At 46.6% G+C, this 71,893-nt stretch overlaps 1 protein-coding gene across 3 annotated transcripts; it reads right to left on the reverse strand.

Moving 5' to 3' along the window:
* Positions 1-437: 437 nt before the first annotated feature.
* Positions 438-49,138, reverse strand: ARID3B (AT-rich interaction domain 3B). Of its 3 annotated transcripts, none has more exons than XM_081047391.1 (9): positions 49,037-49,138; positions 46,081-46,693; positions 20,524-20,595; positions 20,253-20,325; positions 8,157-8,340; positions 6,715-6,992; positions 6,359-6,613; positions 4,972-5,070; positions 438-2,876 (listed from the first exon to the last, which is right to left on the reverse strand). In XM_081047391.1, the coding sequence occupies exons 2-9, from the start codon at positions 46,615-46,617 to the stop codon at positions 2,713-2,715; spliced, it is 1,662 nt and encodes a 553-aa protein (XP_080903517.1). In that variant the 5' UTR covers positions 46,618-46,693; positions 49,037-49,138; the 3' UTR covers positions 438-2,712. The 3 variants fall into 3 exon arrangements, with proteins under 3 accessions (XP_080903517.1, XP_080903516.1, XP_080903518.1); XM_081047390.1 differs by having other exon boundaries at positions 4,972-5,073; XM_081047392.1 differs by lacking the exon at positions 438-2,876 and having other exon boundaries at positions 4,856-5,070.
* Positions 49,139-71,893: the final 22,755 nt, after the last annotated feature.

The raw sequence follows: 71,893 nt of genomic DNA on the forward strand, positions 1-71,893 counted from the left end.
ACCAAGGTTATGACACCTTACCTAGCTGTGTACAGGGCTGCCAGTGTAAGCGCACGGTGGCGAGTTTGCGAATGTAATTGTCAGACCTCGTAAAATCACGTGTCTCTCCCAGACAAGACTATGAGGGCCATGTGCACGGGGACCATACTTATTCAGCAGCAGCTCAAAAAAAGCTTGGTAAATGCAGGCCACCCCCTGGCCCTGTGCCTGTGGGACACTGATGTGACCCACTGGTCAGTTCTGGTGACCAGGCGATACCAGAGGTACTCTGCTAAGAAGACAGGCTGAGAGCCAGTACTTTGGGGAAAGGAGTGAAGGGGAGAAGGGTCAGGAAAAATCAGGATCAGAGAAGCAGTTCACTCACTTCCTTTTCACTCTGAAGGCTCTTGCCTTTCCCCAGTATCATCCAATGGAAAAGTCACTGGAAACGCCTGCTTGTGTGAAGAGGTAGAGGTTTATTGAAATATAAACATTCGAGAACATGTAAGATAGAAAATAACCACAACATATACAGACACTTGCTGCAAGAGGACGTTTGAGGTATTTCTCCACTGCCTGGGCTACCCATGTGCTATCGCGTTTTTCCTGGTTAGAACACACACAATGTGGAGAGGGCAAGGGGACAGAGCTGCCCTGGCCGACCCGGCCTGCCACGTGGCCTTCGGGGCTGCGCTTTCAGGGAAAGCTCCTCTTGGCCCAGGGCTGCTGCCAGGGGCACGTGCTGGTGCCACCATTCACAAGCTCTCAGGCTGAGACCCTGCTGTTGTCCTGAGGGCACGGAGAATTCGCTGAGGGAGGGGAGGTGGGCAAGCTGCCTGGGGAAAGGGACAGGGTCCAGTGACCAGCAAGACACAGTGCGCTATCCCTGCATCCTCTGGGTGGGAAGAGTCCATCCTTCGTGACCAAACCCCTGAGAAAAACATACTGGCGAAATGTCTGTGACACCTTCAAGCAGGCCCAGCGCCAGCGAACTGGGCTCATTCCTCTCGGGCACCAGGGCCCAGATGCCCCCGCGCCCATACCCTGCGCTTGTCTGGTGGGTCAGGTTGGAAGGCTTCTGAGGCCAGCAGAGCGTCAGCCCCAGTGGATGGGGCTGAGTGGGTGTGGAGAGCTGGGTGAGGGGAGAGAGGATGCAGGCCCGCGAGCTGCAGCTCACCAGGCTGAGGTATCTTTTGTGCTCAAGCTCTTGATTTCCCATCCTTCCCTAGACAGGACTGACGCGGGCCCGTGCCGCGTGGACTCCTACTGCACAGTGCAGAGCTTACTGGACTGCACAGTGAGCCAGGCGAGAATCAGTCCTTTACAGCACAGACCAGCCTGCTCCACCCCGGGGGCCAGGAGGACAGGCGGAGCTCTCTCACATCTCCTCAGCTCTGGGGCAGCTCCACCCCGAAAGGCCTACGGCTTGCCCGTCCTGAGGTGGGAGTGTTGAGTGAAGGGGAGACGTCCTGCCCCCACTGCTGAGTGGGGGGTAGAGGCTGGGACTAGGCATGCTCTGGCAGGAAATGGGCCGAGGACCATCTTCAGAACTGGTGTGGTTTCAGGACCCAGCCTGCGCAAGAGCGGGCCTCTCCCTTCCACCCCTTCCCGCTGCTGTGATCCCTGAGTCACGTCTCCTGCCTGCCTCCTCGCCTCCTCACTGGGGTCTCAGGGAAGGGCCAGAGGGGCTGGGGTACCAAATCATTTGTTTGGCTTTGGGGTGATCTGCTTATTTCTTTGGTGCTACAACAATAAAAATTTAAAAATAAAAAACAAAAGTCAGCAAAACACATATAAAAAAGATTTCAGAGATGCAAATACTTCCTGAAGAGTCAAACGTCAACAATTACAAATCTGAGGTATTTCAATGAACCTGACATCGGCAGGCTTGGGGATGTTGGGGCTGCGATGGCCCCATTACAAGGGGGGGGGGGCCCAAGGGACAAGTGGGCTGTTCTTGCGAAAGCTGGCCAAGAGAGCGAGTGGGCAGCATGAGGTCTGGGGGGTGAGAGAAGGGTCAGCGTGAGGTGGGTGCCAGGGCCTGCGGGGGCAGCCCCCAGGTGCTGCCTCTCCCTCAGCAGATGCGCAGTAGACCCTGGCACCTGAGGGTTGCCCTCAGGTGCCCTTTCTTGGGACCATTACAAGGCGGATAAGGGGCCCTGAGGACTGCTTCAGGACTTGAATTTTTGGGACCCACACCCCAGGAACCAAACACAGTAGGGAAGGTGGGCTGGGAGGGCCCCATCTCACACTCAGCAGAGAAGGGCCACAAAGGCATGCTCTTGGCTCCTAGCAGCCCCATGAGTCAAATTGGGGGACTAAGCAGAAACCAGTGACCCTGGGGTCATGGTAGAAGGCAGGACAAGGAAAATAAATTAAAGGGGAAGGGATATGGAGGGCTCCAGCCCTGTGTCGGCTTACAGATTGTCGATACATTGTGCCCAGGATGGGAGGTGGCCTGGGAACCCCCGAGGAAGCTGGCCACCCACAAACCCCACCCAGCCCTCCAGGAGAATCCCTGATTGGACAACGCTGCCCTGTCCTGCCCTCTAGCCTCTCCCTGTCCCCAGAGTACAGCAGGACGTGAATTGAGTCCGGACAGGTGGACACATCCAAACTCTCAGCATCTGGCCAAATGGTGTTTGACGTGGGCTCTGTGAGATGAGGTAAATTCTGTGCGTCACTTCCTTCCCTCTCGACAGGAGAGTGGGGTGGGAAGCTGGGTCCTGCCCCTCAGAGGGACCAGCTGGTGGAGGGCTCTGCACTGGGGGTGCCCCGGGATGAGGTAGGACTTGGCGAGCAGTGAGAACTGCTGCTGCTGCTGGCACTGCTGCCAATGCTCTGGGAAGCAGATCCCGCGATGAGATGGACCACAGGCTTCTGGGCAAACAGCACCCCTGGGGTGGGGAGGACAAAAAGCTGTGAGCAGGGGAGGAAGAAGGGGCAGGTTCCGTGCATTTGCACTAACCTACTGCTGCCTAACCGCGCAAGGCTCCGCTCTAGACGCTGTGCTAGGTATTGACACAAGTCCCAAACACTGTCCTGCTTCCAGCTGCTTCCAGGCCCGTGAGGGGACAGACAAGTGGGCAGAGTAATTTTGCTGCAATGTCACAAATGCTGAGGGAAGTGTACCCAGGGTGTTGTGGGAACAAAAAGGTTATGGGAGGGCAGGGGAAACTTGGTCAGGAAAGGCTCCAGGGGGAGGCCACGCCTGGACTGTTAGAAAAAGTGGCCAAAGAAGAGGGAGGAGATGGTGTGCCAGGCAGAGGAATCTGGGGGAATGAAGAGCAGAGAGAGGTGGCAGCCATGCCTGAGGCCGCCAGTCATGTGGTCTGACTAGGGGCTGCCGAGGGCAAGGTGGGGAGGAAGGGGAGGCTGCAGAGCCGGGTGGCAAGGTAACAGGTCTGCAGGCCTCTAAGGAAGCCCGGGTCCCGCCCTGTAGGGGTCGTGAGGCCCGTGAAAGTTTTAAGAAGGGAGGGACATCCTGAGATGTATGTTTTAGAATGTTCTGTGGAGTTGGGAGGAATATGGGTGGGGACCCGCAAGGAAGCTACTTTGCCAGGGAAGAGGCCTGACCCAGGGCAGCAGGGGCACGGGTGGCAGGAAGAGGAGACAGCATCGTGGGGTGTGCCTAACTGTGGGGGCGAGGATGGGCTTGAGGGGCTGTCAGGGCGACGTCCAGGTCCCTGGCCTGGTGACTGCACACCCACTGAGAAAGGGCACAGGTGGGCAGGGACTGAGGCATGGGAGGTTTGGGGAGCCTTCACCTCTCTTCTGACTGCTCCCTATGGGGAGAGAGGAGGTGTTAGCTCCTCCTTTCTCGCGAGAGAACCAGAGGATGTTGAGACCAGGCCCCAATCTCCTTCCCTGCGTTCCCCACGCATCCTCTCCCAACCCCCAAAACCTCCCGGACCACCAGAGCACTGCAGAAGGAAGAGTGCGTCCAGCCCCTCCCACTGTCTCGCCTGGTCTCCTGAGACCTCCCGTGACAGGCACCGTGCCTGTGGCCTCTGAAGCACCAGCTATGCGTGACAGGCGAAGCAACCTGGCACTGCTGCCTCTCAGGCCGCTTCCAGGAATGGTCCCTGTCCCTGCAGCAGGTGGCCCAGCAGAGATCCAGAGCATGAGGCCCGAGGGCGGTGTCCTGAGCCCACAGCACGGGAGCATTTAAAAGGCTGGAAGCACTCCCTGGGGAATGCTCCATTTTGTTGGCAGGTGCACGTCCCACGGCCTCTGTAAGACAGGTGGCCGACGCCCAGGCTCCTGGCAGGGGGCCCCTGGCTAGTGTGCCCGGGCTCTTGCCTCCACTCACTAACCTGTGCTTCGTAAGAGTCGGCTGGGTGTGTTCCCAAGCTCATCCCTAAACCATCAAAACCGGAGTGGGAACAGAAGGCCGCTATGAAAGTAAGCTGACTGCCTTGGTAGAGGGGCTCAACCAACCAACAAAAATACTATTACTGTCAAATTAGATTTAGGGAGAAACAATTGTAAACGACTAGGGGAAAAGTCACCAAAATACAGGCGGGTTTTGCTACAACTCAGATTCCTGTCTTTGTCTGTCCTTGAACCACTGAAGAGAAAAGGGATGGCAGATGTCTGAGAGAACAGTCAAAGCACAAAGAAAGGAGCCACCCATGCACTGGAAGATCCTAACAGCGGACACCAATTTAACTTATAATACAGTGTTTCAGGAACGGACTTAGAATTCATTGTGATTCTTCACATTAAATGACGTTTTTAGTTAATGGGTCAACCACTGGTCCAAAGGGGTCTGAAGAGGGCTTCGTATCGTTCTGTCGAAGGTGGAGGGGGATGTGTCATCCTGTTAGCAATGCTCCAGAAGAACCACTGTACCTGTGGAAGCCTGAGACTACCTAAAAGGAAGCCCTCCCCAGGAAGGCGTGCGACAGGAGGGCGACAAGCGGGACGCGCTGGGGGCTGCAGGGAGGCGGGCTGCCACGCCACAGCGGCCTCCTGGAGCTCAGGCCTCACCTGCATAGGTGGTGCCATCGATGTCCACAGACATGTTGATGCTCCCGAAGCTGCCTGTGCTGAGGTTCAGCGCCGTGGCTGACGCCTCCGATCTGTCTTCTGCTGCGGACAGGGAGACAGCGGGCCTGGTCAGCTTTCCTTCCGGCACTCTCGTCGTCCTGAGGCTCTCCATGCCCCCGCCTGGCTACGGCAGGCTGAGGCCCACTGTCACAAAGCACCTATCTGACCTTCTCCTGAGGGTCAGGTCTGACAGAAGCAGCCAGGCTTGCCCGCGTCCATTGCTTGCTTTCCCCACAACTCCGTCTGCCCACACAGCAAACAGGTCTGTCAGCAAGGAGGCTGCCTCGGCTCCCAGCTGAGCACTGGCGCTGTCAACGCCATCACGCAAACCTAATGAGCATCCCCACTCATCAGGCTGGGGGACCGACCAGGACCCCGTGTCTGCCTCTGAGGACTTGCCCTGCCTTTCCTCCCCTTCCCTGGGCTCGCAGGTCCTCAAGGAGAGGGTCTACCTGTCCAGCACCTGGGGCTCATGGCAGGCTGTGGGCGCTGGCACACAGGGCCCCTGCCCAGCGACTCCAGACTCCGCCCGTTCATACGCAAGGCCACGGATTCTTCCAGGTGAGGTGCTTTTGCTGTTAGCCTCTGGCTTGTGCAGGACCGGGGTAGCTGGCCCTGAGTGGGTACCAGAGCAGAACCCTGAACTCTGGGCTGTTACCTCCAGCCTCCTTCTGCTCCTCACTTAGGGGCAAGTGGGACAGGGACAGGCCGCTGGGAATATGCACAGCTGCCTCCACACTTGATTTCCTCCCCATACATGCTTATTTCATGTTTGTTCTGAGACAGCGTCAAGGGCAAGAATGGCAAAGAAAACGTGTGTGTGGAGGGACAGGGACAAGATACTGGAGTGTGTGTCAGGGGACAAAAAAGTAGGGCACCCGAAAAACTGAGAGAGGAAGGCAAAGGATGCCAGTGATGCGGCCAAACTTGTATTTCCTACTTCCCGCTTGCGGGGAGGGTCACCGGCAGCCTGGCCTGAGGCAGCTCGGCCCCTCACTGAGCCTCGGGAACAGACCCGCCCAACGCTGGCCTACATCCCTGCATCCGGTCAGGTCCTGGGGGGAAGGCTGAGCCCTTTAATTTAGACAGATCAAAAGGCCAGTGGGGGAGACACAGCAGATGTCCCTGAAGGTCTCTGGCTCCCCCCACCCCTCGAACAACTGCTTCTTCTCTTTGTTAGAAAACAGGGCTCTGCCCAAAGAAATTTCTGGTCCCCTAGGAAATGACCTCAGCTTGGTGAACTGAGATCTCAGAAGCCCCATGGGGCTTTCTGGCCTCTAGATCCTTCAGTGGAGCGTGGCCGGGCGCTCCTGGGCCCGGTACTCACCCCTGCCGTTGACCCGGATCTTCATGGGCAGCTGCCGCGCCATGCCGAAAAAGCTGCGCTGGAAGGCCTGCTGTACTAGGCGCTGCTCCTCCTCTGACAGCCTGGATGCCTTCTTCTCAGGGGGCTCCCCCGACTCCAGCCGCTCCCGCAGCTGCTCCAGGGTGGCGGTCCGGGTGCCGGCCTGCTGGCCTGCCAAGGTCATGGGCACAGCCAGGCGATTTGGCACAGGCAGCGTTGTCACCGGGACTCCATCACCTGGCAAAGGTACCAGAGCTGTACCGACCCACAATCCCCCCTCCCACCAGTGTCCTGAACACAGGAACGTGGCTCCCTTCCTCCCACAGGACCCTGCAGACCTTTCCTAAGTGTGGTTGCTGGGGGCATCCGAGGGCTGCTGGCACTGGTGCCACTGCTGGAGCCCAGCCCGAGGATGGGGAAGCGCATCTTGGGTGGAGAGAGAAGGGCAGGGGCTCCGGCAGCAGCAGTGGCAGCAGCAGGCGAGTAGCCGAAGAGGGAAGAGCTGTAGCTGGGCCGCCGGCCCTCCCGCCGATTGCCATCGATGGCTGCCTGGAGCTCGGCCGGGGAGCTCAAGGCCTTCTTCTCACACTCGTAAGCATAGAGGTACTTCATATACCTGGACGGAAGGAAGCAAGCAAGGAGAGGCATCTAGATCATGGCATCAGAGGCCTCCCATTTTAAGTCGCTGGGTCTGTGGAAGCAGCCTCTGTGGACAGGCCTCTAGGACAGAGGCCACAACCCGGCGTGCCTGACGGAAAAGTCCGGGACAACACCGCTGCCCGTCCCAGCCCAGGCCCCTCTAACTGCTACTTAACTCTGAGGACTGCTCAAAGTGCAAGCATCGCTCACTAAGGGAGGTAGGAGACATCCCCGCTGTTGTTCACGGTTGTCTGGTGCCTTTTCAGTGCTCTGGCGGCAAACCAGGCTGTGCTGTGACATGTCTGCCTGGCTCCTTGATCTCCTAACCACCCGAGTCAGGCTGGCCAGACAGGGGCCATCCCTCTCCTTGTAGGTGGAGCTGGAAATGCTGTTCCTTTTGTGTCCGATGTCCCAGGAAGCAACTCTCCACCCAAGCAGCTTGAGAGAAGGGCTGCGACACTGGTTACAGCTCTGTCCCCCGCTCCTACTGGAGCGGCTCCAATAGATAAAACCCTCGTGTTTCAATAAGGACATGGCATGCTACCTAACTGATATGTCAGGTACTCATTCCATCATCTCCAGACTGTTCCCAAAGAAGAGAATCCCCTCTGGCCTTCATTTTCCAATGCTGTTCTTGCTCTCACTGCTTCTACCGCCCAGTTAACTGAGTGACAAAAATCGGTCACTGACCGCAGGGGGCCTGCCTGCCTGCCTGCCTTCTCCTGGGCCCTGTGTGTCACGCAGGAAGGGCCTGGTTTTGGGTGGAGGTGCTGTGTGGCAGACAATGTCTTGGAGAGTGTAGATTTCAGAGATAGGCCCAGGTGTGAATCTCAGCGCTACCTCTTACTAGCTGGCATGGCCTTCACCAAACTAACCTGAGACTTAGTTTTGGTAATCTGGAAACGGAGGGTGACAGCTGATGGTGAGGCAAATGCACCAGAACGGTGAAGGAGCAGCACACAGTACCCCCAGGGAATAGCAGCTCTCGTGATTACTCCAGTCTAGTGAGAGATTCATCTAGAAAGCTCCTGGCTGTCTCAGGAGCCCCACTCATGGTGCTCACTGGACAACAGAATTTCCTCCTTCCTTTGCTCTGGGTTAAAGCGCCCCATTCTCCAGCCCCAGCCCTCTGCCCACTCACTGGGTCCGCAGGGTGAAGGCAGCACTGGTGATGGACGTGGGCAGATTGAGGCCCTTGGTGACCTCCCTCCAGATCTTCTTGTTGATGATCTCCACCAGGCCTCCCTTCTCCGTCACCAGCTTGTACAGCATATACAGGTCAAGGATCTGCTTAGCCATGATGGGGATCCGGTTGATGGGGGTCCCTGTGATTGTCCAAGACAGAAACAGGATTGCATTATCCTCAAGCAGAGAAAACAAGACACCTATGTATACCCACCTTTTGCTGAGTTCGAAGCATGTCCACAAATCTGCTTAGAAGTGTAATTTGACTCAAACTCCCAAAGCCTGGGAGCTATCATACGAGTTGCCAGTTTTCTTGGAACAAATAGAAAGACAGGTCCAACTAACTGGCTAAGTGGCCTTGGGTAAAACATGTAGGCTTTCTGGGTCCATCTTCCCATCTATAAAACAAGGGGACTAGATGGACTAGATGACTTGAAAGATTTTTCTTTTTTTTTGGTAGTAGTACTGAGTCCAGATTCTTTCTTGGTGATGTGGCAACTCACTCCTCTGCAGCCTTCAGAAGCCATTTAGCTGCCTCCTCAGGGAAGCCTTCTCAGATTCCCTTGACAGGGGAGCTCCTGCCTGGATAACTGCCTGCTTCCTTCGCTCTGGCTGCAGGAGAGAGAAATGGGTTTTTCTCTCTTGTGTCCCCACCATGTCAAAGGAGCTGCTGGAAACACAGGTCTCCAGGGGGATAAAAAAACCACTCAACAATTCTCTCTCCTCTAATCACTCCACTCCCTCCCTGGCCTTTGAAAGAGGGAGGGTCAGAGGAGCTTCCGCCCACTGGCCCCGAAGGGAAGTGAGCGGAGCCAGGGCCTTGATTAGGAAACCTGGCACCGAGCAGGAAGGCCCACTAATGAGCACCAGGGGACACAGGGAGGGTGGGGCTGGGCTCCTTTCACAGGCGGCTGGGATGCTCGTCAGGAGGCGTGATGGATGACTGTCATTTGGCAGCCTCGGGATTAATGATCCGGAGGTCAGAGGGGAGAATTCCAAAGGGAAGGGTCAGCGTGCAGGGCAGGGTATGAGACTTGTTGCCTTTTGATGGCAAACTCCTTGTACTGTACACAGGCTGCTCCTCTCCGTGGTCCCCTCCCACTGCCCCAATCTCACTGACCGCCTGCCTGGTGGACGTGTTAGGCCAGACTGACTTGAGAAGGGCTGTTTGTTTCGGCTCCTCCCGCTTCTTTCCCCTCAAGGAAAGGCATTCTCTTCTCAGCCCTGGAATGTCAGCCCCACCAACTCTTTTTATAGGGTAATTCAAGCCAGAGAATGGAGTGAAGGCTCCCACGTTTATGAAGAGGAAGCAGAGTGCATGTGAACACGTGGGACTGCTATGGCAGGAGGCCTCTTTTCTCAGTGTGAGGGGGGAACGAAAGGTTTCCAAGGCCTCTGTCTTGACCAGCTAGTCTTTGAAGGGTCAAGGACAAAGGGCTCATGAGTTAGCTTCAAACTCATTGGTAAACTATCAGAGGACTGCTGGTATGCTCCTCAGACACGCTGGCAATGCAGCTCGTACGCTGCTTAGCTTTCGCTACCCGTGCTGCTCTGGACGGTCACCCTCACTCCTGCCTTAGGCGGCAGAACCAGTCTCCTGGCAGGACAGACGAAGGAGCCGTCCCTTCTGGAGACCCGTCTGCTTGAGCACACGAATGGCCTCCATGGGGACCACTCCCAAGGCCCCCTCACATAGGCCCACTAAGCTCGATTTCCAGAAGCTTCCAGGACATCTTCACATGTGTGACCTGTTCACTCCACGTCTGCGTTCGCACTGAGCTGTTATCCCCTAAGCCAGCTCCCTTTCCCATCACTTCCTTCTCCCAACAGCACATTATTCTTTGAGGTTTTAGGCAGGAGCCTCAGGGGCAGCACTGGCTCCTCTCCTCTCCTCTCTCACCAGCCTTTGTGCTGTTAGGAAGCCCTGCTGAGACTCCCTCTGAGGTACGTCCCCAGTTCCCCCTCTGCAGCCTGCAGGCACCAGCCTGGACCAGGCTCTGGCCGGCTCACCATCAGACGCCTGCAGCAGCCCCTTATCCACGCACTCACCCTGCACACGATTGCCAGACAGTCTTGTTAAAACACTACTCTCACTGTATTATTCCCCTCCTACAGAGGCCACAGAAACCTCCCAAGACTCTTCCTGCCTAGCCACCCCACCGCACATGTTCAACGTCATGACCCGGTTCCCCGACGCACCTTCAGAGCGTGGAGGAAGTACTTTCAGCACACCCCAACAACTCGCTCTCCAATAAGTTGGGTCTCCTCACTTTTACAGCCCAAACCAAGCTCGTTTCTTTTGCTTTGTGCTCTCCGTCTTCCCCAAGCCAAAATGAGCTGCCTTTGTTCAAACCCTCTCTTCAATGGCCTTGGATGTTCAGTCCCTCTAGGAACAATTTCCTAACTGCTCCAGGTCACGTGGATGCCTTCTCTTTCAGAATTTCTATCATAACCCCTCCAAGCTCAGCAAAGACTTATTTTCTAATTGTTTTGTCTATGTTCATTTCGTATCCCAGGGAGGCTGTAGCTCCACGAAGGCAGCGACTATTTTTCCTTCACATGTCTTCAATATTAATGATAGTGTTTAATAAACTAAACTACCGCGCAGATTAAAAAAAAAAAAAAAAAGAAAGCTCTTCAAAGTCAAAGCAGCCAGCTCCATGGTAACCGCACTGGGAATCTTAACTGCATTTCCCTCCCGTGTGGTGTGCCCGCCAGGACCCATCGCTAGCACTAAAAGTTTAGAGCTGGTAGCCCTGAAAGACGTCCTCTTTTCCTCTCAGGCCCCAGCAGGCTCAGCAGGCTCATGACGTTCATTAAACAGAGCGGGAAACTGAGGTGCAGAGTGGTCAACGTCTCTGCATAATAGTCCCACAATAAAAGGATGAGCAGCAGAGCAGAAGAATGGACAGAAAGGTGGAGATTCTGAGAAAGCAAAGAATACATAACTTTACAGCGGGGCCAGAGAGAAGGGGAATCACCTGCTAACAAGGGGAAGGTGGCTGGATCTGGGACGCACGCAGAACAGCTGACCGCCAAGCAGGGCCTGCCCAGCCGATGGAGTGCCAGCCTTCAGGACAGTCACCCTCCTGGGGGCCAGTTACCACGAGCTTTGTAACTCCATCTGCAAACAGCCTTAAGAGTTTGCACTATTTTCATTTGAATGTCTTCTGTGATGGTAAATCTTCAAACCTAAAGGGTGCACTTTACTTTTAGAAAAGGTCATTCATGGAGGCAGGCCAGCAGAATAGGATGAAGTGACTAGGCTGTTTATAGATTTTGTTTGAAGAGCTGTAGCCAAAAACAAAGCCAGATTTCTAGTATGGCTCAAACTGCCTCCTCTGAAGGTCAATTCCCCGGAGGAATTATACGTAAATTCACCCTGAGTACTCACTGGACTAAATGTCTAGCCATTTGAGATAGTACAGACGTAGAAATTCCATAAAAAGTCCCGTTATAGTCCCGTAGAGTGTGACTGCATTAGGCTAAGAACTACTCTGGGCAGAGGAAACAGGCAGAGATTGGACCTGAGAAGGCAAGAGGCAAAGTGTCGTTTGAGGTCAAGGCTGTAGATGGAACCAGAAAGCAACCTGTTCCCGGCACCTCCGCAGAGAAACCACTGGCCAGGCCCATCCTGGAGCCCTGGTGGTGGCCCCTGCAGTCCTGCCCGTGGGTCCCCTCACACAGGTCCCCATGTGTTTCCAGACATCAGTGGATAAGGGGATGCGTGTGTTCATCATGGCTGGCCCTCTGCAAAGCAGCTAAAAGTAGTTCCCAGTGCAGGCGGCCCCTGGAGGGGTCAGAAACAAAGCTGAGGCTATTTGAGTGCTAGCTCTGGGTGACGGCCTGCTTTTCTCACATTACCCAGACAATCCAGACACAAAGCCTGCCCTGGCTTCATGCTCTGACAATCAACAGAGAAGTTGGACCCTCAAGCTGGTCTGTCTCTGCTGTCTGTCCCCAAGGGACCTGGTAGCCACCTCCTTTGTCCCAAGGAGACTCTATGATGAGAGAGGGGAGAGGCCTGAATAAAAAAGAGAACAATACATCATACTGGAGGTAGGGGTGGGAGAGCGACAGATTCATGCCTCAGTTTCCCCACCTATGAAATGAGGATTTTGGACTAGATGACTTTCAGTTCTAAAGTCCTAAGAGTCTATGAATAAAAACTTAAAAACAAAAAAATTAACAGTCATGATTATTACCAAAGGGAGGGTGTGAGCTGGTTTTCTATAATTCAGGCCCAGGTTTTAGAAACTTGCCTGAATTATAGAATAATGCTGCCAAGTAACCTTGAGACGGAAGGTTTGGGATCTTCTCTGCATTGTCCTAGGTGGCTTAGGACTGGCTGTGAAGTTCAACGGCACAGACACCAGTTCTTTCCCCAGCTTTGGGGGGAAGTGGTGTCTGTGGCCTGCTCTCTGGGCGGGATTACATCTTCCTCTAAGGAGGCTTTTTACTTGAGAGGGGACAGGCCTCTGCCCACAACAAATGCAAGAGCAACCTGCCTAGAACCAGGATGGAGGCAGCCAGCCCTCCTTGGGGTCACTGGTGCTGGCCTTGCTGGACTAGCGTCCCAGAGGGGCGTGAGCACCTAACAGGGAAGCCTGTGGACTGTCAGTCATTGCTTATCAAAGCAGGAGCCAGGATTGAGGGTAATTAATCATGCTCTCTCTGACAGGAATCCAGGGCCTTATCGGTACCCCAAGAAATGCTGCTGGTCTCCAGTTCCCTCCTCAATAAAGGAGACTGACAGTCCCAACAAAGAGGCCCCTTATCAGATTTCAGGCAGGGAGCCGGGGGCAGCCCAGGGGCTGGGTGGAAAAGGCTTTTATGAGGGCCTGGACCCAGTGAGGCTGCGGGGCTCCCGGGCTTTAACCCTTGGTGGTGGGAATGCTGCTGGGCACTGGCACTGGCTCGCCTAAGCTGTGATCAAGAGCTTCCAGAGCAGATGGAGCTAAACAAAAGCTGTTTCCTGGGACTCTGCTCTCCTGAGGAAACAGAGCTGGGGGGTAGGGGTGAGGGCAGAGGGAGGAGATGACCTCCTGTAGCACTAGAAACAGAGATGGAGATGGCAGGAGTACTGGAGGGAGGGCTGCTTCCTCCCCACAAGAGAATGGGTACTTTCCACTGAAGACCAGAAGTAACGGGGGGCGAGGAGGGCAGGGACCCCAGACATAGTCACATGGCTGCCTTCCTGCCTACTGGTCAGGGGTGAGGGCTCAGGACCCAGGGTGTGGCTCTGCCAGGGACCCTCGCTGCTTTTTCCTGGCTTTGAAAAAGATCATTAATCACTTGCATAGCCTGTCAAGAGAGCTGGGCGGCTGACCAGGGAGCCTGGAAGAGTTAAGAGCCATGTTAAGCAGGCAGGCTTCCTGCCCATTCCTCTGCATATTAATTCTTTCCCCGCTCCAGTCCTGCTCCCCAGGAATAAGCAGAGAAATGACTGGTGATTTCCCCCACTTGTTTGTGGAGAAAGGCACCAGTGCCTCTGGGAGACGGAGCAGCAGTACAGGGTGCGGCCAACTGCTCCACAAGACAGACAGCGCAGGGCAAGGGTGTGCGAACCTCCTGGGAGTGGCCCCAACCCCTCCGCCTCCGACTCTCCCACCACGTGGGTCTGACTGACACGGCACAGTGCACTAATCTCAAGTACACAGCTCATGGGATTTTCTCTTCTGTGTATAGCCCTGTATCCACTGCTCAGATGAAAATGCAGCACATTCCCAGCACCCCAGAAAACTCCCTCGTTCCCGATCAATACCCACCCCCAACTCCAGCCTTCCCAGAAGGTAATCACATCCCAAAATGTATCACCACAGCTGATTTGTCTAGACCTTTAAATAAACAGAATCACGTAGCATATATTCCTTTGTGTCTGGCTTCTTTGCTCAGCAGTAGGTGTGTGACAACCATCCCAGCTGTGTACAGCAGCTCATTCTTTTTTACTGCTGTGTGGGATTCCATTACAGGACGATGCCACCATTTATTTATCCAGTCTACTACTGACGTACATGTTTGAGTTCTCTCCAGTATTTGGCTTCACTGAATGGCACTGCTATGAATATTCTTGCATGCGTCTTTCCGTGAACAGAAGCACTCATTTCTACTGGGCATACACTTAGGAGCGGAATTGCTGGGTAACAGGGATGGCATATGTTTAGTTTTAGTAAATACTACAGAACAGATTTCCAAAGTTGTTATGTCCATTTCTATTGTCCAGCAGCAAGACACTGAAGTTCTGGAGGTACCACAACCCCAGAGGCTAATTTTAAATTCATCCCCGTTTGATACTCCAGCTCAGACGAACTGCTTCAGGTGGAGTCCAACAGCGTGTGCAATGCCATACACGATGGCTGGTAATAAAACTATGGCACGGCTGTGCTGTCAGGATCCTCCCTTAAACCCAGAGAAATTGGCCCAGGAGTTAGGAGGAGGTGGACTGGCAGGTCTTCTCTGCTTTGTCCGCTGCTGATCAACAGACCTGGCTGGTGTGTCCATGCCAGGCAGTGGGGAAGGCTGGCAGGGCAGAGGCCTAACTCCAGCGCCTCTGGCCTGGGTAGTGCATGGCTGTCTGAGCTTCCACTGCCAACCCATGCCACTGGCCCACTGGCCTCTCAAACCCAGCAGATATTCCCTCCGTGTAAGTGGAACAAACCCTCCCTTCAAACGTTCCCGTTATACTAATTCTTGGACAATTTACTCAATATTAGCTCATCTTGGACAAAGGAGGAAAAACTATCAATGCAAGTTTACCAAGTACCAATAAAAGATTTTGAAGGGGAGGAAGCTGGATTTAATTATAAAAGTGGGTTATTCAAATTAATCATGCCTTTCAAAAACCAGGATCCCTTCCCACGATCATGGATAACTGCATACTTATAGGATATTAAATGACTACTAAATGTGGAAAAAAGAAAAACAGTATTATCAACAGTAGTTGGATCATCTGGGGAGAGAAAAGTACCAGGCTTCAGACAAAGGGCTAATCCTGACACAAAGATTTGCATTTTAGACTTTCATTTGGGGATAAGGTTAGAAAATGAATCCCCAAAGCCTATTTCATCTGACAAAGACAATACATTTTAGTCTATCAGGAAGAGTGTCCGCAGCACAGGCCTTTACTGCAAGATACAAAGAATATATACAGAAACTGCCTCCATTAAAAGGCAAAGCAATATATGTCATGAACATTTCCTTGCCTGAGATGGACAGATAAGCACACAACAGAAGGAAAAACACTCAAATTGCACTTGGAGGCAGACCAAGCCCTTTTCCCATAGTAAATTCTTTGTATATACACATCAACAACAGATCCAACAATCCATTTGGGAAAACCAAGGTCAGTTTGCAGCCTTGAACAGAACTAGTGTGTGTGGGGGCGGGCAGCTCTCTGGTGAGGTCTTGGCAAAACTTTTCCACATGACCAAGCGATTCCTTAGCCTGGTGCGCCCGGCTGGGGCAGGGGCTGGAGAGGACAGCCCTGCTCGTGCGCAAGATGCTGCTGTGAGGGCTTCTGGCTCCTGTGCCCCCACCCCCACCCCACCCTGCCTTGACAGATGGCAGTCTCTGTGCCACTGTGAACTGTCACATCTGCCCTTCCCTGAGAAATGGGCCTTGCACAAAGAGTTCTACCCCATGTTAATCAGCGAGATGCTGTCAGGCCCTAGCGGATAGCCGCCTGTGGAGACAGGCTTAGAAGGGCTGAAGGAGAGACAAGGCTCGCCCACTGCCCAGTGAGAAATGCTGGAGTTGCTGGTGCTGGACCACATTGCACAACGGTGGTGCAGGACAGGGAAAGAGCACTGGTCTGGGGGTTGGGAAACCAAGTGCTAAGTCTGCTCTGTGGCCTCAGGTAAGTCACTTAACTTGGGGACTGATTCTTCATGGATAACTGACCACCTCTGCTTTCTCTAACCCCACAGAACTGGAGCTGTGGGGAGCAGCAGGTCAGATAATGGGTTGAAAGGGTTCTGTCCAGTGCATGGGATAATAGTAATACAAGCCACAGCAAACCATCCTCCTCCTCTTTGATGAGACCACACTTCCTTCTGTTTCACAGGCCTAGGGAACAAGAGAACAAGTTTTTCTTCTTCACTGATAAAGGAAGAATGGAATTGTTTATAAGCCTTAGTTTACTAGACTTCCAAATTAGCTCCTCCCCCCCATTTCCTCCTGGAAACCTACCAACCAGGGGATATTTCAGAAACCACCCACAGTGAGTTAAAAAACTATTCGGCTTTATTTTTGGCAAAGAAAACGTGTATTTTACACACACACGCATGAGTATGCAGAAAAGGAGAGCAAAAAGGAGCACCAGAGTTCTAAACAATCATTCTAGGGAAACATTTGGGGGAAGAGAATCAAGGCAACTTGTTTAATTCAATTTGGCTTCAGTCAGCAAAAGTAGAAGCACCTTATTCAGCAAGGAAAGTGGAGACATACTTGGTTTTCGGGTCTCTGCTTTGTTTTTTTACACCACTATTTTGATAGAAAATTGCTTAAGAAAAAAAGCTTTTCTTCTTTTGGTCACTGAATATGGCTCTTATCTATTAGTTTCTCAATCTTGCACACAAAACATAGAACTTGTAAGAAACTTCCAGATTGCCTCTGGAACCCTCTCATTTTAGAGATACACAAACTGTGGCCCCCAGAAAGGGAAGGATTTGCTCAAGATCAGGGAGAAGGGTAGGATGGTAGCCCTGGCTTCACACTTATCCATGTGGAGCTCTTTCCCCGACACATGCCTCTCAACAGGGCTGTTTCCTGGTGCAGGAGGCAGGCAGTGAGCCTGACTGGGCACCGTGCGGCCTCTTCTCAGGCTCCTTCTGGGGCAGGTTGCTCTGGTGGGGGAGGGGTCACCAGGGTACAAGTCACCGCAGTCTGGCCTAGAAACCAAGGTGCCAGGAGCTGAAAGGCCCATCTGTAGCAGTCAACTCACCCAAATGTGTTAACAAGCGAAAGAGGCAGCATGAAGCAGCGACAGCCTGGCCCCTCTCCCACTGGACGCCGTTTCATCACCTGCAGCTGCAGTCACCTGGGGCAGCCTGCTGGGTGCTGCCTCCTGGGAGCCCTGTCCACTTCCTCTGCGGGGCAGCCTGCTGTGTCAGCACCACTGGGCCCCACTCATGGTCCAGGTGGATGCCCCCAGGCCTCTCAAACTCGGCTGTTTTCAGTGGCTCCTGGGAAGTCTTCTGCTGGATGAGCGCCTGCCGAGGTCGGTGAGGCTTCTCCTTGGACCGAGCTAACAAGGTCTGGCTCCTGAGTGCCTCAGACACCCCAACTTGGGGGTGATAAATAGTCACAAGTATGTCTAGGGGCCCTTGGTCTCACCGCGCTGTGAAAAGCAGACAGCAAGCTTCATGGGGTTAAGGGGACACCCTGTTACCACCCTCTTGAACCACCCACCCTCATTCAGATCTGCCAGGGACATCACTGTGAATTTAAGGGAACAACTTCCACTCTGTCCCGCTGCCTTTGTCTCCCCTCTCCTGCCCGACTACACACGGTTTGCCATAGCAAGTGTCCTGCAGGCCCAGCTCTGGTGACACTCCCCGTAACTTCCATAACTCCGCTCTGGCCACAGGCAGGAGTGCTAACTTCTTGGCCCAAACTCTTCCCAGCCTGGTGGTAGCTGAGTCATGCAGGACACAAACAAGGCTTCTCCTAGCTGAACCCGCGCCAGTCACAGCCCTGAGCGGCCCCCCACTTCTGTGACACTGACATCGGGGGCTGCCGCTCTTGTCTGAGGCCTGCCCTGCACCCTAGCCCAGGATGGGGGCACTGGCAATGTGGTCTGACACAGACCTCGCTGCCCTCAGGCGCTGCTACCTGAGTGGGGGGAAGACGGTTTCCATAGAGTTTCTCTGCCAAGGAAATTTTAGATCTCCACTCTTTTCCGTCCTTCTACCGTGTAGTGGTTCTCAACGGGGGAGGAGGCAAGCGGGGGCAAGTGTGTCCCCTAGGGACATTTACAATACCTGGAGACAGGTTTGGTTATCACCACGGAGGGGGGACTGGGGATGATCCAGTCCCCAGAGTCAATATGCTAAGGCTGAGAAACCTCGTATTAGAGGAACGAGCCAAACTGCCTCAGCTGTTTCCCTTCCGGTGGTGATGCCAACAAATAGCGAAATCCCTAACCTAAGTGCTGAACACGGAGAGGGCTCACTCAGGCGTGAATACACCATCAGCGGACACACTAAAAGGGAGTCACTTGCTCCTGCTCTGGGTTCACCAAGAAATAACCAGAGGGCAGTCTGGCCGTCCCCAGCTGCTGTGGAGCAGCAGGAGACTGGACACACACTGCTGACCTCCAACTACTGCCTAACGAGGGCAGCTCGGCCTCCCTCCTCATGCAGCAAACAGCCTGAGCACCCCCATCTGGCCCTGGGCTAGCACTGGGGATGCAAAGAAATGACAAAGTGGCTGTCCTCAAGGAGCTCCCAGTCTAGTGGGGACACAGAGTCCTAAACAAACAATTATGGATCTTCACTCTTGGCTAGGCAGATACAACTTCCATTTTCCTTTAAAAAGCCTTCTGGGAAGGGATAAAAGCGATAAAGCAGAAAATAAAGCCATGGAGCTGCATCACTGATTAAAATCTATATTGCTATGGCAGCCCCTCTGAGGCGAGAGCAGCTCCTGGGCTTGTACCAGCTGGGCCTGTGGAGCTTGTAAATAATTAAAAGGTAATTGGAAGGGGAGACCAAAGTATTAAGTGGATTTCTCTCTCTCGGCAACCAGGACGTTTCATTGCTGCTAGTCACATTATCTTCTGGGATTATATTCTTGTTTTTCACTGACACACGCAGCTCCAGATAACAATAGGAGGAGTAAACTAATTAGGGCTCTGCCTAGACTGCTTTCATATGTTTGGAGATGGGGGGACACAGAGCCTTGACACTTTCGATTGCCTTGGTGAGCAAACAGGCAGTAATAAGCATACTACTAGGAAAGCAATACCTTTTGGAAGGGAAAGGGGAAGAAGGGGGAGAGATGGAGGAATGAGGGTGGGGGGGAGGCAGGCGGAGGCAGAGAGGGAGGGAGGGAGAAGAGGAGTTCACTCAGAATATTCAGCAACTAGGGCTGCCATTACAGGATAGGACAGCCTAGGAGAAGAGGGATGCCACACTGTCAGCCCTCCATGAAGGAGCTGACACAGAAACCAAGGTATGCATGAACAGATGAAAGCAGGGTCCTGGGAGGAGGCTGCTGGCAGCAGCTCTCCCCCGTGGCTCTGTCCTGATGACAGAGGTGAAGTTACACCGGTTGCTGAGGACCTTCTCCTAGGGAGGCGGGGTTCTGCCTGTGCTTTCAGAGGGCTGACCCAGCTGGGGGACCCGCTGCTATGACAGACTATAAAGCCAGGAAGCTGAGTCACTGGGCTCAAGGCCCAGTCATGCCATAGGCCAAAGTGGAGATGGTTAGGGGTGGGTGGGGGGAGTGAGAGGGAGAGGAAGGGGGAAGGTGCATTATAAAGCAGCCACCCATGTACCCTACAGTTAAACAGCAGGAATGTCCCCAACCAAGCCAGTGGATGCAAAAATCAAAGAGGCAATGGGTAAGAATAAAAGAGTTAGCCTTTCCTTTTATGGGTCATTTCAGAGCCTCCCAACAAATCCTGAGAAGTCTCTATTCTTTCATTGGCCTTTCTTGGTCTCTATAAGACTAGACGCATCAATAGGAAGCCCCACATACCAATTTAAGTGATGTCCAGGGGAAGCTATAAGGCTAAGAAAAAAAGTACATTTGAATTTGAAATGACTCCAGAGAACAGTTAATCAGAAGAGGGACACAAATAAGGCAAGCCCTAATTTGAATGGTCATTCCACTCATTTTCTGCCAAGGCCCTCTCTGCCCTCTTCAATCTGCTCGTCAGTGGTTCAGCTAAGTTCGGAACCAATCAAAGTCAGTGCCTCTTACCTTCTTGAGCAAAGATGCTGGCACTCTGCCGGGAGGTGTTACGCCAAAGTGTGACTTGCACACAGTAGGCACTCAATAAATATTCACAGACTCGAAATGATGAGTGGACTCATCAGCAGACACTCACCCCTCTTCTGCATAAAGACGAAGAGGTCGTCCAGGAACTCCTTCCTTTCCGGATCACTGTCCAGTTCATACAGCTGCAATCCCAATCCCCCCAGAAAAAAACACAATGAAAAATTCCGCCTTATGCAGGACGTCTCACACCAGAGACACACAACCATCTCAATGACTCCAGATGTGACTCACAGGCCACTGCTGCTCTATTCCTTGGGGATCAGACAAAATGACCCACCATAGAAGCGCCCCCTCGTCATCACAAAGGAAACATTACAGACCTTGGCAAAATCTCGCGAGATCTCTCTTGCCCGGCCGCCATCCGTATCATCACTCCAGGCCAAACCACCATTCTAAAGGGGAACAAAGCACAGAGTTCAGAGGGAGTGGGGGGCAAACACGAGAGGCAAGGCAATCATTCAGCGGGAGGGGAAGACCCTTAGCAACTGTGCTGCCAACTCACACTGCAAGTGGCTGCTCAGGTTGCTATCTCCGCCACCCTCTAGGGAGAGCTGGCTCTTTTCTGCTTATGGTTCCAAAACGAGGGGGGCAGGTGGAAGAATCAGCTCCATTTTTGAAGGAGGGTGGGCGTTACTTATACCTGAGACCCCTGGAAGAGGAGGACGACACAAAGGGAACCTGCTCATCCCCAGCGGCCCTTCCGGGAGCCACCACTCTGGGACGCACTACCATGTCCCGCCTGGTGCGTGTGTTTGTGTATTATACAGTCTGTTGTGAAGACAGCTCGCCTGGCTTTCCAGACAACACTCTCCGTGGGGGATAAGGGAGCAGAGGATGTAGGACACAGATCCGGAAGCTGTGGTCTCTCACCCCAGACTCACCACAAGAAGCCCCAGGTCTAGTGATCAGAACTCCCTAGTGCTATGAAAGCCCCCGGGGCCTGAGATTCTTCCCAAGCTACAGAGACTCTGCCACCAGGCTGAAGTTCATTTTCATTAGAGCAATAATGAAAACCTAATCCCAATTCGATTGATTAGGTTAAACCAACACCACTTAATGAAGGGAGGAAATGGTAACTATAAATACACCTTGAAATGTGCTTCCTACCTTTATTCAGTTGGTAACACTTATTCCTCCAATCAGGCATCGTCTTGTACGGGCGGCCTCCTCATCACCCTGGCCATGCTAAGTACTCTGGAAGCAATCTCGGCACGTTTGGAGCTTAGAATTTAAAGTATTATTTTGGAATTATCTGTGCTATAAGTAACTTGAGAACAAACGGGTCTTATTCATCTTTGTATCTCCAGCATAGAGCACACTGCCTGGCACTTATTAGGCCCCAGTGCAATGCCTGATGAACTATAATTACTGTTACAAAACATTAACTGGCTACTTGAACCAAAGGAGCACCTCCTCAAAAAAAAAAAAAATGCAAACACACATACCATACAGTAGAGTAAAACAGGCCCTCGGCTACTGGGGTATATAAAATGTCATAAAAAGTGCTGTCCACGCCTGTCCCACTGGTCAGTGGAGGACCCAGTGGATGGGATTGGATGCACTGAGCCCATCCTTCTCTCATTTCTCCCCTAGGACCACAGGTGCGTGCACGCACACGCGCGCACACACACGCAGGCACAAACCGCCCAGCTGGCTGGGGGTGTAAGAGGTTGGAGGGCATCTGGGCACGGGGAGCAGAGGTTTCTTGAGAGGACATTTTTTGGTCTGCACAGGGATCTCATGAAGAAACCATGCCAATGAAGTGAAAGCTTATTCCGTTCTCTTCCTCTTCTCCCTTTAAGAAAGCTTGCCTGAAAGCATATCATATCAGTTACATTTATTTGGGGGCCATCCTTTGATTCACTTACTCAAAGTGGGCTCTGAGATGCAGACCCACTTTCTGACAGCAGCAATCTAGCACACAGGGAGGTAAGCATAACCAAGAAGTGACACCCTGTCAGCTGACATGAAACAGGCTACACTAAATAGTTTCCCTGCTTATCCAGTAAAAGCCTCGTATAAGGAAGTGCTCAGTAAACGCTCTCTGACTATGTGCTCACCACCCCCCCCCCCACCAGGCAGGTGCTGCACAAATCACCCTGCAGCAAGCACCTTCAGCTCAGGGAGGCCAACAACCAAGGGGGTGGAACACTATTTAAAAAAAACACAGCTGAAACTCACCCCACACTGTAATTACAGTCAACAGAAATCGGGTGTCATCTGGTGGCAGCTAGGACAACGAATAACCAAGATGAATCATGCCTGTCAGGTCAGCAAAACCAGACAGCTCCAGTCCCCCTTCAAAGCATGCAGTAGGCTGCCCTAATGCCGTGATTTCGTTTGCGCCACTCATTCCTGCTGGCAAGTCAATTATCCCCGGATCCCCTATCAGCTGAAAGGCATTTAATGCGGGACCACTGCCGCCTCTGTTATGTCAGCTGTTTACTGTGGTGGCTCAATTCCCAACTCTCTCTAGCTGGAGATCTGAAGCTGGTTCTGTTCACTGGAGGATTCTTTCTGTCAGTTCCCCAGAGAGACGAAAACACAGTTTTGTTTGCTAATTACAGTAACTTCCAGCTCTCTCAGTGCTTACTCAGAAACTATTTAACACTCAGCTAGGTGGAGAGGACAGAATCCACAACCTAGAATCTCAGACAGGGTTTTCCACAGCAGGGGAGGAGTGTAAACAAGCACACCAGTGCAGCTATTGTGTGACTACGTGTGAAAATAAACACCCAAGTGCGAGAGCTGAGAGCTCAGCTCTGGGAACAGAGAATGCCTTGTAGGATGGGGGCTGGGGCTCAGCATGGCCCCCACGCTTTCTCCAGCTGTGCCAACCCACCACGGAACCAACCCACCAGGGAACCGGAACGGAACCAAGCAGTAGGATGGTCAGAACTTGCACTATGGCCACCAAGTGCGAACCACTTAGCTTAAAAACCTGCTGAGTGATAGCAGTTTAGCCTGCAACATCCCTAGTTCAATGACCAGAAAGGACAGGGAGACCTGCCGAAACAGGACAGAAATGGGACACTAAATTCTTTGAGCAATCCCACTGTTTGACCCATTCCAGATAGGAAGGTCAGTTACTATTTAAAAACAACACGGGGAAAACAGTTGCCGCGAGTGGAGATGCTTCCTGCTGTCCAGTTCCAAGGCAAGGAGGGTCCCTTACTTAAGTTAAAATACTCAGTTGGGGCCGACAGGGAAATGTCCACTTTCTTCGCGTTATTCTTAGTTTTGGGGCAGTTAAGCTTTGACCCTGCTTCACAGGATTTTCTGGCTCAGGTAAGAGTAACTCTTGAACCCTGCCTGCCCTTCACAGTGCAGCTGGAATGCTGTTTCCTCCATGAAGCCTCCACCTCTGCCCAGCAGGCAGAATTAACACCTTGCTCCACTGGGCTGTCACTCGGGATCTGGTGACTTCTGCCCGTGTCCTCAGTCTGTAAGCATCCTGTCAGGGGTTCCCCCATCCCTAGCCCATGGAAAGCACTGACACATCTGCCGCAAGACAGGGATGGGCTCCCCCACGGGGCCTCCAACCCCACAATTCTGTTCTCCCCTCCTCCTTTAACTGGGAGGGTTACAGGCTCCAGCTGTTATTTTCTTGGTTCTTAACTCTGATCAACTGCAGCAAAACACGGCTCACTTACGCAATTCAAGTTTGCGGGCAGGGGGTTTCCTGGCCTGTCAACAGGGTGTGGATGTGACTGCTGGAAAGTTAGCAGCCCAGAAATGATTTTTTCTGGGATGCTGAGTTGGCTGACTAAGACCCTAGAGTGGAGGAAAGCAGGGAGCAGTAGAGGCGAGTATGCCAAACAGTCAAAAGAGCCAGCTCCACAGTTTAGGGATCAAGAGGGGTCCCTGAGAAAGGCATTCCAGTTGAAGGGTCACTGCATGCAAGTCTAATGGCCAGGGGAACAGGCAGTAGGCAGTGTCCAACCGCCCAGAATGTGTGCAGGAGTTAACAGTAGCGAGCGGTCACTTACTGCCATTTACGAGCTTCTCAGCCTCTCCCGCTTGAGACCGCTCTTCTCTTAACAGCTTTGATCTCACCAGGAGTTCACAGGAAACTGACAGTTTGTTCCCAAATACCCAACCACGTCTAGCTTTGGCTATTTATTATACCCACATTGGGCTCATTTTCCCCAGGGAAGCCACAGAGCATTGTGCCTTTAAATTTCTCAAAAATGGTGGTGAAAGGAGAAAAGGGAAGCAGGAAGTTAGTGTTTGTGCATTTTCTGTGCAGCAAAGGCTGTGCCAGGAGCTCAACAGAGTATTTTCTTACTTAATTCTACAATGTGGAGGTAGTGATTTTAGAGATGGGAAAACAATGACTCAAAAAGCTCCCGTAACTTGCCCGGGTTCTCAGAGCGTCCAAGCAGCCGCTTCAGCATTTCAAGCCAGGCCTGCCTGGCTCTGTTACACCATGCTGCCTCGTGGGGAAAGAACAGTAGAGAGCGTTCTGGCTGGGGACACCAGGAAGGGACAGAGGGAGGAAAAGAAGAAAGAAGAAAATCCTATGTCCATAGAACTCCTACAATGCCATCACTGGCCTGGGTGGCTCCTGTCGGCGGGAGACTCTCTAGTCCTAAATCATCTCATTGGCTTCATCGGGGCAGTGGAGCCAACCAGAAAAATCAGCCCACACACACTCGCTCAGGAAATTCCTCAGTGTACTGGAGTATAAACTCCTAACCTGTATCACTAACTCCAAAACAGAACAACCTGAGTAGGATGGGCCCCCGCCTTCCCCAGGGGACAGGGGAGAGACACGCGGGTTACACCTCTGGGGGGACCAGAGAATATGGCACCTAGCTCGTGACATGCACATAAAAGGCCTTCAAAGTACAAGAATCAAAGTCTAAGCTGCTACTCAGTTACAACAGTGCTCCCTCAACACCTCAGCCTGGAAGATGGAAAAGACAGGGGAAATGGATCCACTATCTTTGAAAATCTAAAAGGCTGCCCTGTGCAAGAGGAAGCAGAGGGTTTCTTTTGTTCTGGTTTTTGTTTTTGTTTTTCTCTAAAGCCCTGGAGGGCAGAACTAGAGTCCTTGGGCAGAAGTTACCAAGAAGATGTCAGGCCAACAGAAGGACTTTACTAACCATCAGAACTGCCCGGTAGTGGAGTGGGCCTTCTCTGGGGGTGGGCAGCTTCCTGTCCCCAGATGACCATCTGTCTGTAGTGGCGTGTGTGGGATCCACCATGAGACAGTGCTGGACAAGAGGGCGTCCGGTAGGACAAAGCCACTCAGCACTGCTTTCCCCAGGACGCAGCCAGTGGAGCACTGAGCAAGCTGCCGAGGAGCGAAATGCCCTGCCCGCGGAGTCGGAAAAACAAGCTGAGCACACACACAGCATTTAACAGAGCAAGGCAACAAGTACCGAAACAAAGTGCCCAGGAGGGGGTGGGGGGATCCGAGGGAGGAAGCTGGCCTGGAAGAACGGGTTGAGGGGAGTTTGCAGTTTAAATGAGTGCCGGAGTGCAGGATAAACAAGGTATGTTTTGGCAGGGGGATCAAGGGTGAGCAGCTAAGGTGGCAACAGGCTGTGAAATGCCTTGAATACCAGGAGGAAATTGAAACTGAACTGTGAACAGTGAGGAGGCAGTGGATGTTTTCTCAACAGCAAAACAAATGATTAAAACAGCATTTTAGGTTATTTCAATAATGCATTTTTGTTGGAAAAATATATATACACATACAAATGTATGAAGACACCTAACTGAATTGGATTATGGGGGATTTTCACTTTTCGATTTTTTTCATTATATTCATTAATGTACCAACATTTGATTACCTAGGATACACCAGACACTGTGAAAGGTTCTGAGGGAAAAGGAACAAGGCAGGTAAGAGTATCTGGCCTCATGGAGCTTAAAGTTTAATGGAGAGAATTAAAAAATAGTTTACTTTTTCTAGATTCACTTTTGAATCATTTGTCAAGACCCATCACTTGCTCTCCCCAACAAGGAAAGCCGGGATCACACTGAAATTGTCTTTAGCGAACTGACATCTTCACAAAATTGAGTCTTTCAAGTAACACAGTAGTGTGACTCTTCATTTAAAAACTATCTTTAATGCCCCTCAGTAATGACTTACAATGTCAACATATTACTTTTGTAAACAGTACTGAAGATTTGAGAGGGAAAGCCAGCCTACACTGAGTCTGGGTGGAGGGCAGGGGCAGCAAACCAGGGAGAAACGACTGTCTTAAGACGCAACTAAGTCTGAGGGCATGACAGAAAAAAAGAAAAATGGATCTGAATCTTATGAGAAAGGTATGTTCTGATGGGAACGGACAGACACTGGGCAGGGGACAGAGCAGGAAGGAAGCCTTTGAGCACTAATGAAAATAGACCACGGTCTCTGGGGGTGTGTGGGGGGTGGGGCAGGTGACAAGACCAATCCCAGAGCCCTGGAGGAAGCCAGGTTATGGCATCTGGCAAGAGCAGGAGCCAAAGGCTTATTGCCAACCTTCCAATGAGGAAGGAGAAAGGGAGAAATTTAACCAGTGTCTCCTGACCCAAGAAGGCTGCCTTCAGCCTTTCTTTTTTACTGGGATTTGAAAAAAAAAAAAGAAAGAAAAAAAAAAGGCCGACCAGACCACGCCTCTAAGATCTTAGGAGCCAGCAGCACATTCCTTAGAGCTGTACCTCCCCAGAGACAGAAGCCCTGACTTTAAAAGCAATTAAGTATCTAGGCTATTTTAGGATTACGCTTGGCCACCTGGAATATCTTATTAAAGCAAAGCTCAGATGTCCAAAGCAATTTCAGTCCCCATTGCTCACTCCTCCCCAGGGCCAGAGTTAACCCTTTCCTCAGGCTTCAAGTGTGGAGGCTCAGCTACCAACTGTCCGGTGGACTCCCAGTATTCTGAAACCTCGAGGAGCCTGTCCTGGCCCTGGACAACTTTTACAGAGATTCCTGAGTGTTCTCTGAGGGCACAGACAGTAATGTGGCCTGTCGACTCCCTATCATCTAACAGATTCTGGACGCCGCGGTCAAGGACCCGGGCAAGTTCCTAGGACTGAACCTCAAAGTTGTCTTGAGTGAAATCACGGGACTTCGCAGGGGCTCCCAAGCTCATGGATACCAATTATTTTGAAATACAAACTGGAACTAAAGTGTTTGGGCTAAACACTGCTGTCCTTGGTACTGTAGGTTTTACCTAAGCAATGCCTAACCACCTTCCCTTTGGCTAGACCAGCGGTTGTGCAGGTACTGTGTGAACCACACTTGGGGCTGCCCCACTGCTGGCTGGTTGGTGATGCTGTAATGTTAAAATCCAATTTCCAGATCTCGGCAGGAAGAAAAGGAAAACACCTTTACCCTTCCCACCCCCATTGTAAGTGATTCCAGGAGCTAACGAGACGTGCACAAGGAGGTAATGGGCAGGATTCTAGGAGAATCCTAGGAGGAGAGGGGAGCCCCAGGAAGTAAAACAGATCCTGGTATAAGCAACGCTGTTGGACTACAAAACCCTCCTGATAAGATCAGGATTATTGCTCTTAACGAAATCGCTCCAGCCTTGGAAACACCAGAGTTATAATTATCAGGTGCACACCTTCCGCTGTCAGGTAACCTTAGTAGGAACCGGAAAGCGCCTTCCCACCTCTTACCAGCAACAAAGATCAATTCAAACCCGGTGGCTTGGAAAAAGAGCTAAGGGCCACTTTTCTGATTAAGCAGACCTGAGGAGGGTGGGGGAGGGGAGAGGGCGCAGTCCTACCTGCCCACGTGGGCACACAATCACTCCGTGCACTGACAAGACGACTGCCCAGCAATGGGCTGTTCCTGCAAAAGAAGAGCTGAAAGGCGGGCTGGCGACGAGGACGCCTCTATGCCACAGGCTGAACTGGGCCAGCCAAGTCCAAGTCCAAGAGCCACAGGAAAGTCCCAGCTCCCTTTCGCTGAAAAATCTGGGTTGGCAGCACTGCCTGCTCGCCCCTGGGAGCGACCTCGCAGCTGCGCTTCCACAATGGCTGCTGACATACAGTCACACCACAGGCTCCGGAAGGCAGAGGTGGAGGCTGGGCAGAGCAACACCTCACCTGACAGGAGGAAGCTGACACCTGAAGAGGCCAGGAAAGCCGCCTCACGTCAAGGCTTCAGAAAAGTTACACAGAACTCCTGTTTTCAAACTACTACGTATTTTAAATGTACGGGAAGAATACTTTTTTTTTTTCCTTTCTTTTTTTTTTCTTCATTTTTTTTTTAAATTAATTTTATTTGGGTGACAATTGTTAGTAAATTTACATAGATTTCAGGTGTACAATTCTGTATTACATCGTCTATAAATCCCATTGTGTGTTCACCACCCAGAGTCAGTTCTCCTTCCATCACCATATATTTGATCCCCAGAATACTTTTTTTTTTAATGCTATTATGAATTATTTCTTAAAGTTAAAAAACATCCCTCTTTCATTTCCAAGTTTGGGATTCCACAGGTCTCCTCTGGCAGAATAAGAACACAGTTGCACTTTGTGTTTAACTCAGACAACTTACGTCATGCAGAGCTTCTCCTAGGGCTTCTCCCAGCCCACATCCCGGTCTGGGGTGGGACCAGGTCCACATGGCCCAGCTGACGCCAGCTGCCCCTGTGCTGCCTGCCACCTCTGTCTCCCAGGCTATGAGCTTCTCCTACAGGGGCAGTGCCTTACTCCTCTGTGCGCTTGTGTAGCCAGCACAGGGCCTGCTAGATGGGGGCGGGGGGGGGGCTCAAATGAATGTCAGGAACCGAAGATGAAACCCAGGAGAATCACCGCAGGCTAAGTGATAAATTTGGGGGAAAAGTACATAATTAAAAGAAGGTGAGCTTCAAGTTCTAAAGCACAAATCCATAAAAGGGATCTAGAACAAAATATAAAGCATTTCCTAAAGATAGCAGTTTATTTTAAGATTCAAGAGGGTAAAAGGAATGTGTGTTAAAAAAAGTTCATTCTTCAGATGTAAAATTAGCAAAACTTTAAAAAATGATAATATTCAATGATAACAAGTGTTGGGGCGATGGGATCTCCTATGTTCCCATAATGGAAATATAAAAATGTCATGACCTTTCCAGAAGAACATCACAATAGAAACAGCAGCAGCAGCAACAACTAATGATGATTGAGTACTTATTATGTACTGGGCCCCGTTCCAGTATTTTATGTGTGTTAAACATTTAAACCTCAGCACCACGCTCTGAGGTAGGTATTATTATTACCCCCATTTTTCAGATGAGAAAACCAAGGTACAATGTGCCTCGCAAACAGTGACTTGCAAGAAGAAGGACGCAAAGTGACCAAACAGTGGAGCCTGGACCAGGCAGCGCAGCTTCAAGCCGCTGTCTGTAACTGCCTCCCATCCTTAGTCTCCTCCTGATCTTGTAATTCTGGTCTATGAATCTACCCTAAGGAAATTACTAGAAATACGGTTCAATTTTATTTATAACAGTAAAAATTTAGAAATAGCCTAAAGTTCTGACATTGAAGGAATAGGCAACACATTAAGATGCTATCCATTTGATAGAATTAAAATAATACTGCTTTTTAAAAATGTTCAATCCCTGCTTTCCATTACTTCAAGAGAGAGTAAAGGGCTACATAAAAAAATACAACTACAAAATAATAAGAATTGAAAAAAAACAATGCTGGAGAAAGGAGGGCGTTTTTAAGTACGACAGCAACCACAAAGGGAAAGAGCAATAGATTCAACTACATCAAAATTTCAACTCCTACCTGACAAAGAACTACAAATCAAGTTGAAAGACCAATAACTGTGAAAATACTACCGTGTTTTCCCGAAAATAAGACCTAGCCGGACAATCAGCTCTAATGTGTCTTTCGGAGCAAAAATTAATATAAGACCTGGTCTTATTTTAAGACCAGGTATAATGTAATGTAATATAATATAGTAAATATAATATAATGTAAATAATAAATATAATTAATATAATATAATACAATATAATATAATATAAGACCGGGTCTTATATTAATTTTTGCTCCAAAAGACGCATTAGAGTTGATTGTCCAGCTAGGTCTTATTTTCGGGGAAACATGGTAAAAACCTAAAGACAAGGGCCTATGCACAAGAGCTACTACAGATCAGTACGAAAAAGTTAACAGCATTGAAAAATGAGGAAAGGCAACAGGAACACAGCATACCAAAACTCATGGGATACAGCAAAAGCAGCGCTGAGAGGGAAGAGTACAGCGATAAACACATACATTACAAGATCTCAAGTAAACTACCTAACACTACACCTCAAGGAACTAGAAAAAGAACAACAAACTAAGCCCAAAGTTAGCAGAAGGAAGGAAATAAAGATTAGAGCAGAAATGAACAAAACAATAGAAAAACATCAACAAAACTACAGTTGGTTTTTTGGAAAAGATCAACAAAATCGACATTTTGCTAAACTAAGAAAAAAAGAGAAGTCTCAAATATAAAGTCAAAAACGAAAGAGGATACACTACGATTGCCACAGAAATAAAAAGGACCACAAGAGACCATACGAACAATTAGACACCAACAAATTGAATAACCTAGAAGAAATGGATCAAGTCCTAGAACATGACAACCTACCAAGACTGAGTCATGAAAAAATGGAAATCTGAGCAGACCTATAATTGGTAAGGAGACTGAATCAGTAATCAAAAAATCTCCCAATAAAATAAAACTCAGGGGAGCGGATGGGTGGCTCAGTTGGTTAGAGCGCGAGCTCTGGGCAACAGGGCTGCTGGTTCGATTCCCACATGGGCCAGCGAGCTGCGCCCTCTGCAACTAGAATGAAGTAAATGAGCTGCTGCTCAGCTCCTGGTGGCCAGATGGCTCAGTTGGTTGAAGCGTGGGCTCTCAACCACAAGGCTGCTGGTTCGACTCCTCCACTCCCTCCAAGGGATGGTGGGCAGCGCCCCCTGCAACTAACCACGGGGACTGGACCTGGAGCTGAGCTGCGCCCTCCACCACTAAGACTGAAAGGACAACAACTTGACTTGGAAAAAATCCCGGAAGTACACACTGTTCCCCAATAAAGTCTTATTCCCCTTCCCCAATAAAATCTAAAACAAACAAACAAACAAAAACCCCAAACAAACCCAGGGCCAGATGGCTGCACAGGTGAATTCTACAAAATATTTGAAGAAGAATTAATACCAATCCTTCCCAAACTCATTTTTCTGAAGCCAGCATTACTGTGATGTAAAAGCCAGAAAAGGACACTACAAGAAAATGACCGGATGAATACAGATGCAAAATCCTTAATAAAGTACTAGTAAACCACACTGTAACACATTAAAAGGCTCGAACACCATGATCAAGTGGGACTTATGCCTGGGATGCAAGAACGATCCAACGTACGTTATACACCACATCAACAAAATGAAGGATAAACATCATGATTATCCCAATAGATACAGAAAAAAATATGACATAATGTAATCTTCTTTCATGACAAAAAATACTCAACAAATGAGGAATATAAGGGAAATAACCCTCCACATTACAAAGGCAACATATGAAAAGCCCACAGCTAACCTCATACTCAATGGTGAAAAACTAAAGCTCTTGTTTCCTCTTACCACTCCTATCTAACACGTATAGAAGTTCTAACCAGAGCAATTAGGTAAGAATAGAAATGCAAGGCATCCAAATCGGAAAGGAAAAAGTAAAATTATCTCTATTCCCAAATGATATGATCTTATATGTAGCAAACTCTAAAGATTCCACAAAAAACTTTGTTAGAATAAATGAATTCTGGAAACCTGCAGGACACAAAATCAACATACGAAAATCACCTCTGTTTGTATACACTAACAAGAAACAGAGAAGGAAACTAAGAAAAACAATCCCATTTATAATAGCATGAAACAGAATAAAATACATAGAAATAAACCTAACCAAGGAGACGAAAGACTTGTAACACTGAAAACTGCAAAACATTGCTGAAAGAAATTAAAGACATGGATAAAAAAAAGACATCCGTGTTTATGGATTGGAAGAGTTAATATTGTTAGAATGTCCACACTACCCCAAGCTATCTACAGATTCAATACAATCCCTATCAAAAATCCCAATGGCATTTTTTAACAGAAACAGAAAAATCCAATTAATTGTAAAATTCATATAGAACACAAAGGACCCCGAATAGCCAAAACAATCTTGAAGAAAGATGAACAAAGCTGAAGCCTCACAATTCCTGATTTAAAAACATAATACAAAGCTACAGTAACCAAAAATATGGTACTGATATAAAGACAGACATATAGACCAATGGAACAGAATACAGAGCCCAGAAATAAACCCACACACATACAGTCAACTGATCTTTAGTAGAGAGCCAACAATATATACAATGGAGAAAGGATAGTCTCTTCAACAAATGATGTTGGTAAAACTGGATCTCTATGTGCAAAAGAATAAAATTGGATCCTTACCTTACACCATACATAAAAATCAACTCAAAATGGTTTAAAGATGTAAATATAATACCCGAAACTGTAAAGCTCCTAGAAGAAAGCATATGGTATAAGCTTCATGACATTAGTCTTGGCAATGATTTCTGGGATATGACATCAAAAAACACAGACAACGAAAGCAAACAACAGACAAACGGGATAAACTAAAACGTTTCTGCACAGTAAAGGAATCAATCAACAGAATGAAAAGGAAACCTACAGAATGCGAGAAAATACTTGGAAACCATGTATCTGAACAGGGATTAATATCCAAAAGCTATAAGGAACGCCTACAACTTAATAGCAACTTACTATAAAATGCTTAGTATCACTAGTCATCAAGGAAACTCAAATGAAAGCCACATGAGGTATCACCTCACATGTGTTAGGATGGCCATTATAAAAACAACAAAAGACAGAAAATAAGTGTGGGAGAGGTTGTAGAGAAACTGGAATCCTTGAGCACTGTTGGTGGGAATGTAAAGCGGTAGAGCAGATATGGCGAACAGTATGGAGGTTTCTGAAAAAACAAAAAACAGAACTATCATATGATCCGGCAATCCCACTTCTAGATATTTATCCATAAGAACTGAACTAAGGATCTTGAAGAGATATCTGCACACCATGTTCTCTGGAGTGTTGCTCACAATAACCAACATACGAAAGCACCCGAAGTGCCCCCGATGAAGGAACGGAGAAAGCAAACAACGTATGTACACACAGTGGAATACTATTCAGTCATTAAAAAGGAGATCCTGAAATATGTGAGAACACGGATGAACCTGCAGGACATTATGCCAAATAATTTAAATATTTAAACAAAAATATAAATAAACGTAAAGTGAAATAAGCTAGTCATAGGCAAAAAGTTCTAGAGAGCTTCTATACGACATTGTGCTTACAGTTAGCAACATGTACTGTACACTTAAAAATCTGTTAAGAGAGTATATATACCCCATGTGTTTTTTACAATAAAAAAGAAGGGAAAACAGACAAAAGCTACAAGCAGCTAAGGCACAGAACAAAAAAGGCAAGTAAACATATGAAAAGATAGTAATATGATGATACAGCAAAATTCAACCTTTAGAATGATCTATCCTACCAGAGAAATAGAGACAAAAAGGCACAGAGTTGCACAGCACCTACAAAGAGAGTCTGTATTTATGCTACACATACACGTACTCTCACACATTCTGTGACTGCACGCTTAAATAAGTAAACACACACAAACAACCCTAAAAGCTGATTCATGCCTAACTGGCTTCGTCTGCGCAAGGGAGTAGAGGGAGGGAGCAGGCCAGAGGACAGTAGGGTGTATTTTCAAAACTATACATTGTGACGCTGTACTTTCCTGCACTGTTTCCATTTTTCATGAGCATCTAATTCACATTACTTATGTGATTTACAGACAAGTGATTCTAAAAACATTAATAAACAGATCTTTATGAACATGGAACATGGATGGATAGCTATAACTGAGTAAAAAGACTAGTTGTAGACTAGTATGTAGCGTTCCTATTTTTGTTAAAAACAAACAATACATCTTTTTGAAGAGAAAGAGCTCTGAAAAGGTTTAGAGCAAATTGTTAACAATGACTGATGGAAGGAGAGGCTTTACTTTATACATTTCTACATTTCTAAAATTATTTGACTCAATATAACTTCTATAATATGTTTTTTAAAAGTTAAACTACTTTAAAATAAATTTTAATGACAAAAATTGCTTATAGTCTCTTAAATGATAAAAGTTGGACACAAAAAATAAAAAATATGCCTGTAATAGACATTTTTCAAGAAACACAAAGGGAATACAAGAAAATGTTTACAGTTAAATCTAAGTTACAATTATATATCTTCCTTACAAATTTTTATATTTTCCGTATTTTCTAAAAGGCCTGAAATTATTTTGACAATGAGAAAAAAATGAAACCATTGAGAAAAAGATCGCCCTTGCCCTGCTCTCACCGGAGTGGGGCGAGAGGGTGCCTGGGATGTACGGAGGCTGAAACCAAATGGCCTGCGTTCATCGCCCAGCTTTCTGTGAGCGCAAGCAGAGCACTGAACCCTCCTTTCCTCATCTGTAAAAGAACAGAAACATGGAAGGGGGATGAATATCAGGGCCTGCCTCACATCACTTAGTAAAATCAGGCAAGTACCCTGTTTCCCCAAAAATAAGACCTAGCCGGATCATCAGCTCTAAGGTATCTTTTGGAGCAAAAATTAATATAAGACCCGATATTATATTATGTCATATTATATTACATTATATTATGTTATATAAGACCTGGTCTTATGTTATAGTCAAATAAGACCAGATCTTATATTAATTTTTGCTCCAAAAGACACATTAGAGCTGACTGTCTGGCTAGGTCGTATTTTCGGGAATCATGGTAAGTATCTGGCACACGAGAGGTCAAAAAAGTCTAAGCTACTAAAAATCAAAGACAAAGAAGCAAAAAACACCCACGAATGAGGATAATCTGAAGTGGAGGTCCTCTACCACTGCCCTCTGTCCCTCTCTAAAGAAAACCTCACTTAGAAATGCTAGAAAAAATTTAACACTCCACACCTCCTAAGCTTGAAACCAAGAAAAAAAAGCAGAGTCCAAAGTGCCACAAACAAAAAGAAGGGGATCAGCAAGCAGTGAGAGGCACTGAAGATGAAGGGCTCCAGGGAAAATAGGACCTGGTTAGAGGACTCAAGGGCTGCGGGCTGGGGATTTACCCACCCTGAAAGAGAGGAGTCTGGGCTGCAGGTTTGCGTCCCAGGAACCAGAACTGACATAAATGCAGAAAGCCAGAGGTCCTAAAGGACTACACTCCCATCCCCTATGAACTGGGGCCTAGAAAAACTGCCCACCAGTCTGCAAAAGCAGCCAGGAACCATGCCATCTGTGAAAGCCCTCACAGAAAAAGAGGGCCCTTCGAAACGGAAACCCAGGCTCTCACCAGGCACAGATGTAGACCCCAAATTCACATTACCCAAACCAATGACAACCAGCTAAACTTGTAGGGCCCTAGCAGACGAGAAAACAAAACTTCCCGTAGGAATGCTTCTGTAATACAAAGCACATGGGACTCCCATGGAAACAAATCCCAACTCAAAATGAACTTACATGGGGTGGAAAAAACAAAAACAAACCACAAGAGGAAATAAACCATCATAAGGGAGAGTAACATGACATAAGGAGAACTTGCACCCTAAGAATTAGAGATAACAACAGAATAATCTGAAAGCATCTTTATAATCAGCATGTTTAAAGAATAGCAGTGTGTTGGTAATTGTTGAAAGCTGGGTAAAGGACACAGATGGTTCATTATCATTCTCTCTTTTGTGTGTTTGAGATTTCCATAATAAAAAATTTCAACAATTCCACAAAAAATACTTTTTAGAAAGTTAAAGATGTTCAAAGAGCTAAAGAAAGGAATAGAAGAACCAGGAGGTAAGAACAGGCAAATTTTGGAAGTCAAAAAATGTATAAAAATTAAACACAATATTAAGATAAAACAATTTTTAGACGTCTTATAAAGTAGAATAGACAGAATTGAAGAGAGAGAATTAGAAATTAGAAAACCAGAATGTGAAAATATTCCAGAATGCAGGAGAATGACAAATAAGGTTATAAAAGAAAAGCTACATAGGAGACTAAACAAGAGGTTCAAATACTTAGAGAACTGGTCAAGAAAAAACTAGCAGCCAAGAATCCCCCCAGCCCCTAAAACACATATTAAGGTTGAAGGAGCAGACCAAGGCCCAAGTGGGATAAATAAAATTAAGTCCAAATCTAGAAAACTGCAGTACAAGGGCACAACAGCAGTGTCAAAAAGAAAGTTTTAAAGCTCCAAGAGAAAGATTCACAAAGGTGACAATTAGACTGATAACAGATTTCTCAACAGCAAAAATAGTTGCTGGAGACAATGGAATCTTTTCATCAAAGTGTTAAGAAAAATAATGGTCAATCTAGAATCTATAGCCATGAACAATTGTATAAGAGTAAGGTCAGGGGCGACCGGAAGGCTCAGGTGGTTAGAGCGCAAGTTCTGAACAACAGGGTTGCTGGTTCGATTCCCACCTGGGCCAGTGAGCTGCGCCTTCCACAATTAGATTGAAGACAATGAGCTGCCACTGAACTTCTGGAGGGGCAGCTGGATGGCTCAGTTGGTTAGAGTGCAGGTTCTCAACAAGGCTGCCGATTCAATTCCCACATGGGATGGTGGGCTGTGCCCCCTGAAACAAGACTGCAAATGGCTACTGGACTTGGAGCTGACCTGCGCCCTCCACAGCTAGATTGAAGGACAACGACCTGGAGTTGATGGCCCCTGGAGAAACACACTGTTCCCCAATAGTCCCCAATAAAATAAAATAAAAAAAGAATAAGGTCAAAATAAACATATAAATTTAAAAATCTTTGTCCAGACATACCACAATTGAGTTTACTATATGCAAATCTCTGCTAAAAGAGTTATTAAAAAAGGGAAAAGAAGACCGAACTCAAAGGGAAAGAGTGGGATATAAGAAGTAATGGTGAGAAAAGAAATGTATAACCTTCTTCGGAAGTCTAAATAAATATTGACTGGTAGGGGGGAAAAACTAATTTGGGGGAGGAGTGAAAAGAAATGGAACTAAAATACTGGCCAAATAAACTGGAAGATAGGAATGGGAAGGCAGAAGTTAAAACTAGAATTTCTAAGGTCCTAGCATTGTTTGAAAGTAATGTATAATAAAAAGTCAAGAATACAAATTAAAATCTAAAAGTAACCAAGAAAAGAATAGAAACAGAAAGTATAACTACTAAATTGGTGGAAGAGATAAAGAATGAATAAAGAAAATTCAATTAAATGAACAAAAGACAGGAAAGGAGAAAACAAGAAGCAAAGAAAAAGAATAGTTAAACCAAAAATCAAAATTTAGAGGGCACAAATAAGTCCAAATATATCACCAATCCTAATAACTACCTGGATTACATTAACCTAATAAAAAAAGATAGATTACAGGTCTTTTAAATGTGGTTTCAAAACATAAAGAATGGAAGGTGTAATTTTTTTAAAAAGTATTAACATACTAATACTAATAAAAAGAAAGCCAGTCTTACACCAAAATATTTTGGATTCACCTCTCTCTGAAATGATCACACAAACGAAACTTAGTAAGGATAAAGAAGATCTGACCAACAATAAGCTTGATCCAATAGATATATAACCCCACATTTATCAAATAAAGAGTATACATTCTTTCTAAGCAGATTTTACAGAAGCTGACCATATACAAGGCCAACACAAAGAATACTGTAACAGATTCCAGAAAATTGACATCATACTAGTTCTCTAACCACAATGGTTAGAGCTTAATTATAAACTATAAATTAATGTTTTAAAAAAAGATAAACAGCACATACCTGGAAACTAAAAACACTCTTGACCCACCCATTAGTTAAAGAAGCAATCACAACTGAAATTAAGAAATGTTTAGTACTAACCAATGAAAAGCATTACATATCAAAACTCACGAGATACAGCAAAAGTTCGACCTTGACAAAAACCTACAACTTCAAATGCATTTATCAAGTAACAAGAATTTCAGATAACTAAATTAAACAAATTTAGTTAAACAAATAACTAAATAGGCTTAAAAATAGAATACACACACGGTACTAGCACAAATTAGGAAACCTACACACGGTACTAGCACAAATTAGGAAACCTAATAATTGGATCTTACCAAGGTCAAGTCTGAGTTGTGATAGTATACTATAGTTTTATAAAATGTTACCACTGAGGGAAATGCGCCAGGTGTACAGGGGTCTCTCTGAATTATTTCCTACAACAGCACCTGAATATACAATGATCTTCAATGAAAATTTCAACTTCAAAAAAACAAGAACAAAAAGACCAACACGAACAAAATCCCCAACACTAACACCACCAAATGCTGGCACTGAAGTTGAGTAACAGGAATTCTGTTTCACTGTTAGTGGGAATGCAAAATGTTAGTCACTTTGGAAGACAGTTTGGTAGTTTCTTACAAAACTAAACATACTCTTACCACATAATCCAGCAATCGTGCTGCTCGGTATTTATCAAAGGAGTTGAAAACTTATGTTTACACAAAAACTTATATACAGATGTTTATCGCAGCTTTATTTATACTTCTTGACAAAACTTGGAAGCGAGTAACAAAGACTTCCTTCAGTAGCTGAACGGATAAACTGTGGTACATCCGCATAATGGAATATGATTAAGCCCTAAGAAGAAATGAGCTATCAAGCCATGAAAAGGCATGAAGGAACCTTAAGTGCACATGACTAAGTGAAAGAAAGCAATCTGAAAAGGCTGCATACTGTATGATTCCAAATCTATGACATTCTAGAACAGGCAAAACCATGGAGACAGTATAAAGATCAGTGGTTGCCAAGTGTTGGGGGCAGGAAGGGATGACTAGATGGAGCAGAGAGAACATTTAGGGCTGTGAAACTCGTCTGTATGATACTGTAACGATGGATACATGCCCTTATACATTTGTCAGAACCCACAGAACGTCCAACACCAAGAGTGAATCTAATGTAAACTATGGACTTTGGGTGATAATGACGTGTGCGTCAGTGTAGCTTCATCTACCGCAAGGTGTTCCCTGCCGGAGGGGGTGTTGACAGTGGAGGTGGCTGTGTGGGTGATGGGGCAGAGGGTTTATGGGAAACCACTGCACCTTCTGCTCAATTTTGCTATGAACCCAAAAAGGCCCTAGAAAATAAAGTCTATTTTTTTAAGAAACAAAATTATGCCATTGACATTTTTTAAAAAGGCAAATTAAAAGCAGAAGAAACAAATATTGTTCAGTACCTATTATCTGTGATGACTCTTCTGGGTGCTGGGATACAATGATTTGGTACCTGTCATTGACCTGTGACTGACATGGGACCTGTCCTATTATAACTGACCATCAAGTATAGGGATCAGTTATGAAACAAACAAACCAACTACACGAATATTAAAGTATCATGTTCAATGACAGCATATAACCTGACCTACACGAGAGGTGAGGAAGTGATGCCAGAGTGAGAGCTGAAGGCTGGGGAGAAGTGGCAGGATTCTGGATATTTAGATGGGAGAATTGATAAACTTGGAGATGGACTGGCCATCATCAAATGGAGTGACAGATTAGGAGGTGTGAAAGGTAGTCAATTCTTACGGTTTCTGATATGAATGCCCAATTCAAAAAACATGCCACTTACAGCAAAGGAAAATAAAGGAGGAAATAATTGTGGGGGAGTAGGTTTGAAATCAAGAGTTCAGTTTTGTATGTGTTCAACTTGAGATGCCAGTAAAACATTTAAATAGAAATGTCAAGAAAGCAGGTGGGAATATTTATCATTTAAATTCAGAATGGAAACATGGGCTCAAACAACATAGTGGAGGTACAAAACACACGTATACACATGGCTTGTACTCATCTTTTGTTACCGGTATATATGGAGTATTCCAATTTTAATAGTTTTTTCCTTTCTTAAAATGTGTATAGGTTTTTTGGGCACCCTCTGTATATAGGAATCAATGGCTTGTGAATAGTATTTAAAGCCATGAAAGTGAAAGAAATTGCCCATGGGGGAACAGAGAAGAGAGTTTATAAGACTGAGCCCCGGGAACTTGGGAGTTCTTGAGGTCAGATAGAAGAGAAGACAAGGAAAATAACCTAACAGAAGGGCTACAGAAAGCGAATGAGAGGCCCACTGTGTGACACTGCTGAGAAATCCAGGGCGGGAGGGCAGCGGGCTTAGAAACACAGTGGGCACGGGGAGTTCCGGGAGGAACTTCGCGGACGTAGAAGAGGCCGAGTCCAGAGGAAGTGTGCCGAGCAGTCAGACAATTCCTCTGAGAAGCTCCCACTCTGGGGAGTGGAGGGACAGTTAGGACCACAGAACAAGCTGGAAGAGGTGAGCTGGGGGGGGATGTTTTTAAAAAGCAACCTCTTATTTCCTTGTAACAATAGAATCCGGCAGATTTACTGATTAAAGAAGATTTTTGTTTTTGTTTTTAATCTGGGAGATAGTAAACATTTGTGAATGTGGAAAGGGCTTCAAAAGAGAATGAGTCCAAAGATTCAGGGAAATGGGGGTTTGCTGATGGAACAAGTCCCTGAAAATTAGGAGGACATGGGATCTGGGACACACGTGGAGGGATTAGTGTTTGGAATGGAGGATAAAGCCCAAGTTAAGTCACTGATCACGTATTTATAAGAATTAAATATAGGGGCAGACGGGTGGCTCAGTTGGTTAGAGCGCAAGCTCAGGGCAACAGGGCTGCCAGTTCAATTCCCACATGGGCCAGTGAGCTGCGCTCTCTGCAACTAGAATAAAGTCAATGAACTGCCACTCAGCTCCCGGGTGGCCAGATGGCTTGGTTGAAGTGCGGGCTCTCAATCACAAGGCTGCCGGTTCAACTCCTTGAGTCCTGCAAGGGATGGTGGGCTGTGCCCCCTGCAACTAACAATGGCAACTGGACCTGGAGCTGAGCTGCGCCCTCCACAACTAAGACAGAAAGGATTTGGCTTGAATGGAGCAGATGAGTCCTGGGAAAAACACATTACTGTTCCCCCATAAAGTCCTGTTCCCCTTCCGAATAAAATCTTCTTTAAAAAAAAAATTAATACTTTACCTCTACCTAAAGAAGAAATATGCACATATCCCTATTTTAATATGGAAAGCAGCAGCCTCAAAAGGGCAACATTTTCAGCTTACACAATCCTGAAATGTTTCAGAGAGAATACTAGAGTTTGGTCACAGCTCTAGAAAAAAGGAGTTTTAGTGTCTAGGATTTATGGAGCACTTTACCTACAAAGGTAGTAAACACTGAAAAATTATAGCTTCAAAAAGTATTTAGATGCTAACATCAATTCAACCTAAACTTTGTACGATGGTATAAATTTTACAAAGATCTTTCACACTCATGTTCTTCTTCCACCTTTGTAATATCTTTATTTTTAAAATATAAGGTCTAGAGCTAAATGAAAAATACATCCACGTCTCCAGATAATTTTGAGCTTTGGGAGAGAAAGTGAAATAAATGAATCCAATGCAGAAGAAATGACTCTGGGAGGGTACAGATAAATGGCCAACAAGCTTTGGTACTAGCAAATCTAAAGAGAAGTCACACAATTTGTGTTTATGGGAAGATGGCTTTTAGTTGCTTGCTATAACTTGGGAGGAAAGGAGACCATAAATCAAAAGGAAAAACCCACTGCTTTGCAACATCTTTAAAATCACTCCCTGAGGATGGCGGGAGAGCAGATTTCTGCAGGGGCTGACAAGGGCACGTTAGGATACCCGCTCCAAGCACTACAGCAAGCAAGCTGTGGAATGGACCTAGAATCTAAACCTGTGTCTTTTGGCCGATTTAATAATGAAATCTGTTACTAAGTACAAGTTTGCTCAGTATTTATGCCTTAACTTTTTGAGTAGAGCCTAAAAGAGCAACCAAGTGCTCTCACAAATTAGCCGTTTCACATCTTAGACGTTCGACATCTTAGACATCACTGAACACTGGGCTGGAGAACCACTGGCAGAGCCATATAAGAAAGTGCAAATTTTAGGTTCCAATCGTCTCCCAAGTGACAGTCTGTTCACCCAGAAGACATGAACTCAACACAGACAATGAAAATAGAAGTGAAAAACTCAAGGCTGCCAGATTCTTCATTTACGAGACCGAAACCCAAAGGAACAACAGAGCCTCCAGCGTCTGATGAAAGCACAGCATATAGTCCCTTTCTGATTACACAATCTAAAGCAGGGTTTCTCCACCGTGGCACTACTAACATTTAGAGCCAGGTAATTCTTTGTGGTGGAGGACTGCCCCAGCACTGCAGGCTGTTTAGCACTACCCTGGTGTCTACCCACTACTTGCCAGCAGCATATCCGCCCCGCCCCCAGTCGTAGTAACCAAACATTCCCTGGAGGCAGGAAGAGGGGGGAAATCGCTCTAATTGAGAACCACTTACCTACATGGATTCCACTGATTATAGAAACTACTAGGGGCATGCAAGATAAACCTACTAAGAAAGTGGGGAAAGCGTATGACCTTATTTTTTTCCAGGCAATAGCTTGCATAGTATTTACAAAAAGCATCTAATGTTCCAAAGACATGCAGTATGTACCAAGGAAAGTAAGCTTAGCCCAAGAGACCATACCTTACTACTTAGAGGGACTCTCGGGATAGATTCTGGAGCCCAAGCAGTCGTCCTCCCTTCCCACACTCAGTAACCCAAGAGACTGTCAAAGTATGCAGAACATCAGACGCACACTCTCCTCCCACATGCCTACCAAGCCACTGCTCATCTTCCTATTCCATGGGAGTTTATGCCCTTCTGGAAACATGGCTCCACGAATGGGTTCAAGACAGACAAAGCCTATGCTGCCTCTTTTCAGGAGGACAGAAGACCACCCCTAAGAGGCCAGCAACACTCCCCACCAGCTGGCTGTATGCTGACAGAGCTCTGCTGATCTCCTCTGAGAGAAGGGACACTCAGCTCTTTGTCTGCTGTATTGTTTTACAATTATTTACTCTGCTCATCGAAATCTGATGGGCTTTAGAACACTGGGCTGTTATCTATCTTCCCATCACTCTGGTATCAGAGAATCCTACAGTCTTTCTGAGGATCCAGGCTTGAGAAGCAATTATTTTCTCAGAGTTTCTTCAAAGAGAATCCATGAAATTATTTTGACTTCACATGTTCTAACAAAGGGATTTCAAAAACAAAAGATAATCTGTGGAGCCCTTAAGCTTTTCAAATTTTGCTTTTCAGTTGGCAGATGCGTGGCGCTTCCCCCATCCAAATTTTACAAAATACTTTTGAGTATTCCTGTCAGTTTACTAAGTTATGCCAGCTATGCTATACACAAAATTAACTTTTTACTTTGGTGTGTTAACGTTTGAAACAAAACCTTTTATAAATATCTGCAGCATAGCTCAGACTGAGCAGTTGGTCTTCAGATGACTTAGTACAGAGTGAAATTGTTGCAACCCAAGACCCAATCTCCCGTGGGGTTCCCACACTGCCTCTGCTAGAGAGTGAGCCCCCAGAGAAGCACGCCTTCACCCATGGAGCACAGGCCTGGCCCCGAGAGGCCTCTGTAAAAGTTTGTGATGTAAAAGAACAAAATTGACACTGCAACACATCAACAGTAAGGTCATTTTGTGTCAACTGTAAAAAAATCTTTGTAATTGTTCCTGGAAGTTACTCTATTTCTGCTCTTCTGCTCTCTAGAAATTAACCACATGGGAAACAAAAGACTGAACAATAAAAAGAAGCTAGTTTCATGGTTCCTAATGGTTTGTAGAGGCTCTCCAAACAGTATTAAATTTTTAGCCCCTCTTCTAAAGCACAACTTAAGAAAAAACCAGTTTTTTAATCACCAAGCACATTGTTCACTCCTTTAAAAGCAGGATCCGACAAAGGAGGAGGGCACATCCCAAACTGATTTTGCAAAATTAAACTCAGGAGGGAAAGGAGGTACAAATCTAAGGTTTTAAGTCACTGTTACCTAATGGCCCCCAAACCAGTTCTTGATCTCCAAATCCAGGAAGAAGGTACATGTAGGGGTTAGGTTAGGCCTCGGCTCGCTGGCGTATATAACACATTTTGGCAGTGCTCTGCCACGCAGGCTACAATTAGAGTACGCCTCAGAGACTAAAACGAACTCAGAGGGTTTCAGAAGCCAACAGAAGTCCCCTGAGCACGGATCTGTGGAGCAGGGCGCTGGGCGCCTGCCACATGTGTGCACATGTGCGCGCACACGCCAGTTCTGAAGAGTCTTTTTTCAAAGCTCTAATGGCCTGACCTCAACACCTGCTGCACTTCCTGAAGACAGACAGGCTCTGGAGCTCCACTTGTTCCTCGCACGCGGCTGCACTTTCTAGGAACTACCGCACACACGCAGAGGCTGGCGAGCTGCCAAGGCAGGGGCAGCCCAGCCGCCAGGCCTGAACTTTCCCAGTGCTGTTGGGGCGGGAGCCTCGGCGCTGACTCAGCGGCCGGCATGGAAGCCTGCCAACCGCCCGGCAGTGCGGGGGCTGCCAGCAACCACAGATGTTTTGCTCAAGCAGAGCAATCAGCCTGGAGGCTGGTCTGGGCGGGCGGCCAGGCGGCTGCTGTCGTGGAAGCGGGTTTCTCTGATCCTCGTCCTAGCTCCACCACTAGCTCTCTGGTGATCTGAGGGCAAACCTCTGCAGCTCAGCATCCTCCCTGCCTCAGAGCACGTGTGTGGATGCAGCAGAGGTGGCAATGTTGGTATTAAAGAGCTCGGAGCACTAGTGCCCACCCCGCGCTCGCTGTTAATCCTTATGACACCCCTGGAAGACAGGCTTCATTATTTTTATCTCAGACAAGAAGACACAGGCTCAGAGACGAAGAGCCCATCGAAAGATCACAGGGTAATAAATGGAAGAGATGGGCTCTGAACCCCACTTTGTTGGCTCTGGAATCGACTGCAAACACAGCTATTTTAAACTCAGATGACCTGCACAGGTTCCTTTATACGAAGACACTGATTTTTCAGGTTCCAAAGGGTTTTCTTATGTGACTTCTAGTTGCCCTGTGAAAACCCCCAGCTCTTCACAATGGGTTTCTAAACAGCACTACTGGACCACAGGAAGAGCATGTGCTTATGGGGAGTGCCCAGATATTACCAGCTTTATCATGAGCGGCCTGCCTAAGCACCAGTAAGTCACTTAACCGGGAACTTAGCATCGCTCATGTTCATGGGTGAGGAAAACCGGCAGTGCAGGTCAGAAAAAGAGGAACTAGAAGTCAGAGGCTTGGCTGAGAACAGTCTGTAGGCCCCACCCCCTGAGATAATTCATTAGGACCCTGGCATCTGTATTTTTTAAAAAGCTGCATACGTAACCAATGCTTAGCTGTGTCTGAAAATCACGTAAGGTTGTCTTGGCTAAAATGGGAAATCTGAGGTCTACCCTTTCCTGTGAGATGAAATCATGTCTACAAGGCTCTTTGTTAGAAAATACACAGAATGCAAGCGCTTCTCACCAGCTCAGTTTAGCTGCAAAACAAAACTGTCCAGAAGAGCATAATCCTGGGCTAGCCTGGAGCCAGGAAACTGTCTTGGGCAGACGTTCTTTTACGTGACTACTAGAAAAAGTGGAATGAGAGTCCCACGTCTCGTTTTTAGATGTCCCTCATAACACTGCTGCAATCTCATCCCTCCTTTACAAAATAAAAGAGATTGTACTGACATCCTTTCCCTTCAGTTTCGGAACAATCTATACGAGGAGTAACTTACACATTTCAGTGCTTTAATCAAGGAAACAAGGCTGGCAAACACCTTTGACGTCTATCACGTTTGGGCTGCATGTCAGCCTGGCAGTGCAGCAGCCCTCGCTGGCTGGCCTTTAGGAAGAACAAATGAGCCCCACACCGGAAAGACTGACCTGCTTGAGTTGCTCATCCAGGTTCCAGCCTGGCTGCCCAGCGGCGGAGGCTGAAGCAGCATCTTTGGTATGGTCTTCTTGAGCCTGCTGTCCGTGTGGTGGGAGGCCTGCTGCCGGAAGGAGACCGGAGATGGGTGCCGCTCTAGGGTCTCGGAGAGCCCCTTTCTGCACATGAAAATATTTTGAAGCAGCCTGGGCCTCTTTCCCAGCCACCTCTGTAACATCATCGTCCCCATCCTCATCTTCCAAACCTCCTTCCTCTTCCTCAGGCTCTGAGTTCACGCTGCTCCGTTCAAACACTCGGGTCACTGCTGTGGCTGGGGCCACCCTGGCCAAGGGACCCAGGGCAGGGCTGCCAGAAGGCCTCCCAGGTGTGGCAGAAAGAAGAGTCTGTGTGACCAGCTTCTGGGCGTACAAGAACTGGGTTTCTCTCATCTGCTGTCCCTGCTTCTCTCTGGCATCCATCTGCAGAGGACCCTGGTGTGGTGGCTGCTGCTGTGGCTGCTGCTGCTGTGGCTTCTGCTGCAGCGGCTCCATCACTGCCTCAAGCTTCACCCACTGATTGGCATGGCTCTGAACCTGGGCGCGGCCCCGCAGGCACACTGGTCTAAACCTTAAGTGATTAACAGAAACCACAAAGAAGGAGAAAGGGGGGGGGGGAACTATGTAAAACAGGTATAAAAAGACTTTCTTTTCTCCAGTAAAGAGCTTGAATTCTAAACATATGCTCCTAAACCTGAGTTTTAGGATGAGTGAGTGGTGAGAATTTCGGGAGTGGGTGGGTAAGAAAGGGGTTGAAGAGGGGCAATTTAAGAGGGGAAATGTGGCATCAATCTCAGCAATGATGGGCTACTTGGGTTTAAAAGAAGTAAATCCAGACGATATATTGCTTACAAACCTCTCTGTATTTTCGTCTTCCTCCATCAACATTACCAAACATTGATGTGTTTATTACTGAAAAAGCAACTGGGTTTGCACTATACAAAGGCTGTATGAACACCACAATAATAAAGGAAAAGGTCTTGCCTATAAAAGAGAACATATTGCTTACGTTCTCAGGCCCACCAGAGAAAAAAAATTATCCTCCAAGCTAGACACAGAGCTATCAATCAGGCAGACAGTGATTTCAATCACTGAAAAGCAGAACCTATCAAACTGCTCTTGGTTTTAAACTTTTCAAACTTCCCAGATCCAATTGCCGACCTGCTTTTCAAGTGGGCTGGGCCATGCCAACTGGACATTATAGCCTCAAAAAGAATCCAATTTCAACAACATGAAAGAATGTATACCCCCCAATCCAGCAAGGAGGCAAGTTTCAAATTGCAATCGTCACTCAAAAACAAACAGGGGGAATTCCTCTGGAGATTTTCAAGTTAATTAATTTGAAACAGATATCAATATTGCCTATATAGCAAATTACTGCTTCTTTTTTATAAACAGCCAAGTAAATCTCTTCACATCCCTTTCTTTCTGATTCACTTCTACTATATTCTATGACGAATATAAAAAAGAAAAGGCTTTCAGGCCAAAAGTGTTCTGGGGGCTGGTTGATCAGCATTCTTACCCATCAGTGTCCAAACACACACCCCTTTCCCGGGCTCTCCTCTCACACCCCCGGCCCTCTCTCCCGAGTCCCCACCCCCACCCCCGACTTGAGTTACTTTCCCCCCCAGTCTCCATAACTGGATGGGTCACTGCTGTGCCCGGGCAAACTCTAGGTGAACAGCACTGGCAGCATGGCGTCCCATGTTATCCCAGGAAAGGAGAAGCTGCGCGCACAGGTTGGGACTTGATATTTGCATTGTTCCATTGCTTTAGGATTGGGTAGAAAGATTTAAAAAACTAAATGTCTTTAAAGTCTTCAAAAATCCCTGGGGGGAAGTAATCACATCCCTAGCAAGCAAAACTGCTTGGATTTATAAATATTTTAATGGGTTAGAGAAAAAAGGTAGGCAAAACAGTGGAGAGAAAAAAATTCTAACTTTCTGTTTGTCTTAGAAGCGCTGCCTTTGCCTTTCCGCGTTCGGTGCGAGTCAGATTCCGATTTGCCTCTTACTGCCTTTACTTCCTCTCTTAACCCTCGGAACCTGAGCGGTGCGCGCAGCAGCACCTCCGTTCTGCTTTCGCCGTCCTTCGAGGGGAACAAAGCATGCAAAGGTTTACACCCGCAGTAAGTAAATCTAGTGGGCTAAAGTGGGCATTAAAAATAAAAACAACCTGCGTCAGAGAAAACTACACAGAAGAAGAACACAAATGATTCGGTGGTCGTTTTCATTTCCTGGTCACCATCACAGTCAGTCAGTCGCCAGCAGGACAGCGTTCCGCCGCGTCCCGCCCGTCGTCTCCCGGCCCCACCGCCCCGCCCGCGGTCCCCGCGGAGGACGGCGTCGCACGCCGCCAGCACGACCGGAGCGACTAAGTCCCACCACTCGGCGCACACGCGCCCCCGAAGCCCGTGCTCCCGTCCCGGGCAGCCGGCGGCGCGAACAATGCCACCTGCCCACGTCTAGCAGACGCGTCTCGGAAACGTAAGGCACCTCGTCCCTTCACGAGGCCCCCGCCCCCACGTCCCCTAAAGTTGCCGGCCGCCGAGCTCGCAGCCACGGCCTCGCCCACGTTCCCCCCGCCCGGCGGCGGGATCTCTCCAGCCCCGGCCACCCGCAATGCCGCCCTACCGCCTCCCCCCCTAGCACGGCCTCCCACCCCGCCCGCCCGCTTCCCGGGGCTGGGGGTCCTGACTCAGCGCATCCCTTTATCTCCAGCCACCCGAAGGGCGCAGGGCGTCTCCGGCCTCCGCCCAGCGCTCACTTTTTCCTCCGCGGCCCCGCGCTCCGCCGGCCCCCGCCGTCACGTCTGCCCAAGCACACCTGCCTCCGTCCCTCCCCACCCCCGTCCCCTCCACCTGCCACAGGCCCCGCTCCCGCCGCGGCTGCCGGAGCCGGGCCGCGAGGCGTACCTGTGCGGGGCGCGCCGGGTGCGCCGGCTGCGGTGGAGGCTGCCGCTCTGGCCCCCGCGCCGCAGCTGCGTCTCGGACGTCTCCGCAGCCGGGGGCCACAGCCGGGGCGGGGCCCGCACCGGAAGAGGCGCCGCGGGGCCGGTCAGTCGGCCCTGGGCGGGGAGGGGGCGGTGCCGCACGAGGTGGGGCGCGGCCTGACGCCGGAAGCGGCCAAAAAGGGATCGAGGGGCGGGGTCAGGCGGAAGTGATTTCTAGGGACGGTCCCGCCCCACGAAGTCGTGAGCGGAAGCGGGTCGAAGCTGGCGGGGGCTTCCACCAATGGGATAGTGGAGACTCGGAGGAGTTCCGGTGTGAGCGCTTTTCGCGGGGAGTTGAAGAGACCGCGTCTCGTAGTTTTCTCTGCGCGTTTTCTGGTTGCGGAGGTTGGTGTGGCGCGGGCGCTAGGTTGGGAGGAAGACAAATAAAGGACGAGGAGTGTCAGGGTTCCGGTCCCCTCCCCAACGTCCAACCTTTAAACCGGCCTTTTCCGAGCGCCCCTCCACATCAGCTTTTCTCTGAAGTCCATTCCCACCTGGGCTGAGAGCGGGCCGCTCGCCGAGGCGCCCCCGGCACCCTCTCACGTCCCACGTTCCAAAGGCGGGGCACTCTCTGCCGAACGCTGTCGCCTCGTAAAACGCCTGGCCTCTCCGACGCTGATTCTCGAGGCGGCCAGCCATTTAACGGCCTCTGTAGAGAGCAGCTGCTTCTCGGTGCGTCGGGCTCCGGCCCCGCTTCCTCTGCGACCGTCAGGCAGGGTGGGCGGGCGTGTCCCGCGGGCCTCGCCTCTGCCCGGGATCCCGTCTCCGGAGACCTTCGGTCGCGGGACAGCCGCGGCCCCCACGGCCCGGATCCTGCCCGCCTGCCCGCCGCCCTCCCACTGAGCCTCGCTCGTGCTCCTCTCTCCACGGCCCTGCCCTGCCGTGGCGGGCGGCGCCAGCCCCTCCGGCCCTGCGCCGACGCGCTCTGCAGCCTCCGCGCGCTCCTCGTCTGCGCGCTGAGCCTCCCCCTGGCTGCGCCGACGTTCTCCGCGCCGCGTGTGCCTTGCCACAGAAAAGGACCCTGCCGCACACGCCGCGGCGCTAATTTCAGCCTTCAGTGGGCTGTGAGCGGTGCCTGGAGTCTCACTGCAGTTGTCCGGTTGGCGCTCGGCCCTGTCCCTGCAAATGTCTGTCTGACCCTGCTAGTGCGCGTTCCCGGGCCATCCTACGGTACGTGTAGGGAACGGGAAATGCCCACTGCCCCAAAGTCTACGTGTAGTTCCATCCTCTCCTCTCTTTCTATAATTTATTCCGTCCCAAGTAGTCATTCAGCTCCCACCGTGTGCCCGGCAAGGCACTCACGCAGCTGCTTGTCGAGTGTTGGACAAAACAATGCTTTGTCCTAAAGGCTCTTTCTAGTGCAGGGAGACAAACAAATGTCCATACGTGCTATGAAGCAGAACAAGGCAGCGTAAGGGTTACATAGTGGGGTCCGGTCGCTGCTATTTTGGACGTAAAGAAGGACTCTTGGATGAGATTTAAGCAGAAACTAGAATTGACTTGAAGGGAGCGAGCCATGTGGGTATTCAGGGAAAGAGTGTTCCAGACACCGGTGACAGCAAACGCGAATGATCTGAGGCAGGAGCAGGCGCGACACGCCATAGGACTGGCCAGGCGCCCACTGCAGCCGCAGGGAGGAGGAGGAGGGCAGGGGCCCAGCCAGGCAGGGCCTGAAGGCCACGGCGACAGTTTTGGATCGTTACCGCTGGAGAGTTTCGAGCAGAGGAGTGACTTGATCAGACTTAAGTCTCCAAAAGGACCCGTCTAGGTCTTGTGTGGAGAATAGATTATGAGGGTGGAGGGGTAAGAGTGGAAGCACTAGTCCTGGCAGAAGATGATAGTGGCCTAAACTAGATGGCAGCCGTGGGGGTGGTAAGAAGGGGTCAGATTCCAGGTGTTATTTGAAAGTAAAGCCACCAGAATTTGCTAATAGATTGGATGTGCAGGTTTGACCCAGGTAACTGGTAGAATAAAGATATCATTTACTGACCCGGATCAGAATCTGATCCCTTAGCAATGAAAAGGAATAAAGCATTGATATACCCAGCAACTTGGGATTAGAAGAAAATAACAATAAAGGCATTATGCTCAACAATATAACAATAAAGGCATTATGCTGAGTGAAAGAAACTGGTCTCAAAGTGACACTCTTGAAAAGGTTAAAACTATAGCGATGGAGAATAAGTCAGTGGTTGCTAGGAGTGAGGGGTGGAGAAGTGACAACAGGGGATAGCAAAACAGGATTTGGGCCACAGGAGGTTTTTCAGGGTTGATTACTCCTCTGTATCCTGGCCGTGGTGTCAGTTACATGAATTTATACATGTAGTCAAATTAATAGGACTGTAAAACAAAAATGCAATCAGTTTTATAATTATTTTTTTAAGCCAAACTTCCATGTGTGCTGAAGTTTCCCTTCCCAATTCTAAGGGCTGTTGCAATACTGGATCCTTCAATCAGTATTCAAACAGGCTCAAGTTTCAACCATATTTTGCTTTAAAAAAGAAAACAAAAAACCCCACAAAAAAGCCTGTTCTTTGACCCTATATTCTGTACTTAAAGCCTTATCTCCCTGTTCCCCTTCCTAGCAAAGCTTCTAGAATTACTGTCCTCACTGCAGCCCAAGTGATCTTATCTCTCTCCTTAAAACACTCTGTGGCTTCCCACTGCTCTTGAGATCAAGACCTAAATTCCTTCACGTGGTCTTTAGAGCCCTAGCCTCTGCCTACCTCTTTGGTTTTATGTCTTTGCTGCAGGTGTAGTAGAGAACTCAAGAGGGCAGCCTTACTGGATGACCTCAGTAGTTAAATCAGAAGAGCCCCACCCCCTTCATAGAAATATGTTTAAACCTCAAGGTATACACCCATTCTGGTCACAAGGAAAGCATTTAATCTCTCCATCTCGGCTTCCAAGGTATGGTAGACTGAACATAGTAACCACAGTACAGCAGGTCCTTGAATAAGGTTTCGTTACAACATTGATGAGATGCTGCAGAAACTTAACTATTGTTTATTAGCCTGTGGTAAAATTGATTTTGCTATCCGTTGTTTCTCTTAAAGTCACAGAACATTAAGTGTGTGCTTACTGTATTTTTCAGCTTCTCCCATCAAGAGGTGGAGTCTATTCCTCCATTCTCTGCATGTAGGCTTGGCCATGTGACTTGCCTTACCAGTACTTGTTCTGTGGGACATTAGCAAATCTGATACAAGGAGAATCTTAAAAAGTGCTTACAATTGTAACTCTTCTCTCCTGCTGCTGGGAACGCTTCCACCACCTGTGAAAAACTCCTACTAACCTGATGGACGATGAGAGTGGTCATCATCCCGTCTGACTTCTAACCAACTGCCAGACTGCAGTGTGGCCCCTTAGACCAGCTCACCTGCCAAGTACGTGAGCCAGGCTGTTATAGGCCTTCTAGGCTCAGCTGTGCTGGCCTAGACCAGTAGAAACCCCCAGTGAATCCACAGACCAGCGAAAAATATTGTCTTAGAGTTAACTCAATAAGTTTTGAGGTGGTTTGTTTTGCAATCAAAGATAACTGATACCCAAGGCGTTCTCTGCATGTGTCAGGCTGAATTTGGTTGGGTGTGTTTCTTGGAGCCACTGAGCACAAAAGGAAGAGAGCCACCGTATATCATCCTCATGTAGCTGGCCTATGTTACCTTAAGGTCTCCCATCAGATTTCTCATAGTTTTGTTTATTTATAGCAGGGATAATCCTATACATATGTCTGTTGTATTTCAGCTTGTTCAGTAAAAGTAATATCGTTTGCGTGGTTTTCATTGATTTTCTTTTCATAACTAAAGGTTGAATTGTATAAATATTGGGTATCATTTGTATGTGTTATAAATTTAATTTTATATGTACAGGGCATAAAAGCTAAGAAACAACAGTTAAATGATCATATTATAGAAGAATAATATAATTAGTCATAACTAGTGAAGGGAAAATGCCTGAGGTGTGTGTTTATGATAGCCAATGTCAATTATTGATGTGATTGTGTCCATTTTAATGAGATTTGATGTTTTAGCATGAGTGGGTGTCAATTTTGGGAGTCAGGGAACGTGTAAAATGTTTTCCCACTGAAATGAATGATGACATTTTCAACTTGCATTGGCCCCACAAGAAGTTTTTCAGGATTGCTAGCCCTAGTAAGGCAGGAGAGGACTGTCCTAGAATTACTGTACCTTTTACTGTCATGGAAAATTAAAATGTAACCTGATGATTAAGGTTTCTTCTTGTCCTGAGATCTAAGTATAGCCTCCAGGAGCCTGTTAGCATGTGTAAAGCCTCTGCTGAGTAAATGGTATTAACATGTGTAAAGAAAGAATGTGACAATGCCAGGGGGGACCTGAAAAAAGGTGTGTCAAGTCCCCACATTCCTGAGGGGACCTCTTTATCACGGAGGTGGAGGCGTGTTAGTGTTACCTGCACCTGACTGGGCGTCTAGTGCCCAGGTGTTTTCCTGGGAGGAGGCAGAGATATGCCCATCAGATTGACTCCTGAATCCTTTCTTAAATGAAACTCTTCATATTTTGAATCAGACAATTGGTATTTGGTGTCTGATGTCTTGAGTTACATGGTGTATCAGCCTCCACAAGCCAGTACATCCTGGGGAAGTGCCAGCACCTCGTTACTGAGGCCCAAAGCTGAACTGGGAGAGGTCTTCTAAGTAATGAAGCCTCCTGGCAGTGGGCAGCCAGCATTCCCCTGCAGGTCTCTGCTCTCACTGCAAAAGTTCTTTCCCATCCTGTGACTCGGGGATTTGCCCACATTCTGACAAACTGCCTTGACTGTATTCTTTCCCTCTCCAGGTACTAGAAGAGAGATCAGACCTCTAAGGCAAGTCCAAAGGCCAATTCCAAAGTGACTCATCTTTGAAAACATTGGGTCGTTTCACTTTCCTTGATACTGAGTTGAAAGCTGTCTTTGCAAAGCTCCATCCAGATTTGCGTGGTGGCCCCAGCACTCAGCTGCAGAGCAAAGGGAGCAGGAGGCAGTGCGAGCCCTCTGTCCTAGAACAAGACATCTGGTCACAGGTCCTTGCCTCTGGTTGGCGCTCTTTGGGGGCCATCTGGCCCCCCATCCGCCAGAGCTGTTATAAGCCAGATTTATAACAAGTGCTGGCGAGACTCAGGAGAGGGTGCCTGAGCTGAAGTCTGCTTGGCAGTGAGCTTGGCTGTCTGGAAGAATCCCGGGGCCAACCAATTGCTTTGTGTCTGTAGACACCCACACATGCCCCGGCGCTTACACCCATCAGAAATCTTTATTTCCAAGCTCCAGCACTGAATGTTGAGTTATCAAGGGTGGTAATATGCATTTTCTATTGTTAAGGTTGTCCTCTCGGAGTTAAGGAAAAAAACAACAACAAAAAACCTGTCAGTTTCAGGAGCAAAGTATAGAGAAGTTATGGAGGACACCAGGCAAGTATTTTGGAAACTTGAGCTCAGGGGATGCAAGGTATCATGAGGGAACTTAAGCGGAAAAGAAGTTTCTCAAATACAGGGTGGGGCACACTTTCTTTTGTTAGATGTGGGTGTTGGGGCTTCTGGCTCATCATTTCTTTATGCCCCCACATATTAGCACGTGCCACACAACTGTATTCCTCTTGCAAGCTTAATGCTATTTTAGCCCTGATTCTTAACTAAAGGAAACGAAGTATGGTATAATTCCTGGTGTTTTATTAAGGTGAAATAATATGTTCAGTGCCAGAGAGGTTGAAAAGGTTGTCTATACCCCAGGCCTTCATTTACCACTTTATAGCAAGAGCACATGTTGAATCCTTTGATTCAAACTAATCTTAACACAGGTTTTTAACCCTGCTGCAATTTCAGGGAAGAACACAACCTCATTTGGCAATCTGATTCAGAAACTTCATTGTTAAACACTGAGCTAGGTTTTTGGTTTTTCCAGTTAAGTGAAAGTTTGATTTTTGTAATGCTTATAACTTCCCTGAGATTATGTTGGAAGAGAATAGAGTGGTTATAAAGTTAACGGATCTAATAATAATACCCTCCTGACCAATTCCCTTCCATCCCACCCCACACCCCCGCCAAATAAAAGGACAAAATACTTAGCTTAACACTGTGGTCATCAAGCAACTAGTCATTTCCTAATATGGACAGTTCAGCCCTCCAGTTTCACTTCTGGAATTCAAGTGCTAGGAGAATGGTATTTACATTATGTATGTTTTCTACAACTCCTTTCCTTCTCACTCTCGAAAGGCATGAAGCCTCCGTGTGGTTTGCTTTAACATTAATTATGGCATGTGCAATGGCTGCATTTCCTGCACCTACAATACACATCAGCCCTGACCCAGTGCAATCTAACACTAATTGATACAAAATTAAAATGAATTAGTCACAAGATTTGAGGGTTCTTTCCTTATTAAAAATGAATAGTTACCCAAAGAAAAATGGTTATAGCCATTAAAAAGAATGAAGTCAATACATTTCTTCTGACATAGGAAGATGTCAGTGGTAAGATTTAAAGAGAAACTAGCAAGTTATAGAAAAGTATGTAAAATAAAATTAGTTTGAAAAAAATTGAATGATGATTGAATCTTTTGAAAAACAATTTCCCATCTTAACAATATAGTTATGATACATGTCCTAATGTTAGACTCAAGTTTGATTTTTGGTTTCTTTGGTAATTAGAAAAAATTATACATTAAGGAAAAATCCACAGTCCTTACTAACTGATAGTTATGCACTAAGCACTTCACTTACATTATCATTTAATCTTCACAATAACCCCCATTTTACAGGTGAGAAAACTAATACTTGTAGAAGTTAAGTCACTTGCCCAAGATTAAGTTATATGTTACAGGTAGCAGAGCTGAGATTTAAATCCAGGGCTGTCTGCAATTCATGCTCCTAACCACCATGTTATATTTCTCCCATCAGTGTAAATATTTGATTTGTAACCATTTGAGTTTATTTTTCAAAGATTTTATTGGGGAAGGGGAACAGGACTTTATTGGGGAACAGTGTGTACTTCCAGGACTTTTTTCCAAGTCAAGTTGTTGTCCTTTCAATCTTAGTTGTGGAGGATGCCATTCAGCTTCAAGTTGTTGTCCTTTCAATCTTAGTTGTGGAGGGCGCAGCTCAGCTCCAGGTCCAGTTGCCGTTGCTGGTTGCAGGGGGCACAGCCCACCATCATTTGCGGGAGTCAAGGAGTCCAACTGGCAACCTTGTGGTTGAGAGCCCACTGGTCTATGTGGGAATTGAACCTGCAGCCTTCGGAGTTAGAATCATGGAGCTCCAACCACCTGAGCCACCAGGCCCGCCCTTGAGTTTATTTTTCAGTATATACATTTTACAATAGTGGGCCACAGAGAATCAATGTGGTTGCATATTAGCTTTGTAATTTGGCTAAAAGAAGCTATGTGAAGCCCTGAATCTGAGAGGAAAACCAGTTTCATGTTGGACATGAAACTGACCTGTGCCTGCATTTACAGAGTACCAACTGAAAGAACTGGAACACAGGACACTAGCAAAAGATGAGAAACAGCCTAAATGTCCATCCGTCGGGAACTGGTTCAATGACATGTGGTACTTAGGCTATCAAGCAAGAAAAGAAAAATGGGGAAATTTTTAATGTACTGATATGGAACACTTTCCAAGACATTAAATGAAAAATAGCAAGGTTCACAGGGTTTCTAGTTCTACTCCTCGACTGCCGCAAAGGATGGTGGGCTCTGCCCCCTATAACTAAGATTGAACACGGCACCTTGAGCTGAGCTGCCGCTGAGCTCCCGGATGGCTCAGTTGGTTGGAGCGTGTCCTCTCAACCACAAGGTTGCTGGTTCGACTCCCGCAAGGGATGGTGGGCTGCGCCCCCTGCAACTAGAAACGGCAACTGGACCTGGAGCTGAACGGCACCCTCCACAACTAAGACTGAAAGGACAACAACTTGATTTGGAAAAAAGGCCTGGAAGTATATACACTGTTCCCAAGTAAAGTCCTATTCCCCTTCCCCAATCAAATCTTAAGGAAAAAAATAGCGAGGTTCATAACAGAGTGTTTAGTATGTTATCATTAATAATTATGTTTAAAAAGGATGTACATAAATAATCACTATTATTGAAGAATTATGACTCATGGGGTATGTATCAGTAATTTAAGCTAAACTGCAACAGACAGGTCCAAAAGATGACTTGGCAAATCGTTTATTTCTTCCTCACCTAACAGTCCTGGACAGAGTCTCAGGTCAGGGAGGTGGCATTTCTTCTGCTGCTCTTAGGCCCAGCACTTAATTAAATTAAATCAAAATTAAATTAGCTAAATTATCAGACACACTTGTGTTCCCATGGCCTTAAATACTCTCCTTGGCCTTTAAAACTGTGTTCTTCCCATTCAGGAACTCATAGATTGCCTCCCCATTGGTCAGTGGCAGGCTGGCCCTGGTGACTAGGAATCTCTCCACCTGTTCTCATTCTAACCTCTTACAGGCAGAGCTGGCTAAATGTTGTAAAGGATTGACCCAGCATACTTAGTCTTACACCAACAGGCACAGGCCATGTTCCCTTGCCAGCCACCCAGCTGGCTTCTAAATGACCTCAGACGCGGTGATTGGGTATTTTGGAAATACCAGAGAAACTTAAACCTTGTTTAAAAAGGACCTTATCACAGCAAACGCCAAAGGATTGATCTTTGGATTCACATTACTCAGCTAAAGTGACATTATCTGTGGTGCACCAATAAAAATTAGGAAATTGCACTCACTGGGAATTTTAAATGGGGGTTCCTAGAGAGGTGCCCCAAAGCAGTGGTTGTCAGAAATTGCTATGAATAACTTCGGCACAGGCTGATGACAGTCTGAAGTAGGAAGCCTGTACCCCAGAACCACTCACTGACATGTCCTTCTTTTCACGCTTTGGTTCTTTATCCTCCTGGTTATAAATTTCCACTCTGTCAGAATGTTGCAAAATTAGTACAAAGAATTCTCATGTACCCTACCCCCAGACTCCACGAATGTTAACATTTTACCACATTCGCTTTATCATTCTTTCAGACACAATGTCCCTTTGTACCTAAATATTTTAGTGTGTATTTCATAAATACAAGTACATTCTCCTAAAGAACCATAGTATAATTATAAAAATTTAGTAATTAACGTCACTACAATACTATTATCTAATTTATAGATCATATTCTTATTTTTCCAAATGTCCCCAAAATATCTTTGATATCAAAATCAAACAAAAAAGTTTTTTTCTGGTCCAGATCATGCATTGCATATAAAATTGTCAACTCTCTTTATTCTCCTTTAAATCAATAATCTACCGTCTTTATCTACTATAATTTTGACATTTCTGAAAAGTTTGGGCCCATTATTTTATACAATGTCCTGCAGTTTGAGTGTGCCTGATTAACTGAGGATATGCATTTCTGGCAGGAGCATTACAGTGTGGCGGTGTTTTTATCTCAGCGCATGACACCAGGAGGCACGTTTGTCAATTTTTCTCATTACTGGGGATGTTAACTTGGGTCCCTTGGTTACGGTGGTGTCTGTATTTTCTCCTTTGTAAAGTTACTCTTTTTCCCTTGGTAATTAAAAGTATTTTATATGGAGAGACACTGAAACCCTATAATAAATATTGTTTCTCATTTAACTCTTATCCACTTAGTTTTAGCATCCATTTGTGATTCTTGCCTGAAACAATTATTACTATGTTGATTGTCAAACGGTGATTTTTCTCATTCAATTCCATAATTCTTTCTTCATTTATTACTTGGAATTCTGTAAGGAAGAGTCCTGCCCACTGTTTATTTCTTTATGTAAATATGAACTAATAGATTCTTATTTTATTCCATTTTTATAATTATTTATTTTAATTCTGAAAATGGTCCAGATTTGGTTACTGGGAGCCTTTTCCAGCTATCTTCTGTATTATTTTGACATGACTCCACCATTCTTTGAGCACTTTCCAGATGAACAAGAAGTTCCAGGCTCATCTTGTTCCTTCCCTGGACTCAGTCATTTCTCCAAAAAGCCCCAGTTCCTTTTAGTGGAAAATGATATTTAAGAGAAGAAAAACCTGAATACTGGGTGTACTCATCATTAGTGGAGTGTTACTTGTTGGCGCCTTTAGGCGCTCTCAACAGATAAAACTAGGAAACTACATAATTATAAATTTAATTGATGTTAAATTTATATGTATATATCTCCCCCTACCTTTTAAAAACATGAATAAATAATGGACATCTCCATTTCATCTCCATTGAATTTTCACTTCAATACCATAGGGTTTATTCTCGTCTTTAATTTTTCCATGTTTGTAACTCTTGAACAGTAAGAAACCTGGCACTCATTCTCTGTAATATATTTATTTATTCTCTCAGTCTTGGAATATACATAAGATAGTTTCAGAATTGTAACCCATACCACTGTGAAAAACAAACACACTAACTAGAGTTCAATATTTCTTTCTAGTTGTTTGGTGGGTTTTTTGGTCTTTAGCCTCAGGGTATATATAGTCAACATATTGTGTTAAGAAGTTACCTGGGTTGGGTGGCCGGTTTGCCCAGTAGTTAGAATGCAATACTCATAACACCAAGACCGCCAGTTCAATTCCCACAAGGGCCAGTGAGCTACGCCCTCCACAACTAGATTGAAAAAGAAGTTACCTGGGTTAATTCCCCCCCACTGCCCTCCCCTCCTTCAATGTAGTTATTTATTTGAAAATGCAGGTGGGTCATATGTTCCTAGTTATATGCCATTTGGGAATCCTACCCCTAGCCTCCTTGATTTGCTTTTTTGAGTATTTGCGACACTAACATGGTTACAAATGTCTGAACTATATAACAGGTGTATTCAGAAAAGTGCCCCTCTCTCTATCCCTTCCAATCTGTTTCCATCTCCCTTTCTCTCCATCCCACTGCCACCACCTCCTGTAGGTAACTAATCTCATTAGTTTCTGGTTTATCCATCCTGTGTTTCTTTTTTGTACAAATTAGTGTGCACATGTATATTTTGTTATTTCTCCCTCTTTTATTTCCTACCCAGAAGGTAGCATACTATAAGATCAAATACGTTTAACATGCCAAGGCTCTTTTCATCATGGGCCTGTTCTGTTTCTGTTGTTGACACTCTTCTCTTGCTTTTAGTGAACTCTGTATACAACAAATACTTGTCCATGATTAGCTCACATCCAGCCAGATCAACTTGCTGGGTTGTACTCACTTCCCTTCAGGTCATATAATTCCCTTAAATAACACCAGTGACTTCAATAAGCAATAAACTCTTCATGACTGGTAAACACCGTCACAAACCGAATAATGCCGAGCCACCAATACCGTTTATTGTCATGCCTACAGTAGGACACTTTTGCTTACACAAAAATCCTGTAGGCAGGGTGTAAGGCAGGGACCAGTTTGTGTGATCAAACTTTTACAGAATTGACAGCCCAGTGGAAGAATCATCGGTATGGTTCATCTGAAAAAATGCTTAATCTATGCAGCAGTTGCCAAACAGCAGTTTGCCATACTGCAAGAATGCAGTATACCAAAGCATTCTTTTAGACATTTCATATTAGTTTCAAACAGGAGTAATCTCAAATCCACTAACTACCAGGATCCATAATGAGAATCCTGGGCTACCCAGGCGTGAACCCAGTTCCTACGGAACTGCTAATGAGTGGTACTTGATTTGTGGAATAAAGGCCTGCTGGCTACTCCCTGCAGATTGGCAGTAAGTTTCTACTCATGGCAACTGTTGCCATGTTCATTCATTCATTCGTTCATCCATTTATTTATTTAGAATGTTCACAGCAGCTTAATTCATTATAGCAACTGACATAAAATAAATATCCTTCAATAAGAGAGTGATACAGTTGATCCTCATTATTCATGGATTCCATATTTGCTAATTCATCTACTTGCTAAAATTTATTTGTAACCCCAAAATCAATATTTGGGAGGCTTTCAAGGTCATTCGCAGACAAGTAAGTGCATGTATGCTCAGAGTAGTGAAAAATCTGAGTTAGCCAGTACACATGTTCCCAGCTGAGGCTGAAGCTAATGCCTGTGTTTAGAATAATTCAGGACTTTACTCAAAGATCCTTTTTTGGTAACATTACAAAACCCGAAATCCTTTCATTCCTCACATATATGTGAGCAAACCTTGCCATAATGGCTATGCACTTAGTCGAAAAGTGAATTTTGCCTTCAGGCAGCTTCACACGTGTCTTGCAGGGGACACAGAAGGTTGAGAGAGTTCTGCAAGTTTATGGGTTGGAGAAATGACTGCAAGCTTAACAAAGACCTCCCATGCGTTAGGCTTGTTATTGCAAGGAGTCACTACAACAAGACAGGGAGTAAGCCAAAACACGGTGGCCTTACACAACCTCCTCATCTCACAACAAGGACGTTGTACTGCACTAAGGGAAAATATTGCAGTTATATTTCTAAAGATCTCTCAGAGAGATTTTCAACATTCAGCCATCAGCACTGCGGCTCTCCAGCTGGAAGGAACAGATATTATGTACTGCTGCATGATCCCAGTAAAGCTCCTTGTATCAGTGTGAGGTGAGGGCATATACTCCGTATGGCGAAGTCAGGGATGGCGGCAATGACTCAGGACACCAATAACTCTCTCTAAAAACCTTGAATCTCCTATCTTTTGCAAACTCTCCAGCACCTTTCGTAGGCTGAAGATGGGTGGTGAACTAAGAGAAAAACTTTTTCTACAATCTCTTGCTGCAAATCCTGTGTTGGTGGATTTGCGTCTAACTTAGAATATGACTTTACTGTTTTGAGGTCTCAGCCCAACCTGAGACTAAGCGAGGTTCATTTAAACATCCTATTTATAACATATTACTAGAAATATACATATAGAACAGGAAATATTGATTACCTTTGGTGGGAAGTATGCTGGCTCGGAAATCATGGGAGGGAGAATTTTTCACATACACTTTTCTGAACTATTTTAATTTTGGACTATATGTATGTAGTACCTATTCAAGAAATTTAAATTAGGGGCCAACCCAGTGGCTCAGGCGGTTGGAGCTCGGTGCTCCTAATGCTGAAGGCTGCTGGTTCGACTCCCACAAGGGATGGTGGGTTGCGCCCCCTGCAACTAGCAACGGCAACTGGACCTGGAGCTGAGCTGCGCCCTCCACAACTAAGACTGAAAGGACAACAACATGAAGCTGAACAGCACCTTCCACAACTAAGATTGAAAGGACAACAACTTGACTTGGAAAATCTCCTGGGAGTACACACTGTTCCCCAATAAAGTCCTGTTCTTCTCTTCCCCAATAAAAAAAGAAAAAAGAGAAAGAAATTTAAATTAAAGAAATGTACCTTCTAAATGTATTAAAATACACTATACCATAGAGCACTTTTCAAATCTTAAGAAGAATGAGTTATGTATTCTGATGTAGAAAAAAATCCCAAAGATGTTGTTAGGTAAGAAAAGGAAGATACAGAATATTGCATGATATATCTATATACACACATAAAATTATGCATAAACCACATATTTTTAATATGTGAAGAATATTTCCAGAAAAATTTCATCAGGATAAGCTAAATCATGTTAAACTTGAAATATCTGTCGCTTACCACAGCAAAGACTTATATTTCTTGTGCATACCCATGTTCAGTGCAAGATGGGCTACCTTTTAGGGCAGCTGTTCTCCATGTGGTGACACAGGGATCCAGGCTGTTTCCATCTCGTGGCTTCACCATCTAAAGCCATGGCCTCCATTTCCTCCAATTGTTGCAGCAAGGGAAGAGAGAGCTGGGGAGTCATACACTAACAATAAATGCTTTGGCCCAGGAGGGCACATATCCCTTTTGTTCATAGCTCTTGAGCTAGAACTAGTCTCATAGGCCCAGATTCACTGCAAGGCAGGGTAGGAAATATTGTCATCCTTCAGGCCCAAGAAGAAGAAAGAGAAATGGGTTTCAGTATCCTGTGCCCCAAGTCTATGCCGCAAGGACACACAAAAAACAGGTAACAGGAGGAGGGAATCTGAGGATTTGACTTCTCAGAAGACTTGTGTTCACTATAGTCACCATATTTGGATTTTAAAAAATCATTGGATCATGAAAAGAATAACTTTAGCATCAATGGATACTAAAACTAGTGGGTGAAAGTTTTATGAGAAATAAGATATAGTATAAAATATCTCCCCACATGATATTTATTAATTACAAATGGACAAAGAATAACTTTACAATGGAAAACCTGACAGACACCATCTTAACTGAGGGATCAAAGTTAGTTAACATCACCAGTAATGGAACAAATAGATGTCATGTGCCTCCTGATTTAATGAACTGGGAAGAAAAAGCATCATTTTTGTGCTTTTCCTGCCAAAATTGCATAGTCTAAATTTAATCATGAGGGAAAAACAGGTACACCTAAATTGAAGGACTTTGTACAAAACATCTGGCCTGTACTCTTCAAGTGACAAGGTAAAAGAAGGCAAAGAAAGACTGAGGAATTATTCCAGACTCAAGAAAATTCGAGACTTGTCAACTAAATGCAATATGTGGAACTGGAAAAATACATTTCTCTTTGTTATAAAGAACATTATTGAGACAGTTGATAATATCTGAATGAGATCTGTAGGATAGATAGTATTATTGTATAAGTGCTATTTTTTTGGATTTTATAATTGTGCTATTGTTATGTAAGAGAATGTCCTTGTTTTAGGAAACATATTCAAATATTTAGGTGTCAAAGGGCATATTTGCAATTAACTCTCAAATGGTTCAAGAAATAATTATATATTTATATTATATTATACATTATATAAATATAATTTATATTTGTGATACATATATTCAACAGTGGACACTTACCAAGAACATGCATATGTGTGTTGCGGTGGGAGATGGGAGAGGTCGGGATGTGTAATTTGTGGCAAGCCATAGAAGGGTCCTTTGGGTTCTAGAGCAAGCCCATGTGATCTGCAGTACAGAATTAAACTCTTTGGAAAACACATACACACACTATAATGCTAAAATTCAACAAGAAAAAAAGAGAAACAGACAATTCAATTAAGAAAAGGGCAAGAGATATGAACAAGCACTTCACAAAAGAGGATATGTAATTGACTGATAAACATGAAAAGTTTTCAACCTCATTAGTCATCAGGGAAATACAAAGTAAAACCACAATGATATACAAATGAAAATGGCTAAAATTAAAATGCCTGATGATATCAAGTGTTGTTGAGGATGTTGAAACAACTGGAACACTCATTCAGAGGATAAATTGGTATAGCCAATTGGAAAACTATGTGGCAGTACCTAGTAAAATTAAATATATGTAACTCAGTAATTTAACTCATGGGTATATACCCTCAGAAATGCATACATGTGAATACTAGAAGACACAAACAAGATATTCATAGTAGCACTCTTCATAATGGCTAAAACCAGTAAACAACTTTAAGTGTCCATCAATGGTAGAATAAATAAGCAAATTGGGACGTGATCATACAGTGGAATACTATGTATCAATGAGAAAGAATAAACTATTGCTATATGCAATAAGATGGATGAATTTCACAAACATAATGTTGAAGGAAAGAAACTAGCTAGAAAAGAATACACATGGTATAATTTATTCCATTTGTATAAAGTTCAAGAGCAGGTAAACAAGTACACTCATATCCACAACAGCCAAAAGATGGAAGCAACCCAAGTGTCTGTTGACAGATGAATAGATAAACAAAGTAAGGTATACATATACAATGGGAGGAAACTGTGACATATGCTACAACATGGAACCTTGAGGACATTACACTGAGTGAAATAAGCCAGTCACAAGAAGACAAATACCATGAGTCCATTTATATGAGGTACCCAGAGTAGCACACTGTCAAATTCACAGTGTGGTTGCCAACGACTGGAGAAGGGGAGTGGAGAAATGTTCTTCAATGGGTGTGGAGGGTCAGTTTTGCAAGATGAGCTGAGTTCTGGAGCTGGATTGCACAATAGCGTGCTGTTCTTCACACTGCAGAACGGTGCTCTGAAGTGGTTAGGATGGTAAAGGTTACGTTGTGTGTATTTGACTACAGTTAAATGTTACCTTATGTGAATTTGACTACAGTTAAATGTTACGTTATGTGTATTTGACCACAGTTAGAATTTAAAAAAAAAGCAGGTAAATGAGTCTATGGTGATAAAAGAAGGATAGTCACCTTGGGGGAGAGACACTGACTGAGAAGGTGGATAAAAGGGGCGCTGCTGATATGTCTATTTCTTGAGCTGGAGGTGGTTGCCTGGGTGAGTTCACCCGCTGTACACTCAGGACTTACAGACTTTCATGTCACTGGGGGACACAATGGTGATATGTTGCCCAGACCCCCCTTCAAGGATGGTCCAGCTGCTCAGCTGCAGGGAGCGTGGTCAGCAGTTAATCCCCAGCTATCAGCTGCTTCAGAGCCTTCAGAGCCACCTTGCCTGAGGTCGTGTCCTTGCCGGAACAGCCTGCATCTGGTGACTGACCAAGGCAGGGATGTAAGGCCCAGCCACGTAGACTCGATGCTGGATAACTGCAATGGGACTTCTCACTCCAGCGACCTGACAATTGGCTGAGTCTTGGTGGCGCTCTTGGCACAGGTTGACTTTCCCTCTGTCCTATCCTGCTTTTGCTCCCTTCCTTGCACAGGTGTGGGTCTCTCCTAAGCACTGTGCACCCTAAACTCTCTCTGTTTCTTGAGAACCTGACCTTCAACAGTTGGTACCAGAAGTGAACGAGAAAGCAGCTGATAAGATATGGTTTTGGGGACTGGATCACCGTCCATTTGACAGCAAGGGCTCCAATACTGGAGGTAGGTCAGCACACAGACAACCAGTAGTGAATTGGGAGAGTGGACCAATCGAATGGAATGTTCTAGACAGATGGCACAATGTGTCAGATGCTTGAGGTATATGGAGGGAATAGTAGCTATCAGGATGATGGAACTGGAGTTCCTTGCTAAGCTCCATGGATGTGCTGCAGGATAATGAACAACGTAGGGCCAGTAACAAGCAATTGAAAGCCGGACATGAAAATCAGAGGGCCTCTGTGGTTCACACAAGGAGCCCACATCTCCTGCAGTGGGAAAGCGTGGAGAAGCCGAGGGTTTTCTAGTCTGAGTGACGGACTTCAAAGACAGTTAAATGCCCAAGTGAGGCAGATGTCTTATGCTGAAGTTAGGGTCCTGGTTGGAAACACCTGGGACCCTGACACGTGGAACAGATGTCAGAGTGGATGCCCCTGAAGACTTTGATGCCACTAATTCCTCTGAACCTTCTGGGCCTTCAGAAGTGGCCCACTCCTCCGTGGGAAGAGCCAGCACTCCATCTCTTCTGGGAGAAAATGCAGACCCGTCTCCCTCACAAAGAACAGGTACCCCCTCAGGATGTGTCCACCTCCCCTCCTAGCTGCTTGGCCTATGCTAGGTTAACTGCAGCATACCCCAGCCAGGGAAGTGCTGGGCTTGCTAAGGGAGGAAAGGGACTGTACCCCACAGGAGTGGCAAAGCCCAGCCAGCGTGTACTGAGGGTACACATGGTACTGAATCCTAGGGGTACTCGATGAAGGGGGAAGGAACATAAAATTGAAAAGGGAAGAGTCTATCGACTTGAGATCCCTCTCTCTCTCTCTCTCTCTCTCTCTCTCTCTCTCTCTCTCTCTCTCTCTCTCTCTTTTTAAGATTTTATTGGGGAAGGGGAACAGGACTTTATTGGGAGAACAGTGTGCACTTCCAGGACTTTTTTTTTTCCAAGTCAAGTTGTTGTCCCTCCAATCCCAGTCGTGGAGCGTGCCATTCAGCTTCGAGTTGTTGTCCTTTCAGTCTAAGTTGTGGAGGGCGCAGCCCAGCCCCAGGTCCAGTTGCCGTTACTAGTTGTAGGGGGTGGAGACCACCATCCCTTACGGGACTCGAGGAACCGAACCGGCAACCTTGTGGCTGAGAGTCCAGTGGCCCATGTGGGAATCGAACCAGCAGCCTTCGGAGTTAGGAGAATGGAGCTCCAACCGCCTGAGTCACCAGGCTGGCCCGAGATCCCTGTCTTGAGTTACAGATTCAATATCCTGGCAAGAATCAGGAGAGATGGTGGAAACTCGTGACTAGGATGGATTCTAGAAGCATGGAAAAAGTTGATGTGTGAAGGCAAGCACACCACCTGGCCTGTTCAGGTTCTCCAGGCAGTGTAGGAGACACCGAAGGAGACTGCTCCAAGGATGACGGCTTTGACTGAGGCTGGCCCCGAACACGGGGCTTTCCTTCCATCCCAGAAGGGCCAGCAGTTCCCTCACAGGAACTGACACGTATCCCAGGGATGGGTTGCCTTTCCTGTCTGAGGGGTCAGCCAGCACAACTCACTGCGGGCTTATGGACTATTTGATCCACTATCCCGGGTCCCACAGAACTGTAGCAGACCAGGAGTTGTGGGAGTAGGCCCATGATCACGGCATTAGTGGTCATATCGTGTACTGTACCCGATGAAAGCAGACGCTGGCCTGGTACAGCACTGGGACAGGCTACCAAAGCACGGCTGCACAGAGGCAGTACCCCTCTTTCTAGTACCTCTTTCTTTCTAGAAATACATGCTTTCATTCTTTCTATAAGTTGACAATTATTTTGTTTTGAGGTGTGTATATGTGTACACAAAAATGTAAATTTAAATTGTACCTGTGCAATTTTGTTTCATGTTTCTTCCTCCCCCACTGAATCAGTAGTCAAAACAAGATATTTTTCCTTTCTTTTTATTTTGAAATAATTCCAAACTTACAGAAGAATCACAAGACTAGTGCAAAGAACTTTTTTGTCCTGAGCCATTTAAGAGTATGTTGCCAGCATACGAAGGTCGGACAATTAAGTTTGCAAACTTATCCTAGAAAAAGTGCTACACACCTCATTGCTGAAAATCACTATGGTCATCTTCGAAGTCCTCCCCTTGGGAAGCTGTGCACTGAGCCAATGCCTAGTCCACTCTTCAAAGCAATGTTGGAACTCTTTTTCTGGAATGGCCATCAGAGCTGTAGTCATATTACCCTTGATGTCCTGAATGTCATCCAAATGTCTTCCTTTCAATGTTTCCTTTATCTTCGGGTGAAGAAAGAAGTCACTGGGAGCCAGATCAGGTGAGTAGGGAGGGTGTTCCTATACAGTGATTTGTTTACTGGCTAAAAACTCCCTCACAGATAGTGCTGTGTGAGCTGGTGCATTGTCGTGATGCAAGAGCCATGAATTGATGGTGAAAAGTTCAGGTCGTCTAACTTTTTCATGCAGCCTTTTCAGCACTTCCAAATAGTAAACTTGGTTAACTGTTTGTCCAGCTGGTACAAATTCATAATGAACAATCCCTCTGATATAAAAAAATGTTAGCAATGTTGTTGCAACAAGTTTGCAAACTTAATTGTCACACATCATATGCCCTGTCAATCACACAAATACTTTCTGAGTGTTGTGTATATTTCCTAAGTTGTAAGAGAAAGTTGTAAGAGAAATACAACTTTCTCTTACATGATGAGTACAACACAAGCATCAAAACCAGGATGCTGACAATGACACTTCACTACAATCTAACCCACAGACCCCATTTGAGTTTTACCAATTGTCCCAACAACGTCCTTGCAAAAGAATCTAACCCAGGAGTACACCTTGCTTTGATTTCCATCCCTCTTTAGTTTCTTTTAGTCTGGAACATTTCCTCAGTCTTTCCTTGAGCTTCATGACTACTTTTGATAACAGGCCACTTATTTTGTCGAATGTCCCTTGATCTGGGTTTGTCTGATGTGTCCTCGTGTCTAGATTCAAGTTACGAACTTTAGCAGGAATATCACGGAAGTGGTTCTGTGTTCTTTCCTCTGCATCCTACCAGGTGGGGCATAATTCAATTTGTTGCGTGAGTTGTGATGTTAACTTTGGTTACTGGATTAATTTGATTAAGACGGTCTCCGCCAGGTTTCTAAGCTCTCAGAATCTAAGATCTGGGTGCTAAGTGGGCTCCCTGCTTTAGGATGTCGCTGCTTCTAGCTGCTCTCAGAGGACAGGTGTAGGGAACAAATGTTTTATACACACATACACTTACACATACATCCTTACCTATTTATATCAAGTGAAAACCATTCCTATTCCAGTCCAACACCATAGGGATTTTCTAGTTTCTCCATTACTCTATTTGTCCTTACATTTTTGATACTGAGAAACTTGGCTTCCATTAGCCTATTATCATCAAAATACTGTATTTACTTCTTTGATCAGTCCCCTGCTGTCTTCTGTGTCACCAGTGTCCTGCCCTGTCATCAGCTCCCTCTTCACCTGACTTGAACTCTGATATTCCCAGCGGGGCGGCTGCTGCCACACCCCCATCCCTGTGGAAACCCAGCTGTGCTTGGGCTCCCACACCTCACTCAACCACCACGGTTCCCCATCTCCCCACATGGACTCCTCCTTGTTCTGCTTGGGCCCAGCCAGGAAATGGGATTTTTTAAAGGAAATGGACTAAGAACGTGCACTATCAATTCTGACTGGGATGGAATCAGTCATACGTCTTCACAGAGGCATGAGGGTAAAATTAACAATATTTGAACTTATGTTAGGGTTCTGAAAGTATCAACTACATTTCAGCATTGAATCTACTTGGCACTCATTGTTGTAAATAGTATGAAATGGGGGTCGAAGTTTTCCCGGTAAATAATAGCAACACTATTTATTATATAATCATCCTTTTCCCACAGAATTAAAATTTCACCTTTTATGTGTTATATTCTTGTAAAGAGATCCCTATTCCTGGATTTTCTAGTCTGTTACGCTGGTTCGACTGTCTATCCGTATGCCAATATCACATGGATTTTATTATGGTAGTTTTATAGTGTCTTCTGATATCTGGTAACCCTTAATGTATTCTTCCTACATTTATTGGCTATTCACAGGTGCTTTATTCTTTCCAAATGAATTTTAAGATAATTTAATAAAATTAAAAAGAAATCTGTGGATATTATAATTGGAATTTATTATTTTTATATACATTTGTGGAGTTGATCTTTTTGTGACATCAAGTTTTGATGTCGAAGAATGAGACAACGAAGGCCATATAAGGCCTACTCGTTGCTCAGGTCTTGCTTCGCTTATTTACTCAGAAAAACTCCAAGAACCTACCATATGCTGAGCAGCTCGGAATACGGCTGTGAACAAAACAGGCAAGGTTCTTGCCATTTTGGAATATATATTCTAGCAGGAGGACACAGGTAATATACACGTAACGCACGAGGGTATATCACAAGTAAATAAGCAACATGTCGGATGGTATTAAATGCTATGGAAAAAAAATGAATCCAGCTTTTCATGCAGATGGCGCCGAAAGCGAAGAAGGAAGCCTGTGACCCTCCCAAAGCCGAAGCCAAAGCAAAGGCTCTGAAGGCAAAGAAAGCAGTCCTGAAAGGCGTCCACAGCCACACCACAAAGAAGATCCGGACGTCACCCACCTTCCCAAGGCCCAAGACACTGCGGCTCCGAAGGCAGCCTACATATCCTGGGAAGAGCGCCCCCAGGAGAAACGAGCTTGATTACTATGTGTATGTATATGTATATGTATATGTATATGTATATGTATATGTATATGTATATGTATATGTATGTGATACTATGTATCATCAAATTCCCCCTCACAACGCAGTCAGCCATGAGGTAGACAGAAGCCAACAATATACTTGTGTTCATTGTGGATGTCAAAACCAAGCACCAGATCAAACGGGCTGTGAAGAAGCTCTGTGACATTGATGCCTCCCAGGTCAACACCCTGATCAGGCCTGATGGAGACAAGAAGGCATATGTTGGGCTGGCTCCTGACTATGATGCTTTGGATGTTGCCAGCAAAATGGGATCATCTACACTGAGTCCAGCGGGCTAATTCTAAATACCAAATTCTTTCACAGAAAAAAAAATCCAGTTGAATGGTAGGAAAAAGGCTGTTTTCTTCCTTTGTTTTGGGTGACCAGGTGATGAGGTGACATTTGGGGACATTTGAGTATAGTTGTGAAGGAGTAAGCCATGTGTTCCCGGTAGAAGAGATAGCAAACACAAGGCGGGGCATGCTTGCTGTGTTATACTTGCAGAGGAAGAGCAAGCAGCCTGGTGCGGCTACACCGGAGTAAGTGAAGGGTAGACGGGTGGGGTAGTGGGGGTAGTGAGGACTTTGGCTTTAGCTCTGAGTGAGAAGGAAAGTTACTCCTGAGTTGTTTTGTAAATAAATTTTATTGGGGAATACTGGGGAACGGTGTGTTTCTCCAGGGCCCATCAGCTCCAAGTCAATCTACATAGTTGTGCTGCAGCGCAGCTCCAAGTCCAGTGACCATTTTCAATCTTCAGTTGCAGGGGGCTCAACCCAGATCCCATGTGGGGATTGAACCGGCCACCTTGTTGACAACCCGCGCTCTAACCGACGGAGCCATCAGTCCTCCCCTCCAGAAGCTCGGTGGCAGCTCACTGTCCTCAGTCTAGTTGTGGAGGGCGCAGCTCACTGGCCCAGGTGGGAATCCAACCAGCAACCCTGTTGTTCAGAACTCGCGCTCTCACCAACTGAGCCGTCCGGCCTCCTGAGTTTTGAGCAGAGAAGTCACACAATCTGATGAAGGTTTTAAAAGATCATTCTGGTGGACAGGGGTGGAAGGAGGGAGACCAATTAGGATAATTCTTGCCTGAAATGATGGTGGTTTGGATCAGAGTGGTAGAGGTGGGAAGTGGAGGCTTCAGATCGGCCTGACTGACGTGCCACCATAGCCCACTAGAGGGCACTACACGCATGTCTCGGTGAGGCTGAGCGGCGTG

Source organism: Rhinolophus hipposideros (genome assembly GCF_964194185.1).
Source record: "Rhinolophus hipposideros genome assembly, chromosome: 5".
In the NCBI taxonomy this organism is placed as follows: Eukaryota; Metazoa; Chordata; class Mammalia; order Chiroptera; family Rhinolophidae; genus Rhinolophus; species Rhinolophus hipposideros.

Bases quoted from the DNA above. Each gene is read 5' to 3' on its own strand.
- ARID3B (XM_081047390.1), bottom strand. From the start codon at position 46,617: ATGGAGCCGCTGCAGCAGAAGCCACAGCAGCAGCAGCCACAGCAGCAG. The intron at 20,326-20,523 runs GTCTGTAATGTT...TTGGGATTGCAG, and splicing joins TCTCGCGAGATTTTGCCAAG to CTGTATGAACTGGACAGTGA. The intron at 6,993-8,156 runs GTGAGTGGGCAG...CCTTCCGTCCAG, and splicing joins GCCTTCACCCTGCGGACCCA to GTATATGAAGTACCTCTATG.